Below are 72,089 nucleotides of genomic sequence, written 5' to 3'. Positions count from 1 at the left end.
GATCAGTCTCCATGCTGTCCTCCTGAGTCTGTAAGGAGTCTAGGACAGAGCGAACCGAAGCCCAGATTGGCCAAATGGTGGGTGGAATAAAATGTCCCCCTTTATGAGCAATTTTGAATTGTTGGCCGATCTCATCCCAATCTTTAAGTTCTAAAGTTCCCTCAGTCGGAAACCAAGGGCAAAGAAGATTTACAACCACAAATAGTTCAATTAACTTTTCAGTAGAAACTTAAACCCCTCCTTCTTTAAGAAGAGTTTTTATACAATTTAAATAAGCCGAGTACTTAGTACTGGCTTGTACCATGGTGTCCCCAGAATACTCTGAGTGCTCACGCTTACCACCAAGCTTACTAACAGCAATCCTCAGGAATCGCTTATCAAAATCCTCCGCTGAATCCCGCACTCAGGGTGAAACCTCACACAGCGAGGGAGAGCCCCACATCAGAGCGCCAGATGTAGGGTCCAGCCCCACAGGGTCAGTGGGTTTTCTCCCCATGTGCAGAGATGAGAGATTGTAGAAATAAAGACACAAGACAAAGAGATAAAAGAAAAGACACCTGGGCCTGGGGGACCACTACCACCAAGACGCAGAGACCAGTAGTGGCCCCAAATGCCAGGCTGCACTGATATTTATTGGACATAAGACAAAGGGGCAGGGTAAGGAATGTGAACCATCTCCAATAATAGGTAAGGTCACATGGGTCATGTGTCCACTGGACAGGGGGCCCTTCCCTGCCTGGCAGCAGAGGCAGAGAGAGAGAGGAGAGAGAGAGACAGCTTATGCCATTATTTCTGCATATCAGACTTTTAGTACTTTCACTAATTTGCTCCTGCTATCTAAAAGGCAGAGCCAGGTATACAGGATGGAACATGAAAGCGGACTAGGAGCGTGACCACTGAAGCACAGCATCACAGGGAGACAGGCCTCCGGATAACTGCCGGCGGGCCTGACTGATGTCAGGCCCTCCACAAGAGGTGGAGGAGTAGTCTTCTCTAAACTCCCCCGGGGAAAGGGAGGCTCCTTTTCCCAGTCTGCTAAGTAGCTGGTGTTTTTCCTTGACACTGATGCTACTGCTAGACCATGGTCCACTTTGCAACAGGCGTCTTCCCAGACACTGGTGTTACCGCTAGACCAAGAAGCCCTCTGGTGGCCCTGTCCGGGCATAAGAGAAGGCTCACACTCTTGTCTTCAGGCCACTTCTCACTATGTCCCCTCAGCTCCTATCTCTGTATGGCCTGGTTTTTCCTAGGTTATGATTGTAAAGTGAGGATTATAATAATATTGGAATAAAGAGTAATTGCTATAAACTAATGATTAATGATACTCACATATAATCATGTCTATGATCTAGATCTAGTATAACTCTTCTTATTTTATATATTTCATTATACTGGAATAGCTCGTGCCCTCAGTCTCTTTCCTCGGCACCTGGGTGGCTTGCCACCCACATAGGCAGTCATGCCATTCACTGAAAAGCAGAAGCCAAAGGGAAACCGGAGCCTAATCAAGTGTTTTAAACACATCAGGTTTGAAATGCCTATGAAGCACCCAAGTGGAAATGCTGAGTAGGCAGCTGGGCTCCAGGTATCAATCTAGTCTGGGAACTGAGTTTGGAAGACACCAGCAAACATCAAGCCACCAATGAGGATTAGGTCACCTGGGAATTCCCAATTCCTTGGAACAGAGGGCCTGAGACTGAATGGCCAACATTTAGACAAGAAGTCTGCCAAGGCTCAATCCAGGTCTCAGGCCAGAACTGTTAGCGCAAGAAGCTCCTTGCTCCTAAGAACAGAGCCTGGCCTGGTAGGTGCCATGCTGGTTCCCTGAGGATGATACCTGCTCAGGAATGAAGGCAACATGCACAAAGGTACCAGGTGAGGGACTGGACCCAGGGATACCACACCCCTGCATCTTCTGTACTTCCTCTAACATAGGTGGTCAGCATACTCTTTCACTCCTTATCCAATTTTATCAAAAATAGAGATTAGGGCAATGTGACATAACAGCATTAAGCACTAAACCATTTGACAGGGATTCCTTTCAAAAGTGAAAACCAGTGTACGATTATACAGCTTCTCCACTAATCTTTGTTACCAACAGCCACTTAATCTAATCCTAAAGACTGAGTACAATATTCCTTCTACAATACTTTGAACACTCACTTCAATTTATTGCATATTTTCTAAATGCACCTCTCTCTCTCTTCTGAAAGAGAGAACATTTCATCAGAAAACGAACGGGGTCTTTTGCCTATCTGATGGTCTCACACCTTCACAACAGCTACAAATCCTTGGACCAGCCAGGGACAGACCAACTCCAGGGTTCTCTGACAACAGAAGTCCTGGAAATGCTCTGCACTCAAAACAAACCCCTACACCACCCCAAGGGAGGGGGATTGTTTCAGGTTGGGGGAGACGCTAAAAGAAATTGAACCTAAACTCTTCATCAGGCATGTCCAGAGTGGCTTTGGCTCTCCATATAGGGCGAGGCCTGCAGACCCTTTGGCTCTTCTTTCTGGTGGCTCCATCTACAGGTTGCACCTGGGCTGAATAAGCAGCTGTCAGGGGGAGAGAAGCAGCGTATGTCAGAACTGAATAATAACAGCTAACATTACCTGTACAGTTATGTTTGCCCATACAATTCTAACCACTTTGCATAAATTAACTGATTAATTCCTCAAATTTGTAAGGCTGATATTACTATCATCCCCCACTTAGAGAGGTTCAGTAGTTTGCAAAGGGTGTTAGTACTACTATGTGGTAGATCCAGGATTTGAACCTAGCTGATCTGGCCCCAGGAATTGCACTCAAACTGTTATGGGATATGGCTTCATTGCTAGTAGAGAAAGCCAAGACACAAAGACATGAGGCAGCTTTCCCCAACCCAGGAGCAGGACCAACATAGGACCATGCTCTTTCCCACTCCTCCCAGGACCTCCCCGCTGCTTCCCAGGTTCAGTCCTAGGAAGAGGAAAGAAAGGTCCACGCTGTTTCCCTGCTCCCTCAGGCTTCCCTGAGCCCATCTCCTTCCCCCACCAGGCTTATTGCTCTGGGCCTTCTTCCTTTCACCCCCTAGACACTTCCTCCTTAAGCTAGGCCTTCCTGAATCAACCAGTGGCTAGCTCCTCACCAGCTCTGACAGCCCGCAGGGCCTCAAGCCGTTCGGCTTCCATCTGAGCCCTGTAGTCTCCAAACAAAGAGTGCATCAGCTGCCTCTTCCGGGGCAGGGGCGTTCTTTTGCTGCGCAGGGTTCGGATTGCTCCAATAGCCTGCTCTTCTGCGAATAAAAATAAAGGACTAGTGAACACCTCTATTACTTACCTCCTACCACCCCGCCGCAAAGGCAACAACTCCATACTCTGCCAGCACCTGCAGGCCAGGCAGTGCCACTGTTCACATCCCCCAGCTCTATAGAAGGGTCCCTTACTCTGTTTCGGGGTGGGTTTCTGCCTCTTGAGGCCCAGCTCCAGTTGCTCCACACACCAAGCCAATTCCTGGGCCAACTGTTGTGCCTGTGATGGATTTGGGGAAGTGGCTGTGAGAGGGCACTGGAAAACCATAGCCGCCGGCCCCATCCCATCCCCCTCCCCGCCTTAACTCCGCGGACCCCAGATCACACGTGCCCGTGGATTCGCACCCGTGGATTCCACCCTTCCCGACTGAAGCCCGCCCTTGCCTGGGCCTCAGCGCTTAGGGGAGCTTCTTCTGGGGCGAGTTTCTCTGAGGCCTTCTCGCCTCCATTTGCCACAGAGGGCCTGTTCCGGGTTTTCTTCTTATTCTTTTGTTTTTTCGACGCTGTGCCGCCTTCATCGCCTAACGGGTGCGCTCTGGAGTCAGCGTTACTGCACGTAGGTTGCCCTGGGCAGAGACAGACAGTGGAAGGATTCCGGACGCTGGAAACTGGGCCGGGAAGCCGGGGTCTGCGGGACGCGCAGGGAGTACCCGGGCCTGGGGCCGCCGCTGCCTCCCCAGCAAGATGTCCCGGGGCCTGGAGAAAGGGGGGTAGCACGAGGGTCACCGAGAGCCGCCAACAATGCAAGGCCCAGCCACCCGCGCGTCTTCTCCACACCGCTCACCGCCATGCGCCGCAGTCGCCACCGGAACTATGCGGGGCGCAGAGTCCGACGCCGAATTCCGTCCTTCAAGAACGCGCCTGCGACTCTAGGTTCCGCGGGACGCGGGCGGGGCGAGGGCGCGGACGGAACGACGGCGGGGCGCGGGGCGGGGCGCGGGCGGGGCGGGGCGGGGCGGGGCGCGGGCGGGGCGGGGCGGGGCGGGGCGCGGGCGGGGCGGGGCTGGGGTGGGATGAAGCTGGGGCGAGGCGAAGCTGGGACGGGCCTGGGAGGAAGCTGAGATGGGGCTGGGGCGGGGCCTGGGGGTTCGGGGAAGAGGCTGAAGAGGGGTCTCGGAAGAACCCTTGTGAGCGAGTGATCGCGGGCACTGACTACGTGCCCGGCACCTTTCCGGATAAAAGTTCAAAGCTCTCCACAAGGGTGTGTCTTCTCAAGGCTCACCTTTTGGTGGGGAGGGAAAAGCAAGTAAACAGCACATGAGCAGCTATGGCGCAAGAGGGTGGTCGGCAAAGACCCCTGAGAAATGGGGAAGAGCGAGGGTCAGGGCGCGGTCGTTTGAGAGGCCGGCGTCTCGGGACGTGGAGGCTCGGGTGAGGTCTGAGAGTTGGGAAGGCCCCCGTCATGGGCTTACTTCCGTTCTAACGCAGTGGGAAGTCGCTGCAAGATGTAAATCTGAAGAGTGGCATAATCGTAGACGTATGTTCTGCAGATCTCTCTGCTCTTGTGTAACGAGTGGGGCACATGGGGTGGAGGGACGTGGAGGGGTTTCAGAAGCAGACGCGGGAAGAGCCTTGGACAGGATATGGACGTGAGGGAGGGTGGCGGTATGGGGGAGAGGGAGAGCCCCATCCCACCACCTCTCTTCCCCTGGATGCTTCCCTCCCACTATACCTTGCTAGAGACCTGGGGTCACACACAACACTCGACCCCCGCCGATGGAGGCATGACAACCGAGAGGAATTGCGCAGGGGTTGAGGTGAGGCTGAGTAAGGCTTCAGGAGGGCAACGGGCGGTGGGTTGTGTTGCTTGAGAAGGTAAGAGTCCGAGATGTCTGATGATTCCTTTCGGGGACACAGGAGTGGAAAGCGGTGTTTCCTGAGACGGTCGGTTGGGAAGTGTTAGCTGCCTGGTCTGCAAGGTCTCGAAGGGTTAAAGTTTGGTCATCACTGATAGTTATTTACTGCAGTGTGATAGATTACTCCCAAAATCCGGCGGATTGGCCGGGCGCGGTGGCTCACGCCTGTAATCCCAACACTTTGGGAGGCCGATGCGGGCGGATCACGAGGTCAGGAGTTTGAGACCATCCTGGCTAACATAGTGAAACCCCGTCTCTACTAAAAAATACCAAAAAATTAGCCGGGCATAGTGGCGGGCACTTGTAGTCCCAGCTACTCGGGAGGCTGAGGCAGGAGAATGGCATGAACCCGGGAGGTGGAGCTTGCAGTGAGCCAAGATCGCACCCCTGCACTCCAGCCTGGGTGACAGAGCGAGACTCCATCTAAAAAAAAAAAAAAAAAAAAACGCAGAATTTAAACGGGACACGCAGTAAAGGAGATGCGGCATACAGTAATTTATTACAAAGGAGAAAGAATATTTGGAAAGTTAAGTGCACAATAGACAGTACACCCTGAGAGAGAGAGAGAGGATTCAGGGCCAGCTGCTCATAAGGTTGGGGCAGCAAAGACGCATGAGGGAGACTCCCTTTATGGGGGTCTTACATGATTATTCATAAGGAATTGGGAAGAGGTGCTACTAGTGAGCATGTTCTGGATGGTCGTCTGAGTGCACATGTGCGGTAGCTGTATGTTCTTACATGCTTGTTCATACAATGCTTGTTGTCATACAATGCTTGTTCTACATGCTTGTATATGATTGTTCGTACATGTCACATGTCTTATTAGCATCTTAAACCTCCAACCAGGGCTCTGTTTTTTACTATTATAATGAGCGAAAGGTCAGTCTGAGGACAGGTAAAATCAAAATGTACATGCTCTTTGCAGGGGAAATTCCCCATTGAAGATAGTTTTGCTTGAAAGAGCTTAACCACAATGTGAAGGCAGAGGCTTATTGTGCTGATTGCATGGTCACAACAGTTGCTGCATCCCGAGGACATGGTTACTTCCTTGACTACCTATCCTGCCTCACTTTCAATGCTCTGATTTTATCCATTACCTTCCTGACTCATATGCTATTTTTGTCTTGACTTCATTTCTATCTTTGTTTTTAAATCCGCCATATTAGACTTAATTCTATTTACAGTCAGTGTTTTCAAATATACAACTTTTGTTTTTCTTAGAGTCCATGTCTCACTCTGTCACCTAGGTTGTCCTGGGCTCAACTGATCCTCCCTCCTGCCTCAGCCTCCCAAGTAGCTGGGACCACAGGCATGCACTATCATACCGGCTAATTTTGTAATTTTTTGTAGAAATGGGGTCTCACCAGAATGCCCAGGCTGGTCTTGAACTCCTGGGCTCAAGCAATCTTCCCACCTCAGCCTCCCATGCCTGGCATCATTATTTATATCTCAGTTCTGATATCATTTCTTTAAATGTACATCCTTTTAAAGCTCCTTTAATGAAATCTGTTATGGTGTTTTGGGTTTTGCTCATCTGAAAATGCCTATTTTTATTCTAATTCCTGGAAGTTAGTTTGGATAGAAACACAATTTGAGGTTAACAGTTATTGTCTCTCAGAATTTTGAAAATGAGCCATCTCTGTAGACCTCTCCCACCTCTGGGACCCCACTCAACCCTGTATTCTTACCTCTATTACTGTACTGATGTGGTTATCTGTCTCTACATACCTTTGTATCCCAACTAGACTGAGAGATATGAGGAAAAGAGGCCAAGTGTTTCTGCATCTCTGATTTGCCATTGTCAGGCACACTACCAGGCACATAGGAGCTGCACAGTAATTGTAGGTTGATGTAATCATGAATAACCTTGGATTTGAACTGTTGCCTTTCCAGTGCTATATTTTCTATGGTTCCTCTTGTGGCAGGAAACATGAGTCTTCAGAAAAGATTTTTCCATAGTTAGCAAATCACACCAAAATATTTATTAAGGGGCTGAATCAATAAGGCAATGGGATGGGTACAGTGAAAGAACAAGAGAAGTACCCTGACCTTGAAGGACACAGTTTAAGAAAACAGATATCCAGGCTGGGCACAGTGGCTCTGCATGTAATCCCAGCACTTTGAGAGGCCAAGGCAGGCAGATTGCCTGAGCCCAGGAGTTTGAGACCAGCCTGGGCAACATGGTCTCTACAAAAAATTTAAAAAATTAGCCGGTTGTGGTCCCAGCTACTTGGGAGGCTGAGGCAGGAGGATTGCTTTGGGCAGCGGTGGGAAGGGGGATGGTGCAGGGGCGGATGTTGCAGTGAGCCAAGATTCTACGACCACCCTCCAGCCTGGGTGACAGAGAAAGACCTAGTCTCAAAAAAAAAAAAAAGAAAAAGAAAGAAAACATATATCTAAATATGTTTATATATACTGTGTCTCCATTAACATAATTACAAGTTTGGATCACATTTTACTTTTATTTTTTTCTCATTTTTTTCTATGATAAAGCCTGATTTTTTAAACTTAAAATTAGCCTAAAGACTTTGTCACAGTATTTATGTTCATAAAGTTTATCGATAGAGTGGATTTTCTGCTACTGAACAGGCTCTAATCTATTAAAGACTACATACCCTGATACTTAATAAGTTTTGACACATAATATAAGGTTTTTGCACATGCATGAGATTCATAGGCTTTGTCTCTTCTTTGATTCTTTTTGATCCAGAAAGTGGTATGAATTCTGTATGGTCTTCCCATATTCACTGTACCCATAGGGTTTCTCTTTACCTGGAACTGCCTTAGGTTCTGCAGGGGCTATGAATCTACAAAAAAACTTTCCTACATTTACTGTAGTTATCAGATTTCATTCCAGTGTGAATCTGCTGATGTATAACAAGGGTTGGATTCTGACCAAACACCTTCCCACATTCATTGCACTCCTGTAATTTCTCTCTGTGATGAATATCCTGATGTCAAATAAGGTACAAATTTGGATGGGAATTTTTGCCAAATTCCTTGCATTCATATGGCTTATTTCCTGTGTGGATCCTATGATGTGAAATAAGGTGTGACCTGTAACTAAAGGCTCTTCCACATTCATTTACATTCATATGGTTTCTCTCAGCATGAACTCTGACAGAATAAGATTTAAACTCTGGATGAAAGTTTTCCCACATTCATTACATCCATTAGATTTCACTCCAGTGTTAATTATCTGATTTTCAGCAAGTGCTGAGCTCCAATTGAAGGCTTTTCCACATTGATTGCATTCATGGGCCTTTTCTCTACTGTGAATTATCTGATACTGAATAAGGTGTGATTTTGAATGGAAAGCTCTCCCACAGTAATTACATACTTATGACTTCTTTCCACTGAATTTTTTGATGCTGAATTAGATGTGAGCTCTGTGCAAAGGTTTTCTCATACTTTCTGTATTCATGAGATATTAAATCTTTGGTACTTAATACATTTCTGGATAAAAGCTTTCCCACATTCATAATATTCATAAGGTTTCTCTCCGGTAAGAACTTTTATTTGTTTATTTTTTGACACAGTATTACTCTGTAGCACAGGATGGAGTGCAGTGGCACAATCTCAGCTCACTGCAGCCTCCTCCCTCTGAGGTCAAGTGATTCTGCTGCCTCAGCCTCCTGAGTAGCTGGGATTACAGGCACCCACCACCAAGCCTGGCTGATTTTTGTATTTTTAGTAGAGACAGAGTTTCACCATGCTGGCCAGGCTGGTCTCAAACTCCTGCCCTCAGATGTTCCACCCACCTTGGCCTCCCAAAGTGCTGGGATTACAGGCATGAGCCACCACGCCCGACCCTAGAACTTTTCTTTCTTTTTTTTTCTTTTTTTTTTTTTTTACTGATCATTCTTGGGTGTTTCTCGCAGAGGGGGATTTGGCAGGGTCATAGGACAATAGTGGAGGGAAGATCAGCAGATAAACAAGTGAACAAAGGTCTCTGGTTTTCCTAGGCAGAGGACCCTGCGGCCTTCCGCACTGTTTGTGTCCCTGGGTACTTGAGATTAGGGAGTGGTGATGACTCTTAACGAGCATGTTGCCTTCAAGCATCTGTTTAACAAAGCACATCTTGCGCCGCCCTTAATCCATTTAACCCCGAGTGGACACAGCACATGTTTCAGAGAGCACAGGGTTGGGGGTAAGGTCATAGATGAACAGGATCCCAAGGCAGAATTTTTCTTAGTACAGAACAAAATGAAAAGTCTCCCATGTCTACTTCTTTCTACACAGACACAGCAACCATCCGATTTCTCAATCTTTTCCCCACCTTTCCCCTTTTTCTATTCCACAAAACCGCCATTGTCATCATGGCCCGTTCTCAATGAGCTGTTGGGTACACCTCCCAGATGGGGTGGTGGCCGGGCAGAGGGGCTCCTCACTTCCCAGTAGGGGCAGCCGGGCAGAGGCGCCCCTCACCTCCCGGATGGGGCGGCTGGCCGGGCGGGGGCTGACCCCCACCTCCCTCCCGGATGGGGCGGCTGGCTGGGCGGGGGCTGACCCCCACCTCCCTCCCAGATGGGGTGGCTGGCCGGGCAGGGGCTGACCCCCCACCTCCCTCCCAGATGGGGCGGCTGGCCGGGTGGGGGCTGACCCCCACCTCCCTCCCAGACGGGGTGGCTGGCTGGGCAGGGGCTGACCCCCACCTCCCTCCTTAACGGGGCGGCTGGCCGGGCGGGGGCTGACCCCCACCTCCCTCCCGGACGGGGTGGCTGGCTGGGCGGGGGCTGACCCCCACCTCCCTCCCGGACAGGGTGGCTGCCGGGCGGAGATGCTCCTCACTTCCCAGATGGGGTGGCTGCCAGGCGGAGGGGCTCCTCACTTCTCAGATGGGGTGGCCGCCGGGCGGAGGGGCTCCTCACTTCTCAGACGTGGTGGCTGCTGGGCGGAGGGTCTCCTCACTTCTCAGACGGGATGGCAGCCGGGCAGAGATGCTCCTCACATCCCAGACAGGGCGGCGGGGCAGAGGCGCTCCCCACATCTCAGACGATGGGCGGCCGGGCAGAGACGCTCCTCACTTCCTAGATGGGATGGCGGCTGGGAAGAGGTGCTCCTCACTTCCTAGATGGAATGGCAGCCAGGCAGAGACGCTCCTCACTTTCCAGACTGGGCAGCCAGGCAGAGGGGCTCCTCACATCCCAGACGATGGGCGGCCAGGCAGAGATGCTCCTCACTTCCCAGACGGGGTGGTGGCCGGGCAGAGGCTGCAATCTCGGCACTTTGGGAGGCCAAGGCAGGTGGCTGGGAGGTGGAGGTTGTAGCGAGCCGAGATCACGCCACTGCACTCCAGCCTGGGCACCATTGAGCACTGAGTGAACGAGACTCCGTCTGCAATCCCGGCACCTCGGGAGGCCAAGGCTGGCAGATCACTCGTGGTTAGGAGCTGGAGACCAGCCCGGCCAACACAGCGAAACCCCGTCTCCACCAAAAAAATATGAAAACCAGTCAGGCATGGCGGCGCGCGCCTGCAATCGCAGGCACTCGGCAGGCTGAGGCAGGAGAATCAGGCAGGGAGGTTGCAGTGAGCCGAGATGGCAGCAGTACAGTCCAGCTTCGGCTCGGCATCAGAGGGAGACCGTGGAAAGAGAGGGAGAGGGAGACCGTGGGGAGAGGGAGAGGGAGAGGTAGAGGGAGAGCTGCTCTTTTCCCCGACCCTAGAACTTTTCAATGGTGAATTACAACTGAGCTCTGGCTGAAGGCTTTCTCTCGTTCATTACATTGACAGAGTTTCTTATCAGATAAATACTCTGATGTTCAATAAGGAGTAATTTCTGCATAACAGCTTTTCCACATACATTCACAGGGTTTCTCTCTCATGAGGCTTTTCTGATGTCTCATTAAGTCTGAATTTAATTTGAAATTTTGGTCACACACCTGTCATTTCTGACACCTCTTCTGTAGGAACACTAGTATATATAATAGCATTTGAGCACAGACTCATGCAGCTCCTGTATTTGTTACATTTAAGACCTCTCTCCATTGCATGACTGTTTGGATGGATCAGTATCACTGCCTGGAAATCTCTCTCTTGTAAAGAAAGGAAAATATTTGATCTGTCATCTGCAAGATGTTTGTAATGATTTTCTCAGTCTCTCTAATTTCTTTTTTTTTTTTTTTGAGACAGAGTCTTGCTCTGTTGCCCAGGCTAGAGTGCTGTGGGGCAATCTCGGCTCACTGCAACCTCCGCCTCCTGGGTCCAAGTGATTCTCCTGCCTCAGCCTCCTGAGTAGCTGGGATTACAGGCACCTGCCACTGTGCCCAGCTACTTTTTGCATTTTTAGTAGAGATGGGGTTTCACCATATTGTCCAGGCTGGTCTAGAACTCCTGACCTCATGATCGACCTGCCTCAGCCTCCCAAAGTGCTGGGATTACAGGCGTGAGCCACCACACCTGGCACCCGGTCTCCCTAATTTTTATAAGTTTCTTCAAGCTTGGCTTCCTGCAGAATGTTACATATAAAAGCTTGGCTTCCTGCAGAATGTTACATATAAATCTTTCCAATATCCACCTCCCACCTCAAGTGGCTCTCTTTCTTTTTTTTTTTTTTTGAGATGGAGTCTTGCTCTGTCACCCAGACTGGAGTGCAGTGGTGCGATTTCGGCTCACTGCAAGCTCCGCCTCCCGAGTTCATGCCATTCTCCTGCCTCAGCCTCCCCAGCAGCTGGGACTACAGTCGCACACTGCCACGCCTGGCTACTTTTTTTGTATTTTTAGTAGAGACAGGGTTTCACCGTGTTAGCCAGGATGGTCTCGATCTCCTGACCTCATGATCAGCCTGCCTCGGCCTCCCAAAGTGCTGGGATTACAGGTGTAAGCAACCGTGTTGGGCCTCAAGTGGCTCTATTTATTTAAAAACTTCCATGTTTGTAGTTAGCTGGGTCTCAGAATCTGAAACAATCAAGAAAAAAGCATAGAAAACCATAACTAGCCAGGCTTGGTGGCTCACACCTGTAATCTCAGCACTTTGGGAGGCCGAGGCGGGTGGATCACCTGAGGTCAGGAGATCGAGACCAGCCTGGCCAACATGGTGAAACCCTGTCTCTACAAAAAATACAAAATTAGCCAGGTGTGGTGGCACATGCCTGTAATCCCCACCACTTGGGAGGCTGAGGCAGGAGAATTGCTTGAGCCCGGGAGGTGGAGGTTGCAGTAAGCTGAGATTGCACCGTTGTACTCCAGCCTGGGCAACAAGAGCAAAACTCCATCTCCAAAAAGAAGAAAAGAAAACCATAACTAAGAAAGTAATCAAATGAAATATGTAATACATGTAGTTATGTGGCAAACAGATTCAGGAGTATCTAAAAGCAGACTTCCAAACACCAAGAGGTCAATAACAGTCCATGATCACCCCCAGGCAATACAGACACTTGGGGATTCTGTATTTCTTTTCATGTCTCTTAAATAGTGGTCCCTGGTACAGCTAGGTAGTAGATGAAGGCAGTTTAACTAAGCTCCATTCAGGGCACAGTGTTTGTAGATGGTCAATGATGACACTTCATCAGGGTTATGGATGCTGTGTCTCAGCCCCATAGGACTGCTTAGGGAAAGAACACACAGGAGGAGGCTGAGGCACAGAACTGACCCCGTCACTGAGCCTAGAGCCTGCTGAGTGCTCACGCGCACTGACAGTACAAATGCCAGTATGGCCCAGTTTTAAGGGAACCCACACACTTTCATGAGCTTTACCTCCTGAAGCCATAACAGGTTCTCACAGTGAAGATCTAAGAAAAAAAATCCCTTCATGCTTCCAGCAGTGGGAGGGGGAAATTAGCCATTCTGAAATATGCCCAGAGCGTATGGTTCTTCATAAAGCCCAACCTCAGGAGAAACTATTTTACCAGAGCCTAACCTGCTGAGGTTTTACCAGAGATAAACTGACCTGGGGAAAGGGAAATACCTAACTCCAACCTGCTCTAGCCTTTCTGTCTCATCTAAGGGGGATAAACCAACACAAAACTCAGAAGCACTTGTGAGGGTCACAATTTCACTGAAAGACTGAGACATAATCATAAGATTATGTGATGTTTCCCCTCCCTTCATATCTTACCCCAGCACTAGAGATCCTGAATAGTTAGGGGAGAATATAACTGAAAGAACTGTGTGTCTCAAACTTTAAGAAGTCTCTAGGATAACCCAAAGGCAACAAGGGAGACAAAAACAAGGACACCAGAGACATTTTAGCCTCTGATACTGACAGCTACAGCAAACAGAAAATACAGCCTAACCGTGGGCCAGATAAAAAAATCTCACACTAAAGGCCTAATTATCAGTTCCTTTTAACCAGTGCATCATATCTCACTTTCAATAAAATGTTAGCACACGTTCTAGACACACAAAAAATATAGAGTTTGAAAAGAAAAAGCAAGCATAAGAACCAAACTGAGCTTATGGCAGAGATATTGGAAATGTCAGACCTTGAATTTTTAGGACTATGATTAATATGCAAAGGGTTTTAATTAATATGCAAAGTGAGAACAATATGCAAGAACAGATAGGTAATATAAGCAGAGAAATGGAAACACTAAGAAAGAATCAAAAGAAAATGCTAGAAATCAAAAACATCATGACAGAAATAAAGACTGCCACCTGTAATCCCAGCACTTTGGGAAACCAAGGTGGGTGGATCACCTGAGGTCAGGAGTTTGAGACCAGTCTGGCCAAAATGGTGAAATACCATCTCTACTAAAAATTCAAAAATTAGCCGGGCATGGTGGCACACACCTGTAGTCCCAGCTACTCGGGAGTCTGAGGTAGGAGAATCATTTGAACCCAGGAGGCAGAGGTTACAGTGAGCCAGCCTGGGCAACAGAACAAGACTCCATCTCAAAACAACAACAACAAAAGGACTGGACACAACTGAAGAAAGAATAAATGATCCTGAAGACATGTCAGTAGAAACTTTCAAAATAGAAATGCTAAGAGAAAAAAAGAATAAAAAGGATGAAACAGAACATCCAAGAACTGTGGGACAACTACAAAAGGTGTAACATATGCATATTGGGAATACCAGAAGAAGAATGAAGGAAAGGAACAGGAGAAATATTTGAGCCAATTGTAATAAAATTTTGCAAAATTAATAACATGCATCAAACCACAGTTCCAGAAAGTACAGACAACACCAGCAAGATAAATACCAAAATTCTATACCCAAACATACCATATTCAAACTGCAGAAAATGAAGAACAAAAAAAAATCTTCAAAGAAGCCAGAGGGCCAGGCACGGTTGCTCATGCCCGCAATCCCAGTGCTTTGGGATGCCAAGGCGGGTGGATCACCTGAGGTCAGGAGTTCCAGACCAGCCTGACCAACATGGTGAAAACCCATCTCTACTAAAAATACAAAAATTAGCCGGGTGTCGTGATGCATGCCTGTATTCCCAGCTACTTGGGAGGCCTGAGGCAGGAGAATTGCTTGAGCCTGGGAGGCAGAGGTTGCAGTGACCTGAGACCACACCATTGCACTCCAGCCTGGCCAACAAGAGAAAAACTCCATCCAAAAAAAAAGGCCAGAAAGAAAAAAACTAAGCAAGGGTAAGCATTATATCAGTTTTATCTTCCAAAAAATGTTAAAAGTAACACCAGCCCCGATTCTGTATAAAGTGGCATTATCTTTCAAAAATGAAGGAGAAATAAAAACTCTCTCAGACAAAAATTGAGGGAATTTATTGCCCGTAGATCTAACCTTGCAAGAACTATTAAAATAACTTCTTCAGAGAGGGGGAAATGATAAATCAGAAACTAGTATCTACATAAAGAAAGGAAGAGCATTAGAGGCAAAATCAATAAAGGTAAATAAAATATTTTAGTTTTCTTATTCTCAATTGTCTAATGGATAACAGTTTGTTTGAATTAATAATAGCAATGTATTTGGTGATTGTAGTGAAATGAATGATAGCAAAGTGGAGTTTTTTGTTTGTTGTTTGAGACAGAGACCCACTCTGTTGCCCAGGCTGGAGAGCAGTGGCACGATCATGACTCACTGCAATCTCCACCTCCCAGGCTCAAGTGATCCTCCTGCCTCAGCCTCCTGAGTAGCTGGGACTACAGGCATGTGCCAATATACTTGGCTAATTTTGTTGCCCAGGCTGCTCTGGAACTCCTGGGCTCAAGTAACTGCCTGGACCTCCCAAAGTGTTGGGATTACAGGCGTGAGCCACTGCACCTAGCTGATAGCAATGTTATAAGGGATGAGAGAGAGGAATTGGGAATACTCTGTTATAAGGTAATTGTACTATCTGGGAAGTAGTATAGCACTATTTGAAAGAATACTCAGATTAGTCATAAATGTACACTGCAAACTCAAGGGCTACTAATAATACAAAATAAGTAAAAAAAATGTATACTTAATGCGATGAAAGGAAAAAACTAGAATCATACAAAATGCTCAATTAAAACCAAACAAGGCCCAGGCACAGTGGCTCATGTCAATAATCTGAGCACTTTGGGAGGCTGAGGTGGGAGGGTTTTTTGAGCCCAGGGGTTCTAGACCAGCCTGGGAAATATAGCAAGACCCCATCCCTATAAAACATTCTAAAATTCTCTAAAGTGAAGGATAAAAAAAGAAAATAAATAAATTGTCTGGCCATGATGATGAACACTTGTAGTCCCAGCTCCTTGGGAGGCTGAGTGGGGAGGATCACTTGAGCCCAGGAGTTCAAGGCTGCAGTGAGCTATGATCCTACCACTGCACTCCAGCCTGGGTCAAAGAGCAAGACCCTGTCTCTTAAAAAACAAAACAAACAAACAAACAAAAAAGAAGGCAGAAAAAGAATTGAAGACAAAAAACACACAAAGAACAATGGCAAATTATTAGAAAGCAGTAATAACTATGTTAGATATTGATCCAACTATATCAATAATCACTTTAAGGATCAATTGTCTAAATACACAAATTCAAAGACAAAGACTGTTAGAGTGGAGAAAAAAACAGACCCAGACATATGTTGTCTATAAGAAACCAATCTTAAATATAAAGGTACAAATAGATTCAAAGGACAGAGAAAGATAAACCATGCTAACATGAACCAGAAGAAAGGCAGAGTAGCTATATTTTGGGCAGGCCAGGTGTGGTGGCTTATGCCTGTTATCCTAGAACGTTAGGAGGCTGAGGCAGAGGGATCACTTGAGGCCAGGAGTTTAAGACCAGCCTGGGCAACATAATGAGACCCCATCTCTATAAATTTTTAAAATAATTATCCAGGCAGGATAATGTACTCTTATAGTCCATTGTTACCAAAACACAAGGGGTTCTGTCTAGGTCCTGCTGCTTGTCTCACAGAAAACCAATCACTCAGATAACTAGTATCGCCAGAAAAGAAGGCTTTATTCAGGTACTGTAGCTGAGGAGAATGGGAGATTAGTCTCAAATCTGTCTCCTCAATTGGCTAAATTTAGGGGTTTATATTGCAGGGAAGAAATGTAACTACATGTGAGAAAACAGGAATTAGGGAGCAGTAAGGAAGAGGATTTGGTCAACAGAAAGGAGATGATTGGTTAGGCAATCCTGGTGGATGGTGGGGTCTGGCATCTCATTGTCTGGATGCAGTGATCTGGTAAGATTCAGTTCCTTGATACTATCTGGGAGGCCCAAGGGTCAGTTTCCTGAGGAAGGAACTCAGATAAGACAAACACAAGTTTCAAACTTTAAGACTGGGAGGATCAATTTCTTTTCTTCTTCTTCTTCTTCCTTTTTTTTTTTTTTTTTTTTTTTTTTGAAACAAAGTCTTGCTGTTTTGCCAAGGCTGGAGTGCAGAGGCATGATCTCAGCTCACTGCAACTTGTGCCTCCTGGGTTCAAGCAATTGTTGTGTCTCAGTCTCCTGAGTAGCTGAGATTACAGGCATGCGCCACCATGCCTGGCTAATTTTTATTTTTAGTAGAGACAGGGTTTTGTCATTTTGGCCAGGCTGGTCTCCAACTCCCGGCCTCGAGTGATCCACCCACCTCAGCCTCCAAAAGTGCTGGGATGCAGATGTGAGCCACTGCACCCGACCTGGGAGGGTCAATTTCTTTGTTTATCCAAAAAAAAGTAAACATCAGTTCTATGGACAGTTGGGTCAATTTTACTATGATTGCCACTGCACTCCAGCCTGGGTGACAGAGCAAGTCTCTGTCTCAAAAAAAAAAATCCTCATAATAATTTCAGACAAAACTGACTTCATAGAAAGAAAAATTATCAGGGATAAAGAAGGGAATTACATGATCATAAAGGGATCAGTTTTCCAACAGGACATAGAAATCCTTAAGCTGTTTGCACCTAACAACAGAGGGTCAAAAAATGTGAAGGAAAAACTGATAGAACTTCAAAGAGAAATAAATGAGTCCACTATTATAGCTGGAGAATTCAACACCCTCTATCAGTAAATGACAGATTCAGCAGGCAGAAAAACAGTAAGAACATGGTTAAACTGAACAGAACCATCAATCAATTAGCTCTAACCAGCAGCTATAGAATACTTTATCCAATAATAGCACAATATACATTATTCTCAAACACACAGAACAATCACCAAGAGAGACCACATTCTGAGCCATAAAACACACCTTTATCAATTTAAAAGAATAGGGCCAGGCATGGTGGCTCACACCTGTAATCTCAGCAGTTTAGGAGGCCAAGGCAGGCAGATTGCTTGAGCCCAGGAATTCAAGACCAGCATGGGCAACATGGTGAAACCCAATCTCTACAAAAAATACAAAAATTAGCCAGGTGTGGTGGCATGTGCCTTTAGTTCCAGTTACACAGGAGACTGAGATGGGAGGATCACTTGAACACAGGAGGCAGAGGTTTTAGTGAGCTGTGGTCACACCACTAGAGTCCAGCCTGGGGGACAGAGTGAGACCCTGCCTGAAAAAAATACATAAAGTATATGATCATACAATCTGTGGTCTCAGATGGCAAAGAAGTTAAACTGGAAATCAATGGCAGAAAGATCACTGGAAAACTCCAAAATACTTGGAGATTAAACAACACACTTCTGAATAACAGCTGGGTCAAAGAAGAATTCTCAAGTTAAATTTAGAAATATTTCAAACTAAATGAAAATGAAAATACAACTTATTTATCTCACAAAGTTGTGAGATGTGAAAGCAGTACTTAGAGATAAATTTATAGCATAGAATTCTTATATTAGAAGAAAGATACAATCAATAATGTAAGCTTCCACCTTATGAAACTAGGGAAAAAAGAATAAATCAAATCAAAGTAAGCAGAATAAATTGTTTCACCACTCACTGGGTGACCAGGTTGTGCAGCCAAGTTTATAAGATAGATAAGTGCCACTGAGGGAAGGCCTGTGCATGATTTTGGGTCATTAAAACAAATGGCACACACACCAGGCTCAAGTGGTATGTCATTTTCTTACAACAAGAGGAGAGAGAATGCACAGGATCCAGCCCTTTGCAATGCACAGTTCCCCCATTGACAGCAGTTTCACATCACAGCTGCGTTAGGCCATTCTTGCATTGCTATAAAGAAATGCCTACAAGGTTGCAGTAAGCCATGACTGCACCACCCTGCACTCCAGCCTAGAAGACAGAGACCCTGTCTCAAAAAATAAAATAAAATATAGGAGAATGGATGTCAGTAAATAAATGAAAGGCACAAAGTCATTAAAGACACCATCATACAAGAAATTAAAGCCAAAAAAATTATCATCTAATTTTTAAGTTAGGAAAAATTATAAGAAAATATATACCAAGAAGGAAGATGAAAAAAAAGAATATGATATCAATTAAGGAAAAAAATAACCATATATTTCCATAGTTAAAGTGAATGCTTGGGAATGGGTACTGCTATAAATTTTCCTGACTATAAGCATCTCACAAAAATCAGTGAAAATGCAGGACAGGAATGTGCATGTCCTGAAGAGAAGGCAGGTATCGGAGCCTTGGAATCTTCTTTATAAAGGGCCCAACTCCAGAGATGGCCTTCCCATAACAGTCATATTTACTTAGACTGGATTTTGCAAGGTTTTAGCATATGCTTCTTTCATAAACAGTTAAAGATAGTCCTAAGCTATCAAAAGCACATTTGCTGGCAAATATGGCTCTGAGAACACTAACAACAATTAGTTCATGTCCAGTTATTAACAGTTCACTTGATCTTACAACTAACTAATGAGGTAGATGACATACATTTTGTTATTATCTCCATTTTATAAATGAAGGAAATGGATTCTCAGAGAGCTTAAGGGACTTGCCCAAGATCTCTAAGCTTGGGTCAAAGTCTTAGACTTTTCAGCTGGTCAGTACATGATAGTGCATGGGCACCAGTCTACCTGGGTTCTAGTTTGGTCAATTATTAGAAGTGTGACCTTGGCCAAATTACTCAGCTTCTATATTATTTAGGTCCCTTATCTGTGAAGTAGGAAAAAACGATAATAATTACTGGAATGGTTAACTTTACCTGTCAACTTGACTAGCCATGGGGTGCCCAGATTAAACATTATTTCTGGGCAAGGGCACTTCTGGATGAGATTAGCATTTGAATCAGCAAGGTAGATTCACCTTCCCAACATGGGTGCACATCATCCAATCTGTTGGGGATGTGAAATAGAAAAAGTGGAGCAAGAGGAATTTGCCCCTTTATTCCTGTCTCACCTTGAGCTGAGACATCTAATTTCATTTTCTCCAGCCCTGGGACAGAGGTTTATGCCGTCAGCTCCCCTGGTTCTTAAACCTTTTTTAAAAAAATATAAATTGCCCAATCTCAGCAATGAGAGAATATAGCAATGAAAAAAAAGACTTTCTTTTTTCTGTTTTTGTTTTTTTTTTTTTTTTGAGATGGAGTCTCGCTCTGTCACCCAGGCTGGAGTGCAGTGGCACGATCTCGGCTCACTGCAAGCTCTGCCTCCCAGGTTCCCACCATTCTCCTGCCTCAGCCTCCTGAGTAGCTGGGACTACAGGCACCCACCACCTTGCCTGGCTAATTTTTTGTATTTTTGGTAGAGATGGGGTTTCACCGTGTTAGCCAGGATGTTCTCGATCTCCTGACCTTGTGATCTGCCCACCTCAGCCTCCCAAAGTGCTGGGATTACAGGCATGAGCCACTGCGCCCGGTCTAAGACAAGACTAATACACCATGCCTGCTGTATGTAACAGAAGCGTTTGCTCAAAGGCTGACTGAATAGAAAGTTCTCTCTCGAGCATGTTTGTCTCTCAGGAGCCCGCTTACCCCAGCACCTTCCTGGGTCAGTCATCCACAGCTATTTATCCATGCAGCGCTGTATCTGACAGATTGTGGAGGGTTTAGTAAAGTCAAAATCTTGCTTCTTGGGAAGAGGCTCAGTGGATAACGTCTTCCACAAGAGCTCTGGAGCTTCAGTGGGGGTGATAGTGTTACAGTAGGTAGTCAGGCAGTCAGGAGAGCCCCCCCACCCACCAGGAACACCAGGTGACCATCAGGGGACAGTCAGGTAGTTGTTAGTTGTCTCTCTCAAATAAGAATTGGTTGCTGCCAGCACCAGGGAAAGGCAGTCTCCCAACAGATAGAAAAAACCTGAAGCTGGTGATCAGCAGCTTCCCAATGAGATCTTAGGAGTTGGGCAAGTGGGCTTGAGCATGCACACAGGGCGGTGAAGTGGCAGAGTTTAACCGGTTGATACCTTATTAGAAGACTCAACTGGTGAGGAAAGAAACACCTTAAGTGAGCATACACACAACTCCAGTAAACACACTGGGCATGTGTCCCCACTTCCACCCTGCACATGTGGACAGCCCACCCCAAGGGAGGAATCAGAGGAGAAGGGATGCTCCCCAACCCCCGACCGCCACAACCTTGCCAATGTATAAAACCCCAAGTCAAGGGTCAAACTGTGCACTTGATCTCTTGAGTGGCCCACTTGGCCTTCTTCCAAGTGTACTTTACTTCCTTTTGTTCCTGCTCTAAAGCTTTTTAATAAATGTTCACTCCTGCTCTAAAACTTGCCTCCATCTTTCCCTCTGCCTTATGCTTCATGCCTCTCCGTCAAATTCTTTCTTCTGAGGAGGCAAGAATTGAGGCTGCAGCAGACCCATGTGGATTTACCACTGTTTACAATAGATCACACTGCAGCGAAGGAGACAGAAACGCCACAAAAGACCCTGCAGCCCGTCAGGGAAGGAAGCCCGAGCGTCCCAGACGGCCAGGCCTACCAGGGGGACTAGCGCGAAAAGCCTAACTGTGCGTTCCTGGAGAGATCGGGGGAGGGTTCAGAGCTGACAGCAGCACCAGGCCAGCAGTCCCACGCACACCCCAAGACTCATCTCCTTTCCTGCTCCCAGAGGGAGGAAACAACCTGGGCGGGAAGTGTGGTCCTGAGAAGCCCTGAGGCAGCTTCTGGACTTGAACACAGCTGGATCCACTCTAGGTGCCCTTGGGGGACTATGGTCTCGGTGGTGTCCGGACGCACTGAGGCATCCTCTCTACCCTCACCCACTCGCCCGAGCTGTGCTGGGTCCCCAAAAGCCCCAGTGGGACTTCCTTGCCCGCACCTGCCCTTGCGCAGCTGGAGGCGAGGGAAGCCGCATGTGATCCTTACGGATAGCTGCGCTGTCTTCAGACGCTCAGAGCATCCCCCACTGACCTTAGCTTTCTGCCTTTCCAGCTCCTTTACAGTTGGGATGTTTTTTATTGTCGAGTTGCGCTATAGCAGAATGTTTGTGTCCACCACAAAATGCCTGTGTTGAAACCCAGTCCCCACTGAGATGGTTCAGATGCGGTAATGAGGGTGGAGGCCCAAGACAGGATTAGGACGAAGGGCCCGAGGCTTCCCATTTCCGCTAGGCAAAGGTGCTGTGTGAAAACAACAGTCTGCAAACCAGGGAGCCACCTTCACCAAGAACGGCCAGCTGGCACCCTGATCTTGGGCTTCAGCCTCCAGAACTGTGAGAAATAAATTGTTGTCAAAGCCATTTAGCCTATGGTAGTCTGTTTAGACAAGTCGTAAAAGTTATTTATATATTCTGGATATTGTGCCCTTATCAGATATATGATTTGCAAGTATTTTCTCCCATTCTATAGGTTGTATTTTCACTTTCTTGATGGCATTTCTTGAAGCACGAAAGTTTTTCATTTTGAAGTCCAACCTATCTTATATTTGGTTGCGTTTGTGGTGTCACTTATAAGAAACTATTGCCTAACTCTAGGTCACAAAAATTTATACCTTTTTTTTTTTCTAAAAGTTTTATAGTTTTAGTCTTACAAATAGGGGTTTCATCTTTTTTTTTTTTTTTTTTTTTTTTTTTGAGACAGAGTTTTGCTCTGTTGCCCAGGCTGGAGTGCAATGGTGCAATCTTGGCTCACTGTAACCCCTGCCTCTTGCCCTTCTGCCTCTGCCCTTCCATGAAGACATCTTCAGCCTGCTTAGGCTGGACACACTGTGCCAGTCTTGCTATACGGATGGCCTCCACCTTGCTGCTCTTTCCTGCTTTGGTTCCCCCAGCCCTGGTATGGATGCTACCTTGCTCAGCTTTACTTTATACCTTTGGGACTAAGTTGTCTGGAAAGGAGAAGAGGAAATGTAGAATCTTGGCCTTTAGAATTAAAAGGCTGTGGTCTTTTTATTATGCCATGTTTCCTGCTTGCTGTATTTCTTCAGGTTGTGAGGCAGATAACAAAGAGTTGCCTCTCCAAAAGGAACCCCCAAAGCATGAAACCACAGTGGGTGGTATGTGTTAAAAAGGAGATATTGACTAAGCACCCAACTTTTTTAAAGCCTACAGAGTTGTGAGTCTACTAGAGAAATATCAGGGAAATCTTTGTAGAGGAAAACTAAGAAAATGTTTAAGAAAGTACTAGTCAAGTACATGTGAAGATAAATCACAGTGATCCATAAAAACATTCCATGGGAGAAAAGCCAGGAGTATAACAATGTTGACAGCATCCTAGACTTGACCTCAAACCCTGTAGCATATCTGAATGTTCCCACAAAAGAGAAAACCTATCAACGTAATTCATCTGGACACAGCTTCAGATAACTCACATTTTAACAATCACCAGAAAGCCCACATCCTAATGAAATCTCAAAAACATGCAGAATGTCAGAGTACAGCCTTTAATGAGCACCCAAATAGTTACCATGGAGAGGAATTGTGTAGTGTAGTGAACATGGTAAGCCTTAAGAAGGACTAACACAATTTAGAAAACACCAGAGATTTCACTATAAAGACAAGTTCTATGAAGGCAGAGTGTGGGAAAACCTTCAACTACAGCTCTAATCTTGTGTAACACCAAAGAATCCACATTGGAAATAAGCCTTATCAGTGTAACAAATGTGGAAAGGCCTTTGTTTAAAGTTCTAACCTAATTTCCCATCACAGAACTCACACTGGAGAGAAACCCTATGAATGTAATGAGTGTGAAAGGGCATTCTCTCTGGGATCAACCATTATGAAGCATCAGGGGAATACTACTGGTGAGCAACCCTACACACATGTAAAAAATGTGGAAAGGTCTTTGGTCAGCATCCAGCCTTTATTCGACATCTGGAAGTTCACACAGGGTAGAAATCTTATGAACATACTGGATGTGGAAAACCCTAAAAATAACAGTTCTGCCCCCTTAGCCATGGAAGAGCAGACTGCTGAAAGCAGAGTACAAAGTAATAAAGACAATGTGCTAAAGGTCATTTAAACCACGGACAGACTAGATCTTAGAGAAGTACAGTTCCTCCAGGATGTGACTGCTGTGTGCTGTGACCAGAAAGTAAATTGTACTCTACTAGTTTCAGCTGGAAAACAGTAAATATTTTTCTGAAACGTTAATCTGATCTTGCCTCTCCCTGCTTAAATCCTTTAATGACTTCCCACATCCTATAGCAGCATTTCTCAAAGCTGCTAACAGCAGAGGTAATGTGGAAGGAAAATGAAATAAAATAAATAACATTAAAGTTTAAAATAACAAACACAACATAGGTAATAGTTACCATTTAGTGTAGGCTATTTAGAAGTTATACATAGGCTAAGAAATTTAAGCAGCCCCTCTCAGCATTGCTAAGAAGTTGCACCTGCGAGCTTATCTCAACTTTCCAAGCTTATCTCCGGCCTCGCGACTCCCTCATACTTCCGTAATTCCTGTTTTCCCTTACCCCAGCTCTGTCCAGCTTCAAGGTTGACTGGTCAAGATAACTAAATGTAAGTTTTCTCAGAATTGTCACAGGTTGAATAATTTACTGTCTCTGTCTGAAACTTGTATCCTGCCTTGCTTTTCACGCCTGAAACGACATATAAGCAAGCCTGCTTTCTTTGTCTGGGTCGGTAGCCATTTTGGGCATGAGCCTGCTGTAGGCTCCGGTGCCCGAATTAAAGTTCTCTTTGGTCTCCAACTGTCTCTTCGTCTTCCTTGGCTAGAGTCTTACTGCAACAGTCAGTGCTCACTAAATACCCCTAGTGAGTTTGGGATCAAGGGAGTAGGAAAGCAGGAAGAAAAGAAATAACAGTCAACAGGGGAAGTGAGAGATGTTGCAAAGGCCGCTCTCAGAACGGACCCCACTATCCTTAAAAGAAAAGGCTAGCTTGTGCCAATGGGCCAGAGTGGAACAGGCATCCCATGGAGTATACCTGGAAGATTCCTGGGTCTTCTGCATGAGTTGCCCCTAATGCCCACAGTGTTTCTAAACGAGAAGGCAGGTACGTGGTACTTGGGGCGGCCATCTGTGTTAGCTAACTGCCTTTATCCAAAGTTAAAATAAACCTCATGTCTCTATGACAAGCAGGTAATTGCAACTTGGAGCCAGCCATCTGCTAAACTCCCACAGAGACAAGGAGGGAAGCTATCTTCCTTGGCCTTTTTATTTCAAAGAAATGACTCCAAGGTCCTTAAGAAAGAAATTCCTGGTTTATAAAACTGGCAAGAGGCTTATGCAGCTTTTTAAAAAATTTACATACATTTCAAGAGGGCAAAGAAAGATTTTCCTATTACAAAGTTTTCTAAAAGAAATGGTCTTAGTAAAAGGAAAGGAGTGTCTCTTCCCTTGGGCACCATGAAAAATCCAACTTTTAAAAAAATATTTAGGGCCGGGCGTGGTGGCTGACACCTGTAATCCCAGCACTTTGGAAGGCTGAGACGGGTGGATCACTTGCGCTCAGGAGTTCAAGACCAGCCTGGGAAACATGGCAAAACACCACCTCTACAAAAAAAATACAAAAACTAGCTGGGCGTGGTGGTGGGCGCCTGTGGTCCCAGCTACTCCGGAGGCTGAGGTGGGAGGATCGCTTGAGCCCAGGAGTTGGGCCGTAATTGCGCCACTGCACTCTGGCCTGGGAGACGGAGAGAGACCCTGTCCCGCCCCCACCTTCAACCTCCCCCCCGAAAATTAAAGATTTAGTGTGGTGGCGCGTTGCTTGTAGTCCCAGTTACTCGGGAGGCTGAGGCAGGAGGATCGCTTGAGCCCGGGAGGTCGAGGTTGCAGCCTGGGCGACAGAGCAAAACCCCGTCTCTAAAAAATAAGATACCCTATGGCTCTTCCCACAACTGCTCATTCTCTGACATCTTAATGCTCCCACTGTCCCACTGAAGACGGGCTGCTTTCCTTTCCATTCTCGTAAGTCCTCCCTCCGGGCCCGTGCTCCTCACCTGCCCGGGTCGCACCTGGCCTCTCCCCTCACTCCGCTTCACCCCCGCCCGCCGCCCGTTCCGCAAGCGCGTCTCAGCACCGAGTGGTTGGTTCTCGAATTCCAGCTCCACCGCAATAGTTCTGAAACCTCTCTGCACCTCGGCTTCCTCATTTAAGCGATGGCAGCAGCCTTCTAGAGGGGGCGATGAGGTCAAAAGACTACAGGTGGGAAGTGCTAGGTGCACAGCGGGCGCGAGCTGGATTCTGAGCTCGATCACTACTTGGAGATGGGGGGAAAGTCGCCCGAGAGAGGGGGACAGTGCGCGGCGAGACGTCCTAGGTCAGGAAGGGCCGGGGTCCAGAGCACGGAGAACAACCCCCGGTTGAGGAGCGTCCGCAGGAACGCTCGGTGTTGGGGTCCTTCCTTCGCAGCCGCACGCCGCCGGCGGCACCTCTGCACCTGCGCCCTCTCGCCCGCAGATTCCGCCAAGGGCTGGTAGGGACGTGACCGGGAAGGAACAGGACTGCCGGAGCATTGAGTACTATCAGCCGCCTAGAGCGGACCCACGAAACCTGGAATTCAATTGGTTGCTGAGCCGAAGGGCAGGGCGGAAGTTCAGATTAGGCATTTCCGGCCCAGGGGGTTTGGCTCGCCGCGGCTCGGGGTTTCGCGTTCGCGCTCCTTCCCTTCCCGTGGTCGAGCCGAGTGAGTCCCGAGCTAGGGCCCCTGGTGCGGAGGTGCCGGAGTGGCGCTGGGGCGGGCAGGGACGGTGCCGTGGTTCTGAGAGGCCGAAGGTCGGGCCCCGCGGCCTCAGTGACCCGTAGAGGACGCGTCGAGGGCGGCTGCGGGGTGCTGAGCGCCCGCTTTGTGTTGACCGAGGGGCGGGCAGGGCGAGGGTGGTGTGAGGCACGAGCGGAGGCAGCGGGGCGTGCAGGTCTACGGGCTGTCATCCACGCTCCCGAGCAACACTGAGGCAGGGAAGCCAGATGGATAAAAAGATCTCGCAGAGGAAGGGAGTTTGGGCAATGTCAGGGGATGAGCTGAATTGTGCTTTTTTTTTTTTTCAGAAGAGAGAAAAGTGCATTTCATTTAGCAGGAATGTATTGATTGAAAGGGTAAAGCTGTGAGAGCTGTGGTGTGAAGGAACTTCTGTTTTGGGGAAGGAAAGGAATAGGCAGGAGGTGATATCTCACAGATGGGCTGGAACAAGCTCAACACTCATTCATTTAGTAGGCACTCGGTAAATGCTGACTTACTGATTAGGACAATTGAGACTTAGTATTGTTTGCGGTTTGCTAATACTGTGCTGAGCATTTTATACATATTCTCACTTAACGCAATATAGTCACTTAAGGAGTAGTGTCAATCTCATTTTATGGTCTGTGGAAAAACTCAAGTCACTTACCTGAGACCTCTGCATGAGTAAGTGGTGGATCCAAGGTTAGAACTCAGTCCTATTCGAGTCCAGAGCCCATGCGCCTAATAGCAGCATTACATGCCTGCCGCATGCGTTTAGGAGTGAAGGCAGAGTACACTAAGAGGTACCGCTTGTGATTCACAAAGGGCATAAGCAGCAGGGGCCAGTCAAAGGCAAGCCCTGTCTGAGGACTGGAAGATTCCCTCTGACCAAGGTGTGCCTCAGCTGGAGACTGTGAAGACATCAATGAGCTTATGTTCAGCGGCCAGTCAGAAAGTCTGTCCAACAAAGGCTTAAATGATGATGAGACAGGGTTTGTTCCAGAGTTTGTTGTGAAATGCCAGGGCTCTAGAACGTGTCTCCAACGTTCTCTTGGCTTTCCTTTGTGGTCACTCCATTCCCCTTATTTCCTTTCAGATGCCTCTTGGCAAACTTCCCTTAACATCTTGGTGACGAGAACTGGGCCTTGCGGTCACCTAGAGCGGAAGGAAAAGGGCGCATTTCCTCCTGAACTAAACTAAGGAATTTGTTTATGTGTAGAGGGCTGTGGGGAGGTGACTTGTTGTGTATGCTGAGGCCAATTGGGAAGGCTTTTGTGGGAGTGACACATGTCACTGCTAAAATAAAACCAGATTTGTGGTTTTAGATGTCATCTGTGTACTGACAGTTTTCATTATATACCCAGCCAGCCCAACCTCACTCCTGAATTTTCAACTTGTATATCCAAATGCCCTAATTTTCCATTTATAAATCTAATAGGTATCTTAAACATTACTGTATACAAGACAACTTTTACATTTAATCTTTCTGCAGTCTTACTCTTTTGAGTATATGGAAATTTCATAATTTCAGTTGCTCAGGCCAAAAATCTTGGTGTCTCGTCCTACATGAAATTCATCTGCAAATCCTATTGATGGTACCTTTGAAATGTATCCATAATCTGGCTGCTTTTTGTCACTTCTGCCACCACCAGTCTGGTCCAGGACATTCATCTCTAGCTGGATTGTTGCTAGAACCTTCTGACTGGTTTCCTGTTTTTGTTCCTTACCCCCACCCCATAGTCTATTCAAAGCACCCTCAAAGCAGCAGCTGTAGAGACCACATCTGAGGTCATATGACTCTTCCCAGACATTCCAGGCACTTCCCATCCATTCAGAATAAAACCCATTGCCCTAAGGCTTACGAGGTACCCACCCCAGAGGGTACCCACCTCTTTTACCCTCCCCTAGTCTGTTTGAGCCCCTCTGGCTTCCTTGCCCATTCTTGAACACAGGTGTGCTTGCATCTCAGAGCCTTTGCACTTGTGCCCTCCTCCTGCCTGGGATGTACCTCACTGATAACCACATGGTGCCTACCCTCGCTCCATCCAGATCTCTGATTTGTTGTCACTTTATCGGAGGTGTCTTCCCTGGCCATCCTGTGTAAAATATCTCCTACCACCAGTCGCTGCCCTCGTGCTGCGTCATTCATTTTTTGCATCCTTTGTCATTACCTGACACCACCTGGGCGTTGTGTCTGTGTGTCACGCATATGTGTCAACTTCTCCATTTGCTCATTCGCTGCCTTAGCACCAGAGCCTGGTCCGCTGTTCTCAGCTGTTTGCCGTCTGCGCAGGACCTCATAGGTGGGCCTGGGAAACGCAGTCCATTGTCTCTCCTGGCCAAGGGCACCTCCACAGTCCTGGCTTTCACATGGTGGCCTCAGGATGCTGTCATCCCAGGGGCCTCAGGAAGGCCTCTCTTGAGACATGGAGAGGTATGGCAGAAAATTGGGGAGGGGATATGGTCTCAGAGACCACTGGCTACTTAGTTCATCCACCTTTCCTGGGGTGTTCAGGCAGCTCATAATTGGGTCTCTGCTACCACAAAATGTCTAGGCTTAGAAGCCTCAGAGCACCTGTGGGGAGCAGAAGGTTGGTCAGGCTCCATCACCCTCCTCTCCCTACAGCTCTGCCCACACCTCAGGACAAGCTCAGAGACCTAGTGATGGCCGTCATGCAGCTCCTTCTTGGTGGGCTCCAAGTGAGTGGTCCTCATGGAGTCTCTTCCATGTGACCTCAGCCTTTTCTCGGCAGGAGTCTGTCTATAAGGAGCTGGTCCCAGAGGGTGGACAGCTCCCTGTCTCCACCGATATCCTCAGTTCGTGAGTTCAAGTCCCTGAAATGTACTTCTCACTGTTTTACTGTCCCTGGACCAGGTACAGTAGAGGTCAGGGTTGGGGCACACCAAGATGAGCCAATATAGTGTCTGCCTCAAAGAGTTCACATTAGTGGGGAAGACAGGTACATGTTCCCAGAGGGATTTTACCAGTCCTGAGCCTAATATCTTCTCCCTCCAGGTCCTGACCTGAGGGCTGCATCAAGATCTTGTCATTCCACATCGTGGTTTCCTTTGAGGATGTGGCTGTACCCCTCTCCCAGGAGGAGTGGGACTGTCTGATCCCTGCTCAGAGGGGCCTCTACAAGGATGTGATGATGGAGACCTGTGGGAACCTACTCTCACTAGGTAAGTTCCCTCCCTGGGGCTCAGCTCCTGGGCTTCCTGCTCCTTAACCTTGAGGATCAAGCGTGGGGCTCAGAGGCTCCTCACCCCCTGGGCCCAAAGACCAGACATTTTGACCATGGTACCATGCAGGTCTGGTTTGCACAGAGAGGGGGACAGGTGGTACTGGGACCCTCCTTGATTTTTTTTTTAATAGGCAATGTCTCACTCCCATCCTGGAGTGCAGTGGTGAGACCATAGCTCACTGTAACCTTGACGTCTTCGGTTGAAGAGATCCTCCTACCTCAGCCTCCCAAGTACCTGGGACTACAGGCATGGGCCACCATGCCTGTCTTATTTTACTTTTTTAGTGACAGAGCCTCTATGTTGCCCAGGTTGGTCTCAAACTCCTAGCCTCAAGGAATCCTCCCACCTTGGCCTCCCATGCCTTTCCAACCCTCCCTGATTTATAGAAGGAGAATATTATTCATTGCACACCTAGTACATCCCTATCCCCTGAATTAATCTTTCTGCATCTTGATGATCGGTGGTAGGATACACAGTTTATAAATGAACCTGAGGCTAACAAATACTGTCACTTTTCTTAAGTTTACACAGCCTATTGGTGGCAGATCTGGGATATGGATCTGTTCGGTTTCAGAGCCCTGCTTTCCTTTCACTGGAATGTGCTCTTCCCTTTAGCCCTTTTTTTGTTTGTTTCTGCTAGCCTTTATTTGAGAAAATTTACACAAAAATCCCCAATGCAACATTTACAAGTGAATCTGTATAAATCCCATATGCCTCTTTCCCAAACTGAAAAATGGCTTTATGACAGGGGTCCATGACAATGGTATAAAAATACTTACTTAAACTGCATCATTCTCATTTATATTATACAGACCATTTTGGATAATATGCTCAAAAGTGGAGGAAAGCACCTAACACCCCTGTTTTTAAAGATTATTTGCTCTTGTATCAGTCTTTTGTCAAAGGCAAATACTTTTACTTCTTGGATAAAACCAAGGTATAATATCAATTAACTTTTAAACCAAAAGCACAAAATGTCCTAGTTGATAGTTTTGGCATGAGTAAAGGGAAGGGACATGAGAGAATGTCAGCTCCTACAAAGCTTAAGTTTAGGGTCACACTTGGGAACAAAAGCATCAACAAAACAAAATATTCTCTTCTCCTATCTTCTTGACATTTTGTCACATCAGAAGAACATAACTAACAGAGTAGCTTTCATTGCTCCTGAAAAGGGGAAAGGCACCAGTCAGAAATAGGAAAGAAAATCTTGTTAGGTTAATGGTACATGATAGAATTTCACATTAAAAAGTTTAATGATGGAGGATGAGCATAGTGGCTTACACATGTAATCCCAGCACTTTGGGAGGCTGAGGTCAGTGGATCACTTGAGGTCAGGAGTTCAAGACCAGCCCGGCCAACACGGTGAAACTCCATCTCTACCAAAAATACAAAAACCAGCCAGGCGTGGTGGCATGCGCCTGCACTCCCAGCCACTCTGGAGGCCGAGGCGGAAGAACTACCCGAACCCAGGAGGTGAAGGTTGCAGCAAGCTGAGATAGCACCACTGCACTTCAGCCTGGGCATCGCAGCAAGACTCTGTCCCAAAAAAAAAAAAAAAAGTTTAAGAATGGATCTTAACCCACATATTATTTTCTCTACTTGGATGTACCCTCTGTAACTTAGTATATGTAATACTACATGTAGACTTTCTCAACATCTGCTGCCTATGGTAAGAATCTGCAGCCAGGTTCTCAGAAGCAGTACCTACCAATTCTTAACAGCAGGTGGCAATGTTGTACAAGTTAACGACAGAACTACTTTTATGCCACATGAGAGGAAGATACAAGGAGTCAAAAAGGGAAAAAAACAGGTTTGGGTTCATAGTAGCAGGAACATGAACAGAATAGCCTGAGATTTTAACAACATAACTCATTCCCTCTTCCACCTTTGTACTTTATCTGGGTCAACACATCAGGGTTCTCTAACAATTCCAGTATTCTGCTTCTTTGCTGTAAGATACATGTAATTCTTGCCACTGTGATTAAATAAGCCCTGTGATAGCAGGGTTAAAAAGAGATTACAGAAAGGATAAACTCTACCTACTTTCTTGAGAGATGTGGGAAAGATTTCAAGTGACAGCATTTTTCATAGCTGTTTATAAACGTGGTCATTTATATCCACATTTTCTCTTATTTACATTAGTTTTGGCCCTTAGGCACCTCATACTCCTACAGTGATTATTGGCTTTGCTTTCATTGGCTTTGTATTTTTAAGTATTTACCCTCTTAATGGCCCTCCTAGATATCTATTTTATACATCATATTTCTTAATTATCTAGATGGAACACTGAAGGACAGGAATTAAGTAAGTGACTGGCCATGCAAGAAGAGTTGTAAATTTTACTTATTTTTCCTTGGTAGAAGTTATGTTAAAAATTCAAGCAACCACGTATCTAACAGAAGAGTTTTATCTAGGATGTATAAAAAAACTGAAAACTCAATAGTAAAAAGAACAAATGACCTAAATAGAAAATAGACAAAAGACATGAACAGACATTTCACTGAAGAGGATGTATAGATGGCAAATTAGCACATGAAAAGATACTCAACATCATTAGCCATTGGAAAATGCAAATTAAAACCACATGTGGTATCATTACACACATCTATATGAATGGTTAAGATAAAAAATAGTAGTAATACCAAACGCTGGTGAAGATGTGAAGAAACTGGATCAGTCATACATTGCTGTATGAATTGTATGAGTGGCTGTATGTAAAAAGTACAGCCACTCTGGAAAAAAGAGTAGGTTAGTTTCTTACAAAGATATACGTGTTTACCACACAACCCAACAATTGCCCTTTTGGGCATTTATCCCAGAAAATGAAAATGTATGTTCACATAAAAACCTGTACATGAATGTTCACAGCAGCTTTATTAGTAAGGGCAAAAAACTGAAAACAACTCTTTTGTCCTTTAGTAGGTGAATGGTTAAGCAAACTGTGGTACATCCATACCATGGAATACTACTCAGCAATCAAAAGGAACTGCCCAGACTTCACCACGATGCAATATATGCATGTAAGAAATCTGCACTTATACCCCCTAAATATATAAAACATTTTTAAAAGAAAAAAGGAAGAAGATATATGCAACAGCTTGGATGGATTTCAAGGGAATTATGCTGAATGAAAAAAGTCAACCTCATAAGATTACATTCTATATGATTCCATTCATACAACATCTTGAAATGACAAAATTGCAGAGATGGAGGACAGAACAGTGGTAGCCACAGGTTGGGGTGAGGGGATAAGAAAGGGATGTGGCTGTGGCTGTAAAAGCGCAGCACAAGGGATCCATGTGATAGAACTGTTCTGTCTCTTGTGATGGTGGTCACGTGAATCTACACGTGATAATATTGCATATAATTGTCTAAAATGACATTTTCTTTAAGAGTTATCTACAGTTTAAAGCTCACTTTTATGAAGTGTCACATCCATCACCATTTTAAGAGACATAAAATCATGAAAAGATATCACCAGAAGCTACGTAAACATTTCAGCTAAGGGTAAAGAGAAAGTTAAGAGTGTTTTCACAAGGAAATTGAAAGAAGGCAATCCGAATGAAGTCAACGTGGTCACACAAAAATCTTGGTAAAAGAACTAGAATGGAAGCCCAAACTGCTGAGCAAGTGGGAGAAGAAAAGAAAACTTGGTTCAAACAGATCACACAAGGGAACCCAGGACAAATGCTGACTTTGGCATTATCTAGGTAACCCTTTTTTTGTCATAGGTGACTCTAATAATAGACCTGTTGTTGCAAAACCAGTCAAAATCCTATGAAATTAAAAAGAAGTCCCTCATTGACTTGTTGGGTGTAGGTGGTACCCCATGTCCTCGCACACCAGAAGAGATCATTTCTGGCAAGAAAGCTCCTACATGCCTTGATGGTGCTGCTGGTAGGATGCCTTAGGCCAGGCCCATCCCAGTGATGTTCTGCTGGCTGTGGTAAAAGGTGGGAGGAGAATATGCCTTATTCATTACTCAATCAACTTCTTAGCCTTGAAGAAGCATCACAGGTAGAAGACCTGCCAGGTGGCTAGTCCAGTGAGGCAGAACATTGAAAAGATGCTGAAGTGTAGGACCCACGTGTTTGTTGACTCACTGGTATCACCATCTCCTCTCTTCTTCATGTAGGCAAAATCATTAACAATAGATTCTGAAAGGTCTTCTAGGTGTCACAGCTTCACCTCTAATGGTTTCAGCTTCTCAACTTTTGCAATCTCTTTGTAATTTTTCACCTCCACTCCATGCTTCATGTCTAGGATCACAAGTTGGTCAGGTATCCGCCCTGTTTCCTTGCTCTCAAAACACACTTCCAACATGTCATAATCTTCAGTGGTAAAGGCAAATTTCCCCTTGGTTGTATTCTCTTTGGAGTAGAAAATATGGCCAGCAGAATCTGTGATCTTGAGGTGGCTCCACAGGCCACCAGTGCTCCCAGACTGCTCAGAGATCTCGTATGTGCCAGTCACTAGTAGGTCCTTGTGAATCTCCTCATGGAAGCAGTTGTGAGAGTTAATGGGCAGATGGAAGGAGATGGCGAGGACCAAGCTGGGGCCCAGCAGGAGCAAAAGCAGCAACGCCGACAGACAAGGGCCATGCCGGGCTGCTGGGCCAGACAAACCAGACATGGTGCTGGAGACTCATTCCCCCTTTAGCCCTTCTTCTGGGGATCAACACCCCCTACTATGAGTCCTCTACCATGATGTGTTCAGGCCCCAACGCTGTCCTATCTATGCTCCCCGTCGCCCTGAAAAGCTAGTTTTGACCTTTCTTCAGCTTAGGCAGAGGCCTGTGTCTTTCTCCACGGTTAGAGAGCAGGTGGCAGGGAAGGACACAACCAGCACAAAGACTCAGACCACAGGACCATCCTGCCCTCTACCTGGGATGAATTTTCAGGTCTTGCTTCCTTTCTCTGGAGCAGGACTTCAAGCTTCCAAACCTGATGTCATCTCCAGGCTGGAGCGGGGGGACGAACCATAGACCCCTCACATCCTGAGAACTCGGGGGAGCTGGAGCTGGAGGCACAAGAGAGAAGGTGAGTCTGCCCCCACTCTCTGCTTCTGTGGTAGGTGCTGCAGCTTCACTCACGAATCCCTTCTCTACAAGCTCCAGACAAATCTCTTGTTACCCTCAGGCCTTTGCTTTCCTCCTCCTTTTTCTATCCTGTCCTCTTTCCTTGCTGTTATTTGCCCCTGTTATCTGCCCATAAGTAGGTTTGTGTTTTATTTACCCTAGAAAAATGCTATTTCAGCCACAAAAAAATAGTTCAAGTGTCTTTCCCTGGCAGCTGGCTCCCAGTCCCTTCACTTCTATGTCATCCACTCCTTAGGCTCTTTGGGAAAAATGCTAATTACATTTTTCCTCTGCTCTGACACCACAGCAACAATCAACAAAGACTTCGTGACCAAATGTATGGAGGGTTTTTCCCATGTTCCAAGCAGCTCTAATTCAATTCAATTCTGGTGCTCTCTTGGAGATAGCCTCAGATCCCACAGGCTGAGGGCTCAGTCTCTGAGACTGTCCCCTCAAGGCACTAGTTGTAAGTTCGGGGTTTCCAAACTTGAGACCAAAAAGATTCAAGTTGGGGTTCCCATGACCCTCACTTTGGGTTCTATTAATTTGCTGGAGCATCTCACAGAACTCAGGGAAACACTTAGATTTACCAGTTTAGGCTGGGTGCAGTGGCTCATGCCTGTAATCCCAGCAATATGGGAGGCCGAGGTAGGCAGATCACTTGAGGTCAGGAGTTTGAGACAAACGTGGCCAATATAGTGAAACCCCGTCTCTACAAAAGATACAAAAATTAGCCAGGCATGGTGGTGTGCATCTGTAGTCTCAGTTACTTGGGAGGATGAGGCATGAGAATCCCTTGAACCCAGGAGGCAGAGGTTGCAGTGAGCTGAGATCATGCCACTGCACTCCAGCCTGGGTGGCAGAGTGAGACCCTGTCTCAGAAAAGAAAAAAAAAAGATTTACCAATTTATTATAAAGGATAAAGATGAAGAAATGTGTAGGCTGAGGTATGGGGGAAGGGGTGCAGAGTTTTCATGCCCTTCCTGGGTGCATCACCCTCTAGGATCCTATCCACTTAGCTATCCAGCAGCTCTCTGAACCCTGCCCTCTTAGGTTTGTATAGAGGCTTTATTATGTAGGTATGATTGATTAAACCATTGGCCATTGGTGATAAACTTAACCTTTAGCTCCTTTCCCCTCTCTGAGTTTGGGGCATTGGAGCTGAGAATCCCAACCCTGTAATCGTGCCTTGGCCTTTCCAGTGACCAGCTTCATCCTAAAGCTGTCAGTCAACATAAGCCTATGAAAAGACAGCACTTTGGAGATTACAAGGATTTTAGGAGTTGTATGCCAGGTTATGGGGATGAAGACCAAATATATATTTCACACTATCCCACAGGGTTTCCTGGCCAGCTCTGTTTTGGCTGCTTGGAAACACCAATTAGACGTTCTCTTCTAAGTCTCTCATTCCTGCTGTTATTCACTCAGAGCATCCCAGGCTGATTCTCGGTCTGAAGGAAACAGATGAGCTAGAAAGGGTTTCTTCCTGTGTAGTGGGGGACCTGGGCATGTAAACAGTAAGCAGAGCAGAGTCCTAGGGCTCCGCGCTACCACACAGCTAACGTTGGTCATTTGCACTTGAGGCAGGCCTGGCACTGTGCTGTCACAGTGAATTTACGGAATTCACCAATATCTCTGCGCAGTCGGTGTCCAGGAAACTGAGGCACAGAGAGGTTAAATTATTGGCCCCAGATCACACAGCCAGCCAGGGACAGAACAACGTTGGGTCCCTGGCAGATTGGTCTCAGCCCCATACTCTTATTTATTTTCTTTAAAGAACCAGCCTTATTGAGGTGTAATTAATATATAATCTGTTAATAAGTATTTAAAGTATATGATTTTATATCTTTCGACATATGTATACACATGTGAAACCATTGCGACAATCTAGGGCAGATATATCCATCACCCCCAAAAGTTTTCTCCTCCTTCATCATCTTTCACTCCTTCCCACCTTTCTCACTCCTTCCCACTTCTATACTGAAGCAATTACTGATCTCCTTTCTGTCACTATAAATTATATATACATATATTTTTTTTTTTTTTTTTTTTTTGGAGACGGAGTCTCGCCCTGTCACCCAGGCTGGAGTGCAGTGGCACGATCTCGGCTCACTGCAAGCTCCGCCTCCCGGGTTAAGGCCATTCTCCTGCCTCAGTCTCCTGTGTAGCTGGGACTACAGGCACCCACCACCACGCCTGGCTTTTTTGTATTTTTAGTAGAGACAGGGTTTCACCGTGTTAGCCAGGATGGTCTCGATCTCCTGACCTCGTGATCCGCCCACCTCGACCTCCCGAAGTGCTGGGATTGCAGGCATGAAGCACCGCACCCGGCCTTTTATATTCTTTTGAATAAATCAAACTTTATGTAATTTTATGTTTCTTCTCCATTAGCTTTTTAGTTGTACATTCTTTTTTAAGTGATGACTCTAATGATTAAATATGTCTCTTCAACTTACTATGGTCTACCTTAATATTTTTACCACTTCTTGAAAAATGCAAGATCCTTATGTTTCCTTTTGTCCCTCTCCTGCCTTTCATTATTATAGTCACTTATTTTGTACTACCTACTTTGAAACCTCACCAGAGAGTTTATTCTGTTGCTATTTTTGACGGTATATATACATTTACAGTTACCCTTTCTAGTGTTTTTCATTCCTTTCTGCAGTTCTGTACTTCTGTCTAAGATCATTATTTTCAGTTTGAAAAATTTCCTTTAGTATTTCTTGTACTTAAGTTAGCATTATTCTGTGAGCTTTTGTTTGTCTGAAAATGTCTTTATTTTCCTTTCTTGATTTTTTCCTTTATTCTATGGATATGATGTATTAATTGATTTTTGGATGCTAAACAAACCTTGCATTTCTGGGATAAATCCCACTCAGTAATGCTGTATAATTTTTATATATGTTTTCATTGAATGAATTGGGAAGTGTTCTCTTTTGTTTTTTTGGAAGAGTTTGTGAAGAATTGATATTAAGCCTTTTTTCTATTCTCTAGTTCATTAGTTTCTGTTATATTCCTTATTTTCTACCTTCTGCTTGATTTGGGTTTAGTTTTTTTGTTTGTTTGTTTGTTTGTTTGTTTTCCCCAGTGTTGGTAGAAGATTAGGTTGTTGATTTGCTCCCTTTAAAAAAAAAAAGTAGGCATTGAGGAAGGGGCCAAGATGGCCAAATACAAACAGCTCCAGTCTGCAGCTCCTATTGAGACCAACACAGAAGATGGGTGATTTCTGCATTTCCAACTGAGGTACCCAGTTCATCTCATTGGGACTGGTTATGTAGTAGGTACAACCCATGGAGAGGGAGCAGAAGCAGGGAGGAACATCGCTTCACCCAGGAAGTGCAAGGAGCCGGGGGACCTCCCTGCCCCAGCTAAGGGAAGCCATGAGGGACTGTGCTACCCGGCCTGGGTACTACACTTTTCCCATGGTTTTTACAATCTGCAGATCAGGAGATTCCCTCATGAGCCTACACCACCAGGGTCCTGAGTTTCAAGCACAAAACTGGGCGGCTGTTTAGGCAGGCACCGAGCTAGGTGCAGGAGTTTTTTTCATACCCTGGTGGCACCTGGAATCCCAGTGAGACAGAACTATTCACTCCCCTGGAAAGGGGGCTGAAGCCAGGGAGCCAAGTGGTCTCAATCAGCGAGTCCCACTCCCATGGATCCCAGCAAGCTAAGAACCACTGGCTTGAAATTCTCACTGCCAGCACAGTAGTCTGGAGTCAACCTGGGCGTTCGAGCTTGGAGGGGGAAGGAGCATCTTCTGACATTACTGAGGCTTTAGTAGGTGGTTTTCCCCTGACGGTGCTAAGGAGACCAGGAGGTTTGGACTGGGCGGAACACCACAGTGTGGCAAAGCAGCTGTGGCCAAACTGCTTCTCTAGATTTCTCCTCACTGGGCAGGGCATCTCTAAAGGAAATGCAGCAGCCCCAGTCAGGAGCTTACAGATAAAACTCTCACCTCCCTGGGACAGAGCACCTGGAGGGAGGGGCAGCTGTGGGCGCAGATTCAGCAGACTTAATCTTTCCTGCCTGGCTGTGAAGAGAGCAGCTGATCCTGACAAAGGGGATTCTCCTAGCACAACACACCAGTTCTGCTGAGGGACAGACTGCCTCCCCAAGTGGGTCCCTGAACCCCATGCCTCCTGACTGGGAGACACCTCTTAACGGCTCAAGAGACACCTCATACAGGAGAGCTCCAGATGGCATCAGGTCAGTGCCGCTCTGGGATGAAGCTTCTAGAGGAAGGAGCAGGTGGCAATCTTTGCTGTTCTGCAGCCTTCACTGGTGATAACCAAGTCAACAGGGTCTGGAGTGGACCTCCATCAAACTGCAGCAGACTGGCAGAAGAGGGGTCTGACTGTTAGAAGAAAAACTAACAAACACAAAGCAACAATAACAACATCAACAAAAAAGACCCCCCACACACAAAAAAACTCCATCCAAAGGTCATCAGCCTCAAAGGTCATCAGCCTCAAAGATCAAAGGTAGATAAATCCACGAAGATGAGGAAAAACCAGTGCAAAAACACTGAAAATTCCAAAAACCAGAATGTCTCTTCTCTTCCAAATGATCACAACTCTTCTCCAGCAAGGGTACCAAACTGGATGGAGAATGAGACTGATGAATTGACAGAAATAGGCTTCAGAAGGTGGGTAATAACAAACTCCTCTGAACTAAAAAAAAAACCATGTTGTAACCCAATGCAAGGAAGCTAAGAAACTTGATAAAAGGTTACAGGAACTGCTAACTAGAATAACCAGTTTAGAGAGGAACATAAATGACCTGATGGAGCTGAAAAGCACAGCACAAGAACTTCGTGAAGCATATACAAGTATCAATAGCTGAACTGATCAAGTGGAAGAAAGGATAGTAGAGATTGAAGATCACCTTGCTGAAATAAGGCATGAAGACAAGATTACAGAGAAAATAATTAAAAGGAACAAACAAAGCCTCCAAGAAATATGGGTCTATGTGAAAAGACCAAACATATGATTGATTGGTGTATCTGAAAGCAACGGGGAAAATGGAACCAAGTTGGAAAACACACTTGAGGATATTATCCAGGAGAGCTTCCCCAACCTAGCAAGATATGCCAACATTCAAATTCAGGAAATACACAGAACACCACTAAGATACTCCACAAGAAGATCAAACCCAAGATACATAATCATCAGAATCTCCAATATTGAAATGAAGGAAAAAATGCTAGGGGCAGCCAGAGAGAAAGGTCAGGTCACCTACAAAGATAAGCCCATTAGACTAACAGTTGATCTCTCTGCAGAAACCCTATAAGCCAGACCAGAATGGGGGCCAATATTCAACATTCTTAAAGAAAAGAACTGGGCTGGGCGCAGTGGCTCACACCTGTAATCCCAGCACTTTGGGAGGCTGAGGTGAGCAGATTACCTGAGGTCAGGAGTTCAAGACCAGCCTGACCAGCATGGAGAAACCCTGTCTCTACTTAAAAATACAAAAATACAAAAATTAGCCACATGGTGGCACATGCCTGGGAGGCACAGGTTGCAGTGAGCTGAGATTGCACCATTGCACTCCAGGCTGGGCAATAAGAGCAAAATTCCATCTCAAAAAAAAAAAGAAGAAGAAGAATTTTCAACCCAAAATTTCATATCCAGCCAAACTAAGTTTCATAAGCAAAAGAGAAATAAAACCCTTTCCAGACAAGCAAATGATGAGGGATTTTGTCACCAACAGGCCTGCCTTACAAGAGCTCCTGAAGGAAGCATAAATATGGAAAGGAAAAACTGGTACCAGCCACTGCAAAAACACACCAAAATATAGAGACCAATGACACTATGAAGAAACTGCATCAACTAATGTGCAAAATAACCAGCTAGCATCATGATGCCGGGATCAAATTCACACATAAAAATATTAATCTTAAATGTAAATGGGCTAAATGCCCCAATTAAAAGATGCAGACTGGCCAATTGGATAAAGAGTCAAGACCCATCCGTGTGCTGTATTCAGGAGATCCATCTCACATGCAAAGACACACATAGGCTCAAAATAAAGGAATGGAGGAATACTTACCAAGCAAATGGAAAGCAAAAAAAAAAAAAAAAAAACAAACACAAAAAGAGCAGGGGTTGCAGTACTATTCTGATAAAACAGACTTTAAGCCAATGAAGATCAAAAAAGACAAAGAAGGACATTACATAATAGTAAAAGGATCAATGCAACAAGAGGAGCTAACTATCCTAAATATATATGCACCCAATACAAGAGCACCCAGATTCATAAAGCAAGTTCTTAGAGACCTACAAAGAGATTTAGACTTCCACACAATAATAGTGTGAGACTTTAACACCCCACAGTCAATATTAGATTAACAAGACAGAAAATTAGCATCCTTTATTTATTTATTTTTAATTTATTATATTTTTTTGAGACAGAGTCTCACTCTGTTGCCCTGGCTGGAGTGCAGTGGTGCAATCTCGGCTCACTGCAAGCTCTGCCTCCTGGGTTCATGCCATTCTCCTGCCTCAGCCTCCTGAGAAGCTGGGACTACAGGTGCATGCCACCACGCCCAGCTAATTTATTTGTATTTTTAGTAGAGACGGAGTTTCACCGTGTTAGCCAGGATGGTGTTGATCTCCTGACCTCATGATCTGCCCACCTTGGCCTCCCAAAGTGCTAGGATTACAGGTGTGATCCACCACACCCAGCCATCATCCTTTAAAATTAAAGATATTCAGGACTTGAATTCTTCTCATTCTTGTCAGTGCCACATGGCACTTATTCTAAAATCAACCACATAATTGGAAGTAAAAGACTCCTCTGCAAATGCAAAAGAACAGAATTCATAACAGTCTCTCAGACCACAGTGCAATCAAATTAGAACTCAGGATTAAGAAACTCACTCAAAACCACACAACTACATGGAAATTGAACAGCCTGCTCCTGAATGACTCTTGGGTAAATAATGAAATTAAGAATGAAATAAGTTCATTGAAGCCAATGAGAATGAAGAGACAATGTACCAGACTTTCTGGGACACAGCTAAATCTGTGTTAAGAGGGAAATTTATAGCACTAAATGCCCACATCAGAAAGCTGGAAAGATCTGAAATCGGCACCCTAACATCACAATTAACTAGAGAAGCAAGGGCAAACAAATTCAAAAGCTAGCAGAAGACAAGAAATAACTAAGATCAGAGAAAAACTGAAGGAGATACAGAAAGGAAAAAACCTTCAAAAATCAATGAATCCAGGAGGTGGTTTTTTGAAAAAATTAACAAAATAGATAGACCGCTAGCTAGACTAATGAAGAGAAGAGAGAAGCATCAAATAGACACAATAAATAATGATAAAGGGGATATTACCACTGATCCCATAGAAATACAAACTATGATCGGAGAATACTATAAACACGTCTACACAAATTAGAAAATCTAGAAGAAATGGATAAATTTACTTTAGTCTTCTAGAAGACTAAACCAGGAAGATGTCAAATCCCTGAATAGACCAATAACAAGTTCTCAAATTGAGGCAGTAATTCATAGCCTACCAACCAAAAAAAAGCCCAGGGCCAGATGGATTTACAGCCAAATTCTACCAGAGGTATAAGGAGGAGTTGGTACCATTGCTTCTGAAACTATTCCAAACAATAGAAAAAGAGGGACTCCTCCCTAACTCATTTTATGAGGCCAGCATCATCCTGATATCAAAACCTGACAGAGACACAACAAAAAAAAGAAAATTTCAGGTCAATATCCCTGATGAACATCGATGCAAAAATGCTCAATAAAATACCGGCAAACTGAATCCAGCAGCATATCAAAAAGCTTATTCATCACGATCAAGTCAGCATCATCCCTAGGATGCAAGGCTGGTTCATCATATGCAAATCAATAAATGTAATCCATCACATAAACAGAACCTATGACAAAAACCACATGATTATCTCAATAGATGCAGAAAAGGCCTTCGATTAAACTCAACATCGCTTCATGTTAAAAACTCTCAATCAGCTAGGTATTGATGGAACATATAATAGCTATTTATGACAAACCCATAGCCAATATCTTACTGAATAGGCAGAAGCTGGAAACAATCCCTTTGAAAACTGGCACAAGACAAGGATACCCTCTCTCACCACTTCTATTCAACATAGTATTGGAAGTTCTGGCCAGGGCAATCAGGCAAGAGAAAGAAATAAAGAGTATTCAAATAGGAAGAGAGGCAGTCAAATTGTGTCTATTTGTAGATTACATGATTGTGTATTTAGAAAACCCCATTGTCAGCCAGGTGCAGTGGCTCACACTTGTAATCCCAGCACTTTGGGAGGCTGAGGCAGGCAGATCACGAGGTCAGGAGATTGAGACCATCCTGGCTAACACAGTGAAACCCCGTCTCTACTAAAAATACAAAAAAATTAGCCAGGCATGAGCCAAGATTGTGCCACTGGACTCCAGCCTGGGTGACACAGCAAGACTCCATCTCAAAACAAAAAAAAAGTCAGGAAACAACAGATGCTGGTGAGGCCATGGAGAAATAGGAATGCTTTTACACTGTTGGTGAGAGTGTGAACAAGTTCAATAATTGTGGAAGACAGTGTGGTGATTCCTCAAGGATCTAGAACCAGAAATACCAGTTGACCCAGCAATCCCATTACTGGGTATATAACCAAAGGATTGTAAAGCATTCTACTATAAAGATAAATGCACACATACGTTTCTTGCAGCACTATTTACAATAGCAAAGACTTGGAACCAACGAAAATGCCCATCACGGATAGACTGGATTAAAAAAATGTGGCATATATACACCATGGAATACTACACAGCCATAAAAAAGAATGAGTTCATGTCCTTTACAGGGACATGGATAAAGCTGGAAGCCATCATCCTCAGCAAACTAACACAGGAACAGAAAACCAAAAACCTTATGTTCTCACTCATAAGTGGGAGTTGAACAGTGAGAACACATCAACACAGGGAGGGGAACATCACACACCGGGGCCTGTCAAGGGGAGAGGGACAAGGGGAGGGAAAGCATTAGAACAAATGCCTAATGCATGTGGGCCAAAAACCTAGATGACAGGTTGATAGGTAGATTACCATGGCACATGTATACCTATGCAACAAACCTGCAGGTTCTGCGCATGTATCCCAGAACTTAAAGTAAGATTTCTAAAAAATTTTTTTTTAAATTTTTCAACTTTAAATAATGTAGGTATTGACAGCTACAAATTTCCTTCTAAGCACAGATTTAGCTGCATCCCACAGGCTTTGATATGTTGTGTCTTCCTTTTCATTCATCTCAAAGTATTTTCTAATTTTACTTGGTATTTCTTGTTTGACCCATTGGTTCTTTAGTACTGTGTTGCTTAATTTTTACATTTTTGTGAATTTAGCAAATTATTTTCTGTTATTAGTTTCAGTTTCATTCCATTATGTTTAGAAAACATAATGACAAGGAAACTTGTACAATTTCAGTCTTTTTAAACTGATCCAGGCTTGTTTTATGACCTAGCCTATGAACTATCCTGGAAAATATTCCATGTGTGCTTGAGAAAAATGTGTATTCTCCTGTTTTTGGGTGGAGTATTCTCTAACAACTTATGTTTATTAAGTCTAGTTTGTATATAGTGTTCTAAATCTTCTACTCTTGTCACTCAGTATCCATGGGGGATTGGTTCCGGGAACCCCTTCAAATACCGAACTCCACAAGTCCCTTATATAAAATGGTGTAATATTTTCATATAACCTATGTACATCCTCCTATATACTTTAATACAATGTACATGCTATGTAAATAGTTGTTATACTGTACTGTCTAGGGAATAATGACAAATCTGTATATGTTCAGTACAGATGCCACCATGCTTTTTAATTTCCAAATTTTTTTGTATCTGTGGTCACTTGAATCCATTGATGCAGCATCCCTAGTGTATTAGTCTGTTTTCACACTGCTATGAAGAACTACCTGAGACTCAGCAATCTATAAAGGAAAGAGGTTTAATTGACTCACAGTTCCACATAGCTGGGGAGGCCTCAGGAAACTTACAATCATGGAAGAAAGTGAAGGGGAAGCAAGGCACGTCTTACATAGCAGCAGCATTTTGGGGGGGAGGGTCAACTGCCAAGCACTTTTAAACCATCAGGTCTTGTGAGAACTCACTATTATGAGAACAGCATGGGGGAAACCACCCCCCATGATCCAATCACCTCCCACCAGGTCCCTCCCTCAACATGTTGGGATTACAATTTGAGAAGATATTTGGGTGGGGACACAGAGCCAAACTATATCACCTAGATACAGAGGGCCAACTGTATTTCCTTGTTGATTTTCTGGTTAGATGTTCTATCCAAATTGAAAGTGGGGTTTGAAGTCTCTGACAACTGTTGTTGAACTATGTATTTCCCCCCAATTCTTTCAACCTTTCATTGCATATACTTTGAAGCTCTGTCGTTAGCTGTGTATATGTTTACAAGTGTTAAAACTTATGAGTTGAATTTTTATCATTATAAAATGTCTATCTTTATCTCGGATAGCATGTTACATTTTAAAGTCTATTTTGTCATTATTAGTATAACCACTCCAGCTTTCTTATGGTTCCTATTGGCATAACACAGGGTATCTTATTTGATTTATGATTTTTCAACTTCACAATGATGAAAATCATTCTGTTTTTCACTTTCAGTACAGTGGTCAATAAATTGCATGATATTCAACACTTTACTATAAAATAGGCTTTGTATTAGATTATTTTGCCCAATTGTAGGCTAATGTAAGTGTTCTGAGCATGTTTAAGGTAGGCTAGACTAAGCTATGTTTGATAGGTTAGATGTATTAAATGCATTTTTGACTTATTAGTCCATTCTCACACTACTATAAAGAAATACCTAATACTGGGTAATTTGTAAGGAAAAGAGGTTTAATTGGCTCACAGTTCTGCAGGCTGTACGGGAAGCATACCAGCTTCTGCTTCTAGGGAGGCTTCAGGAAACTTACAATCATAGCAGCAGGTGAAGGGGAAGCAGGCACATATTACATGGCTGGAGCAGGAGGAAGAGATACAGGGAGGAGGTGCCACACACTTTTAAACAACCAGATCTCACAAGAACTCTATCACAAGAACAGCACCAGGGGGATGGTGCTAAGCCATTCATGAGAAACCGCCCCCATGATCCAATCACTTCCTACCAGGCCCTGCCTCCAGCATTGGGGATTGCATTTCAGCATGAGATTTGGGTGGGGACATAGATCCAAACCATATCAACTTCTATATTTTCAACATACGATGGGTTTTTCAGGACATAACACCATTGTAAGTTGAGGAGCATCTGTGTATCTTTTTCCATTCTTTTACTTCCAATCTGTTTATATCTTTGAATCTAAAGTGTATTTCCAATAGACAGCATATAGTTGGATATTGTTTTTTAATCCACTGTGACTCTGCCTTTTTTTCCTTTTTTTCTTTCTGCCTTTTCTTTGAATTGTTTAGTCACATTTATTGTTATTTTTTGTGTAGTTGTGTTTACATCTGCCATTGTGCTCTTTGTATTTTGTATATCTTGTGTCTTTTCTGTTCTACCACTCCTCCTTAATTTTTTTCTTTTGCATTGAGTAGATTTTATTTTATTTCTATTTTTAGAATCAGGTCTTGCCCTGTTTCCCAGGCTGGAGTGCAGTGGCCTGATCATGGCTCACTGTAGCCTTGAACTCCTGGGCTGAAGGGATCCTTCTTCCTCAGCCTCCAGTAGCTGGGACTACAGGTGTGTGCCACCATGCCTGGCTAAGTGTGTGTTTTTTTGTTTTGTTTTGTTTTGTTTTGCTTTTTTTTTTTTTCAATTTTATTTTTAGAAACTGGGTCTTGCTTTTATGTTGCCTAGGCTGGTCTCAAACTCCTGGCCTCAAGTGATCTTCCTGCCTCAGCCTCCCAAGTGACTGGGATTATAGATGTGAACCACCATGCCCAGCTGCATTGAGTACAATTTTTCTATTATAACATTTTAATTTCTTAACTGATATTTTCACTTTTTGAAAGTTATTCTCTTAACTACTACTCTGGAGCTTACCACATGCATTTTATCAGAATTTGCTTCTAACTTATACTAACAAAATTCAATGAGATATAGAATTGTTACTCATATATAGCTCTATTTAATCTTCCTCCTTTATATACTATTGTTTTACAATTATATGTTTGTTATAAACCCACCAATACATTTTTATAATTTTTACTTTATATAATTTTATGTCAATTGTGGAAACAGAAAAGAAATAAGAGCAAGTATATATTGGTAAAGTTTTTAATGTTTACTTTCTTATTTACCATTTATGGTTTTCTTCATATGTTCCTGTACATTCAGGTTACCATCTGCTGTCATTTCCTTTGTACAGTACAACTCTGCTCTCATCCACCTCCTTTGTGCTGTTGTCATATATAATACATTTTTACATCTTAAAGCCTAAACAATATAATTATATAAAATCGATTTATAAAATTGCTTTTTAAATTAATTAAGAGAGATGAAAAACATACATTTATACCGTCATATAATTAAAGAATTACCTTCATCTTTATTCTTTGTGTTTTGGGTGGGTTCTCATTTCTATCTGGGTTTACTTGCTTCCAACCTGAAGAATTTTCTTTGGTTTTTTTTTAAGGTGCATCTAGCAGCAATAAATTATGTTTATATTTATCTGGTAATGCTTTTATTTCATCTTCACTTTTGAAAGATAATTTGCTGGATAGAAACTTCTTTTTTCTTCTTCTTCTTTTTTAGAGAGAGTCTCACTCTGTTGCCCAGGCTGGAGTACAATGGCATGATCTCAGCTCACTGCAGCCTCCACCTCCTGGGTTCAAGTGATTCTCCTGCCTCAGCCTCCTGAGTAGCTGGGATTATAGGCATGCACCACCATACCCAGCTTTTTTTTTTTAATAGAGGCGGGGTTTCACCATGTTTGCCAGGCTGGTCTCGAACTCCTGATCTCAGGTGATCCATCCACTTTGGCCTCCTGAATTGCTGGGATTATAGGTGTGAGCCAACATACTTGGCCAGGATAGAAAATTCTTGGTTGAGAGTCTTTTTCTTTCAGAACTTTGAATATGTTATCCACTGTCTTCTGTCCTCCATTAGTTCTGATAAGAAGTCTGCTGTTTATCTTATTGGGGTACCCTTGTACATGATAAGTTGTTTTTCTCTTGCTTTCAAGATTTTCTCCTTGTCATTAAAATTTAACGTTTTTACCATGATGTTTCTGAGTGTTGGTATCTTTGTGTTTATCCTATTTGGAGTTCTTTGGGCCTCTTGGATGTGCAGTTTAATGTTTTCCAGGAAATATCAGAAGTTTCCCACAATTATTAAAGTATTTCTTAAATTGTGGTAAAATTATATAACATGAGGATCAGTCTACATTCTTAAACACTTTTAAGTGTACAATAGCAAAATGCTGTAGAGCAGGTCTCTAGAACTTTCTCAAAACCTTGCATGACTGAAACCCTGTACCCACTGAATAGCAACTCCCCATTTCTCCCTCTCCCCAACCCCTGGCAACCAACCCCTGGCAACCACAATTGCACTTTTTGTTTCTATCAGTTTGACTATTTTAGATACTTCATTTAAGTGGAACTATGCAGTATTCATCCTTCTATGACTGTCTTATTTCACTTAGCATAATGTCCTCAGAGTTCATTTATGTAGTTGCATAGGACAGGATTTTCTTCTACAATATTTTATGGCTGAATATTTCATCATATGGATATACCAGATTTTCTTTATACATCCATCTGTTGATGGACATCTAGGTTGTTTCCACCTCTTGGCTATTGTGAATAATGCTGCAGTGAACATGGGAGTGCAAACCTATCTTCAAGATTCTGATATTGGCTGGGCACGGTGGCTCACACCTGTAATCCCAACACTTTGGGAGGCCAAGGTGGGCAGACCATGAGGTCAAGAGATCAAGACCATCCTGGCCAACATGGTGAAATCCTGTCTCTACTAAAAATACAAAAATTAGCTGGGCATGGTGGCATGTGCCTGTAATCCCAGCTACTCAGGAGGCTGAGGCAGGAGGATCACTTGAACCCAGGAGGCAGAGGTTGTGGTGAGCCAAGATTGTGCCATTGCACTCCAGCCTGGGCAACAAGAGCAAAAAAACTCTGTCTCAAAAAAAAAAAGAAAGAAAATAAACACCGCCAACCAAGGATCACCAGATATCTGAGGGAAATAGCAATATGAACTTTAGTGTGAGATGTTGGTTCTTGTCTTATGGATGACTCTCTCTTATGGTTTCTCATTTTGTTCACATTTATTTTGTCTCCTCCCAGCAAAATAACACCTAATAGAATCATCTGTTAGACTTTAGTCCTGAGACTACCTTGAGGACTCAACTCCTCAGATACCTCAGAAATTTTTCTCCCTACATTCAGGATGTTTATCTTCTAGGACACTGTTTGTAGGTTTCTAGAGTAAATTATGAAGTTTGCTTTTTTCCTTTCATACTCTGAATGGCAAAATCAATCCCTCTGTAGTACCATGAGTAGTTCACAGAAATCTATTGCGATTACTTAGCTTTTTGTTTTATTTTATTTTATTTTATTTTATTATTTTATTTTATTTTATTTTATTTTATTTTTTGAGACAGAGTCTTGCTCTGTCACCCAGGCTGGACTGCAGTGGCACAATCTTGACTTACTGCAACCCCCACCTCCTGAGTTCAAGCTATTCTCCTGCCTCAGCCTCCCAAGTAGCTGGGATTAGAAGCACCCACCACCATGCCCAGCTAAATTTTGTATTTTTAGTAGAGATGTGGTTTTGCCATGTTGGCCATGCTGGTCTAAAACTCCTGACCTCAGGTGATCCACCCAGTTTGGCCTCCCAAGCGTGATCCACCACACCCAGCCATACTTAGCTCAATTTTAGGCCTCATCCATTAGTATTTTTAGCTCAGTCTCCCTGTTCAAGCAGTGCAGTCTCAAGGAGCATCCCATTATAAGTAATGATAACCACCATTTGCAAAAAGAAGATTCCATTGTTCTTTTGTGGTATCTCAACACAGGGCTGCCCTCTTACTGTTCTGACCTCAGTTATCCTTCCCACAGTCTTTGTATCTATGTGACTCAGTACTTGTTTTTTTGTTTGTTTGTTTGTTTCGTTGGTTGGTTTTAGATTTTTCTTTTTAATAAGCTTCCTTTCATTGGGTCTCAGAATTCAGTTTTATAGTTTTCACAAATTTTTGGACACTTTTGTTCACTGGAAATGTGTGATTTGGGACTGTTGTTTATACTTGGCCTTTTTGCCTTGTGCTGCCCAAGCTGTTTCCTGAGTAGGTTGCTGCTTTTTTCTGTTTTTCCTGATTTGCTTCTGTGAAACCAAGTTGTCCAGATCAAATAGTTTTTCTCATCATCTATTGCACTGATGTACACCTCATTTATTATGAGTCATTTATCATTTATTTTCAACAAATATTTGACTATGCTATGTGTAAGCCATAAGAAGATACCTTGTTTACAAAGTATGCAGCAATGACATGAATAGTGGAGGCAGCCTCCAATTCCTCCCTCCTGGTAACTCTCCCCAAATCCTTTCTCAGATCTTGCCTTTCCTACTCCAGGAAAGGTCAGCCTAGTTGCAGATTTAAGCCTTTGACCTTGGGCATATTACCTTCCTTCTTCCTTCCCACACGAGTGTTCATTGCTTTACCAGCATGCTTCTCTTTTTCCTCTCCCCAATGGGGTCATATTTGTTGCTTTTCTTTTATTTGCATTCTGAATATCAGTATTATCCTAGAAGATATTTGTTTGATATAAATATTTCTGCTTATTCTCTAATTCTTTCTTCTATAGTAAAATGCAAGTGATTCACTTTTTTTTTCTTTTTCATTCTTTCAGGCTGTGATTCTAGGATTGAAAAAGAGGAAATGATTCCAAAGCAGGACATTTCTGAAGAATTGGAATCCCAGAGAGCAAAATCAGAAGATCATGTAAGGAATATTTTTAAGGAAACTGAAGAGATCAGTAAAACTGAGGGAAAGTTAGAGAATTGCTGGAGAAAATATGCAGTAGAAGGAGTTAAGAACTCATTCTCCCAGAGGAGCAATTTCAGAGAAATTACCATGAGGTATGTGAAAACCCTCTCTAGAGAGAATGGCCAGAAGTTCAATGCTGTTGGAGAAAACTGCATTACAGACTCAAATCCTGCCAAACATCTTAGAGGGTCTAGAGAGGAGAGTCTCCATCCAAGTGTGTCAAGTGTAGAAAACTTGCAACAACATGAGGACCTCATTAACCTCCAGAGTTTCCAATTAGGAGAAAGAGCCTATCAGACAGATGTGTTAGTGAAAGTGCCCAGACAGAGTTCAGTTCTTAGTGAGAATCAGAGGATGAATAATCCAGAGAGATGGTTTGAGAGTACTGGGCATGGAAAAACTTAGAATCAGAACAGAGCTTTTAACCAGCACCAGAGATTTCATAGTGGAGAGAAGCCCTATGAGCACAATGAATGTGGAAAAGCTTTCAGTCAGCCCTCTATCCTCAGTAAACATCAGAGAATCCACACTGGTAAGAAACCCTACACATGTGAGGATTGTGGCAAATCTTTCAGTGTTCACTCATACTTTATTCAGCATTGTAAAATTCACACTAGAGAAAAACCCTATGAGTGTATTAAATGTGGGAAAGCTTTTAGTACACATTCATCTTATGTTCAACATCTAAAAATTCATACAGGAGAGAAACATCATGAGTGTAATCAGTGTGGGAAAGCCTTTAGTCATAGCTCTAATCTGATTCATCATCAGAGAATTCATAGTGGAGAGAAACCTTACAAGTGCAAAGAATGTGGGAAAGCCTTCAACAGACAATCACACCTTATTCAGCATCAGAGAATTCATTCTGGAGAGAAACCTTATGACTGTAAGAAGTGTGGCAAAGCCTTCAGTACGCAATTATCTCTCATTCAGCATCAGATAATTCATACAGGAGAAAAGCCCTATGAATATAATGAATGTGGAAAATCCTTTAGCCTGAACCGAACTCTTACTGTCCATCAGAGAATTCACACTGGAGAGAAACCTTATAGGTGTAATGAATGTGGGAAATCCTTTAGTCAATGCTCACAAGTTATTCAACATAAGAGAATTCACACTGGAGAGAAACCTTATATCTGCAATGAGTGTGGAAAATCATTTGGTGCTCGCCTATCCCTTATCCAGCATCAGAGAATTCACACTGGAGAGAAACCTTATGGTTGTAGTGTGTGTGGGAAAACCTTTAGTCAAAAGGGACATCTTATTCAGCATCAGTGAATTCACACAGGAGAGAAACCCTATGAATGTAGTGAGTGTGGAAAAGCTTTCAGCCAGAGTTTTAATCTTATTCACCATCAAAGAACACACAATGGTCAGAAGCCCTATGAATGTAATGAATGTGATAAAGCCTTCAGTGTGCTTTCTTCCCTTGTTCAACATCAGAGAATACATAATGGAGAGAAACCCTATGAGTGTCACAAATGTGGGAAGGCCTTTAGCCAGGTGTCACACCTTATTCAGCATCAGAGGAGTCACACTGGTGAGAAACCCTATGGTGTAATGAGTGTGGGAAAACCTTTGGGCAGATATCCACCCTAATTAAGCATGAGAGAACACACAATGGAGAGAAGCCCTATGAATGCAGTGACTGTGGGAAGGCCTTCAGCCAGAGTGCACACCTTATCCGCCATCAAAGAATTCACACTGGACAGAATCCCTATGAGTGCAGTGACTGTGGGAAGACCTTCAATGTTCGTTCCTCTCTCATTCAGCATCACAGAATTCATACTGGTGAGAAACCTTATGAAGGTAGTGACTGTGGCAAGGCGTTCAGTCAGCATTCACAATTTATCCAACATCAGAGAATTCACACTGGAGAGAAACCCTACATGTGCAATGAGTGTGAGAAATCCTTCAGTGCACGCTTATCCCTTATCCAACACAAAAGAATTCACACTGGAGAGAAACCCTATGTATGCGCCAAATGTGGAAAATCCTTCTGACAAAGCTCTCACCTTATTCAACATCAGAGAATTCACGGTGGGGAGCAACCTTATACGTGTAATCAATGTGGAAAAACCTTCAGTCAGAGAATAACTCTTAGTAGTCATGAGAAAATCCATACAATTCACATTAGAGAGCAAGTCTATGAATGTAGTAAGTGTGGGGAACTCTAGCGCACAGTCATGTTTCATTCAACATTGTACAGTTCACAGTGGAGAGTAACTGATTAGTCTATAAATTTTTCACAGTTATACATTATATGAGAGTCACACTGGTGAGAAATGAGTCACTTTATGGTTTTCCTTTTGGAGATTCAACTCTTAAGGGATTTCACTCTCCCAGTGAGCTGCTAACTAAAGGCAGGCTGCTGAAGTATATAGCAGCAATCCCACAATAGCACACCTTGCTTCAAATTCAGAGGATGAGCCCCCTTCTTGAGCCCTGTAGATATGTGAAACTTAATTTTTTAGATGCATTTCATGGCACCAGACCTTAAGGTACAGTTAGGTATTTCACTGGAGACCACTTACTTTGCTTTGCTTTGCTTTGCTTTGTCTTTTTTTTTTTTTTGGTATGATTTATTTCAACTTCAAAGAAAGTAGTTGAGATCCTTGCACTTCCAAGTGTGATGGAATCAGGCTAGGGTTTTCTTTGTTTGTTTGGGCCTCTTCAAAACGTTTTTATTCTGTTATAAGGAATATGGTACCTTAAGCTTCAATTCACAGGGAAGAGAAACATGATTATAAACAAAAGTTTGTCAAGGAATAAGGTGAGTCTTTGTGTAGATTAAAATAGTTGAGACCTTGCTAAAAAGTCAAATAACACTGTAATCCACCTCCAGGTTTCCAAGAGTTAAGATGCTGCCAGCAAGGAGCTTGCAGTCTTGTAGCTGGCCCAATATATCCAACTAATTCAAAATGGGAAATTGTACATTTTACTTTAAACAGGATTTGGTAGATGGGTCTTCTAGATATGTTGTCATGAAGAAAAACCAGGAAAATGTCCAAGGGTGGGAGCCTGTGGCTTATGGCTTCACTTACCCATCACAGATAGCTATGTTCCACCGCAAGAACAGAGTTCATGGCTTTTCCTGAGGTGGCTGGAAACCTTAATCTCCTGAAGTTAAGTCAAAACTCAAATGTCAATTCACCCAGCTCTCTTGCCTGTAGGCTGATCCAGGGACTTAGAGCTTGTTACCCAGTTACAACTTCTTCTAGAGAAGAACTTTTAAGAAGGAAGCAAAAAGAAATTCAGTTTCCCCCAAGGATCTCTTCTTTGAGGTTCCATCAAGAGATGACAAAAGGGGGCTGGGTGCGGTGTCTCACACCTGTAATCCCAGCACTTTGGGAGGCTGAAGCAGGCAGATCACGAGGTCAAGAGATCAAGACCATGCTGGCCAACATGGTGAAACCACATTTCTACAAAATGCAAAAATTAGCTGGGCATGGTGGTGCACGCCTGTAGTCCCAGCTACTTGGGAGGCTGAGGCAGGAGAATTGCTTGAACCCAGGAGGCGGAGGTAGCAGTGAGCCAAGATTGCACCACTGCATTCCAGCCTGGCCACAAAGCAAGACTCCAAAAAATATATATATATATGACAAAAGGGTTAGGAAGCTTTTCCTCTGAGGCCCACGATTACAGAACCAAATCAGAAAATAATAATTTTTTTGTTTTAAACCTGTTTACATAAGATGGAGGTGTTTACTTAACTAAGAACCTCGGTATTTACTCAAATCCGGTTTTGGGTTTTATGGCTAAAACATTTCTCCAGATTAACCTTATCAGTTTGGAATATGTTTTTATTTTCCATTAAATATTTCATCCAAATCATACTGAATTTTATTTATCATGGCTTTTAATGTTCTCTATTCAAGTCAGAAATTTCTGTTTCCTAATTACTTGGCTTGGTGATGGCATTAATATTGGTTGGGAGCTAGATGGTCTCTGCTCTATTTGATGATTGGCATAGAGCAATCATACACTTGGTACTTCCTAGCATTTTTTTTTTGAGACAGTATCATGCTGTATCATGTTGTACAGGGTGGAGTGCAGTGGTGCAGTCATAGCTCACTGTAACCTTGAACTCCTGGGCTCAAGTGATTCCCCTGCCTCAACTTCATGAGTAGCAGGGACTACAGCTGTGTACCACCACACCGGCCTCTCCTGGCTTCTTAACCACTTACATTAAAATTGAGAGGAGAAAGGCATTTTCAGTTGCTTTAGTTAATAAAAAGAAGCCATTTCTGGAGGAGTTTTATGCCTGTACCAGCAGAGGTTCAGCCTTCCAGGAATCTCATCATGATCCATACTGCTGACACAGGCCTTTGTCACCTGAAGCATTCTTAAAATAAGGAGACTGACATTAAACAGGACAATTGTGAACTCCACTTTGTAAGCATCATACATACCTTACAACTCATTCTGAAGACTCCTTTATTCTTGCTCTTCCCAGAGAGCTACTGTGTTTAGTCATGCTCACTGTACTCACAAAAGAAAAAGAGTAAGTGGCATATTTGCAGGTGCTGATGGTCACAAGGCATTTTTACTTTTTCCTCCATGTCTGTTCTGCAGCATTTCCATTGATGCATGCTATTGTAGACTTCTTAGGTTGACCTTGGCCTTGACCTCCACCACTAGCTCTTGACCCAAAACTGAAGATGTGCATCAGAAAGGGACAGATTTGGTCTTTCTGCTGTAAAAGATATTCTGCCTTAGTGCCTGCTAATTTGTTGTGCATAGTCCTGTGCTGCCAATCTTCCCCACCAATTGTTAAGGTTAATGTGTGTTTTATGTGTGTATTCACAAACATTAAAATGTAATCAGTGGATTCCATTATTGCCCATTTTCATGTAAGGTGGGAGGCACTTTGTATGGTTGGGAATCTGTAAGATCTTTAGGACTAAAACTCCTGCCTCTAATCCCAATTTATGAGGCCCTGACTCTCCAGGCAGCATGACTTAGTTGGATTTTTCTCTGCCACGAAACCTGCCAAGGCTTCTTCATCACCCAGAACCCTCCCATGACCAACCTGTATGAAAAGAGGGGCAAAGGTCATTATTAATCACGGACATGCAAAATGATATTACAAGATGTCATTTTACCCTCACTAGGTTGGCAAAAATTAAAGGTCTGACAGAGAATGACACCAAATATATTTAGCAACAGTTACTCTCATACGCAGCTGATAGGAGTGGAAATTGGTATGACACATTGGAAAATATTTTGGCATTATTAATACAGTTAAAAATTAGCCCTGGCCAGATGCACTGGCTCACACCTGTAATCCCAGCACTTTGGGAGGCCAAGGCAGGTGGATCACCTGAGGTCAGGAGTTTGAGGCCAGCCTGGCCAACACGGCAAAACCCTGTCTCTACTAAAATAATTAGCCAGGTGGTGTGGTGGGAGCCTGTAATCCCAGCTACTCAGGAGGCTGAGGCAGGAGAATCGCTTGAATCTGGGAGGCGGGTTATAGTGAGCTGAGATAGCGCCCCTGCACTCCAGCCTGGGCCACAAAGCGAGACATCGTCTCAAAAAAAAAAAATTATGTAACCCACAACCCAGTTCCACTCCTGCACATACATGTTGGGGATGTACTTGCATGAGAACTAGAAGATGTGTCTCAAAATGTTTAATAGCAGCTGTTCCTGTAATAGCAACAAAAAAAAAAAAAAAGGAAAAACAAGTCCAGTGTTCATGGAGAGGGGGAGAAAAGAAGTTTGATTATAAGTATAATATGCAGAAAACTATGTCAAAATCAATTACCTGCAGCTACACACATTATTCTTAAAGCTGTCACTTTGCAGGGGAGTGTGGATTGTTCCCAATATCAACCAACTTTGATTGCTTCCTGTAGTGAAACTCCAGGAGACCTGGGAAATGAGGGAAAAGTGTGACCTGAGAGAGAGTGCCAAATAATTGGAAGATTTTTCCAGCTTACTGTTGGCAGAAGTGTGGGTGATATGAAAGGGAGCAGATTCTAAGGCTGTTCAACTAGCGATAATGTAATGTTGGATTGGACTGGGTTTGTTATATGAGTGCACACATGGCAGACTGTGGATTCACTGTGCTAGTTGCAGTAGCAGCTTGTTAATGGAAGTCTATATTTGGTCATGGCCTCCATTGAGTGAGGCTGACATGCAGAATTGCCTGATTTTACAACAGAGAATGGATTCAAAGGTTCAGGAGGTGCAAGAGGGCACTCCTTTCACCCAGGCTTAGAGAAGTGCATTGGTGAGGGAATAGTAACATCCAGGAAAGACTCTGTAGTGGCTGTTTTATATAGTCTATCAAAGGAAGTAGGAGAGACTGTTATGAAAATGGATTTAGGCTGGGCGCAGTAGCTCACATCTGTAATCCCAGCACTTTAGAGGCCAAGGCAGGTGGATCACTTGAAGTCAGGAGTTTGAAACCAGCCTGGACAACATGGTGAAATGCCGTCTGTACTAAAAATACAAAAATTAGCCAGGCAGGGTGGCAGGTGCATGTAAATCCCAGCTACTCAGGAGGCTGAGGCAGGAGAATCACTTGAACCTGGGAGATGGAGGCTGTAGTGAACCAAGATCACGCCACTGCACACCAGCCTGGGTGACAGAGCAAGACTCCCCTCAAAAAAAAAAAAAAAAAAAAGAGGAAGGGAGGGAGGGGGAGAGAGAGAGAGAGAAAAGAAGAAAGAAAAAGGGAAGGAAGGAAGGAAGGGGAAAGGAAAGAAAAGAGAAGGAAAGAAAGAAGAGAAAGAAAAGAGGATTTAACTCAGTGGGAATGGTCAGGACCAGATGGCAGCATGTAACCCTGTCATAGACAGGGAAGTTGTCACTGTAACAGGCCCAGGGCCACAACAGTAATGAGAATGGTTTGACCATAGAGGTTTTGACCCTGAGTAATGAAGATGGTGACTATGGACTGAAATAGGTAGACCGCCCACTAAAGTCTTTATCAGTATCAGTGAGTCATTAAGCCTTTACAGACACCTGACTTGGATCAGCACAACAGTCATAGACCTTCACTTACTTCCTAGGCTTGAGCCAGTTCAGACCTAGAACCTCATGAAACAAGAGGAGGCTAGATTTCCCTTGAAAGGTCTTGCTACACTTTCCAAATTTTATGCTATAAATCTTATCCCCTTTGCCAAAGGGAATGTGGACATTTACCAGGGTAACTATATATCAGAGGACAAGAATACCCACTTTTTTAAGGATAAGGAAGTAACATCTTGGATGGAGAAAGAAAAATCTGTTAAGCTATTAATCAGACTGGAATAACAGATAAAACCAGCTGTAAAGTTCATAAGAAACTATTTCTGCCAGAGATATATGCATCTGTAGAATGTCATAAAATTTCACCTCTGCTTTCTTACTGAGAAACTTTGTTGTCTTATAGACTAACAGAAACATGTTAGAAGTTATATCAGTAAGAATGGAACACTCTACTCTTTCCTGGCAGATCTGTCACTTTGACATAGAGAAACAGCCTCAATTTACAACCCAATTCATGTAAGAAGTTTTTGGACACTGTATTCTACACCTATCTTAATTTTGTGCTTCCCAAGGAAATGAGCCTGGGTGTACTTCACAGTCCAGACCTGATGACCCATTACTCACAACCCTGCTTTGCTGCATGCCCATTAAAACACTGCTTTATTTAAATTTCACTTAAACTCCACCCTTCCCCAAACTCTTAATAATAACTTATGTTTTCTTTAGTTGGTGAGACACCCCACGGTTCTGGGGTGTTATCACCCTCATTGTAATGGGTCAATAACTCTGATTTTGTTGGAGTGCAGGTTTATTCCTTGTAGTCTGAGGCTGATTGGGCTAGGACAGGGATTACTGGACTTTGGCTCTGAATTGATGTTAAAACCTGGGAACCAATATATTACTGTTGTTCTCCAGGGTAGGAGCATAGTGGGCCAAGTAATGAAGTTGTAGAGTCCCTGAACCTACCCCATGGTTATTTATCAGACCTAGAATACATAATATCCCTTTCTGTCCTCAAATTGGAGCTTGTGCAGGTGCCTGTAAGAGCAAGAAGCAAACTGTGCATCCAGGAAAGGAAAGGACAGACAGCCAGGTATCCTGACAGGGACCCCACATCCCTGGTTCTGATGCTGCTTTCATCCCTCTTACCAACATGTCCTGTCAATTCATTCCCTAAGTTTCTCCTTCCCAGCTCAATCCCATGCTCCCTGGGGCCCTGAAATTCCATGGGAAATGAGGACGGGGTATCTGGAACAAGGGAAGAGATGAACCAGTTTTCTCAAGTGAGAGTTGGCCCATTATCACTGTGAGGCCTCTCAGGTGATTCTGTGAGCTGGAAACAAGAGCATGGCATATAGTAGTTGAAAGTAGGAGCAAAGAGTCCTGGTTGGAGGCTGAGTTGAGTCTTTCTTTAGGCACTGACTACTTCAAAATTAGATCCTTAGAGCTCCAGGAATTCATATTCAAGCTGTGAGGTCAGTGACCATAACAGCAAAGCTGAACATGTGCAGTGCTGTGTCCTTTACACAGAGCTGTTGCACCTCACCAGATGACTGTCATAGCACCAGGTCCTGCTGGGAGGCCACATACTGTCTCACAGAAGGGGCCTGATATTTAGAGATGATGACAATGTGTCCAAAGTCAGGACCTCAACATTTTGCCTCCAAGGTCCAGTGATTCTCCCACCATGTCTCTATCCTAAGTGAGTAGGACACTGTCAACAAAGAGTGAAACTGTAAAATATTTGAAGAGATTTATTCTGGGCCAAATACAAGTGACCAATGGCCCATGATGCAGCCCCAGAAGAGCTTGAGAACATGTGCCCAAGGTGGTCAGGCTACAGCTTGGTTTTATACATTTTAGGGAGACATAAGACATCAATCAATACATATAAGATGTACATTGGTTTGATCCAGAAGGGCGGGACAACTGGAAGCAGGGGCTTCCAATTTATAGGCAGATTCAAAGATTTTCTGATTGGCATTTTGTGCAAAGAGTTTATCTAAAGACCTAGAATCTGTAGAAGGGAGTGTATGGGTTAAAATAAAGGGTTGTTGAGACAAAGGTTCTTATTATGTAGATGAAGCCTCCAGGTAGCAGGCTTCAGAGAAAACAGATTGTAAATGTTTCTTATCTGACTTTAAAAGGTGCCAGACTCTTAGTTAATTCTCTCCTGGATCAGGGAAAAGACCTGAAAAGGAAAAGGGATTCTCTATAGAATGAAGATTTTCTCCACAACAGCTTTGCAGGACATTTCAAAATATGTCAAAGAAATACATTTTAGGGTAAAATGCTTCCATTTCATTCAAGGCCTGCACTCTGACATATGATGCTATATTTGAGCCAGGCTGGAATTTGGTGTATTATTGTTATAAAAAATCTTAAGATCTCTGTTTTAATGTTAATGCTGGTCAGTTGTACCTGAGCCCCAAAGGGAGGAGAGTATAATGAAGCATGCCTGGCCCCCTCTTCCTGTTATGGACTGAACTAGTTTTTCAGGTTAACTTTGGAATGACCTTGTCTGAGAGGAGGAGTTCATTGTTTGTGGTGGGCTTAGAATTTTAATTTTGACTTATAACCCCTACCCAGCTCCATCCATGGGTCATCCCCAGGAGAGCAGAGCAGAGTGAGAAGAAGGGTCCACATTTTCATTCCCTCCCACAAATTCTTTCTCAGAATCTCATTTCTGAGAAGACCTGGCTCTAGGAACCAAGGACCTCAATGGTTGTGCACCCAAGGCCTATGGGCAGGAGAGGTGACATTTACACCTGCGACAGCCCAGGCTTGAATAACAAAGCCTTACCCTCAAAAGCTCCCACTCTTCATTTCTTTCTGCCTTGGCATTCAGCTGAAAGAGAAAGACAATCAAGGAAAGAGATATATCAAGACCTATTTCTCACTGTCCTTATTCCACATGACCTAAAAGGAAGAAGCTGAGGCAAAATTAATGTAAGTAGACAGTTCATTTAGGCCAAACTTGAGGATTGTAACCCAGAATCAAAGATTTAATTTGCCCTGAAAATACACTCCAGTTAGCAGCAGTTACAGTGGATTTTTTTTTCATTTTTTAACAGAGACAGGGTCTTGCTCTGTTGTCCAGGCTGGAGTGCAGTGGTACAATCATAGCTCTGTATAACCTTGAATTCCTGGGCTCAAGCAATCCTCCCACCTTGGCCCCATCAGTAGCTAGGACTACAGACATACACTACCATGCGCAGCTCATTTTTTGAAAGTCTTTTGTAGAGACAGGGTCTTGCTGTGTTGCTTAGGCTGGTCTCAAACTCCCTGCCTCAAGTGATCCTCACACCTCAGCCTCCCAAAATACTGGGATTACAGGCATAAGCCACCACTTCCAGCCTATAAATTGATTTTTAAAGGGAAAAAAGACGCTGTTCCTGAGTTATTTACAAAGAATTTACATTAAAATAAGCTATTGATTGGCTTTACATTGTTAAACTATGGGGTGTGGGTTTTAGTGCTCAGCATGGCATGTTTAGGTTAATTTGTAGCTACTTGTGGCAATAGCAAGCAGTTTCAGGAGATGAATACATAGCTAAAAAGTGGGGGAGTAGGATGTCATTACTGTTTTCTTTTAATGCTGCTCTGGGCCTAATAATTAAAAACACTCACCCTCCTCAGATAAAAGTTTTCTCTCATCTCCCCCTCTTGATAAAAAGTCTTTCTTCTAGAAAGCTTTGATGATCAAAATATGAGTGTCAAGGTGTCCCTTGTCACTGGAAATGTTCATTTCCAATAGTCCTGTCAAAGACATTGATCTGTAGCTGTTATTACTTGTGGAATCATCTCTAGCCTTTGGAGTACCACGGAATTAGTTTTCTCAGAACAAGTATAACAGTGAGAGATATGTAGTAGAAATACAATGTACATAAGAATTTTTAAAAATTTATATGCCAGAATTTTTTTAAAACCCTATTCCATTGGGAGGTCAATTAAAAACATGAAAATTAAAACCCAGTCTATTTTTAGAGACTTGTAGCAAGGACAGGATTTAGGATTTAGTCCAAGTTGTAGGAAAATAATAAGAGCTCAAAAACAGTGGTCAGGGATAGAATCCCATAACAGGTATACTATAGTTTTTTTCTGAAATTTTTTTCTGTCAAGTCCCCATTTGTTTTTTTTTGTTTTGTTTTGTTTTTTTGAGACAGAGTCTCGCTCTGTAGCAGGACAAGCCGCAGACAAAACCCCTCAGACACCAAGTTAAGGAAGGGCTTTATTTGGCCGGGAGCTTCGGCAAGACTCACATCTCCAAAAACTGACCTCCCCGAGTGAACAATTCCTGTCCCTTTTAAGGGCTTACAGCTCTAAGGGGGTCCACATGAGAGGGTAGTGATTGATTGAGCAAGCAGTGGGTATGTGACTGGGGGCTGCATGCACCAGTAATCAGAACGGAACAGAACAGGACAGGGATTTCACAATGCTTTTCCATACAATGTCTGAAATCTATAGATAACCAGTTAGGTCAGTCGTCGATCTTTAACCAGGCCCAGGGCGCGGCGTCAGGCTGTCTGCCTGTGAATTTCATTTCTGCCTTTCAGTTTTTACTTCTTTCTTTGGAGGCAGAAATTGGACATAAGACAATATGAGGTGTGGTCTCCTCCCTTAGCTCTGTCACCCAGGCTGGAGTGCAGTGGCACAATCCCGGCTCACTGCAAGCTCCACCTCCTGGGTTCACGCCATTCTCCTTCCTCAGCCTCCACAGTAGCTGGGACTACAGGCACCTGCCACTACGCCCAGCTAATTTTTTGTATTTTTACTAGAGACAGAGTTTCACCGTGTTAGCCAGGATGGTTTTGATCTCCTGACCTTGTGATCTGCCATCTCAGCCTCCCAAAGTGCTGGGATTAGCAAGCATGAGCCACCATGCCCAGCCCAACTGGTTATGTTACTTTTTTTTTTTTTTTTTGAGATGGAGTCTTGCTCTGTCGCCCAGGCTGGAGTGCAGTGGCACGATCTTGGCTCACTGCAAGCTCCACCTCCCGGATTCATGCCATTCTCTTGCCTCAGCCTCCTGAGTAGCTGGGACTATTACTTTAAGACAAAATTCACCATACAGACTTTTTTCTCATACAAAAAGCAGAGGGAGTGGATTGCTCCTGCAGGGCCCAGGAGACACCCAAAATACTGTGAGTGCCCAAGCTGTGAAAGTGGGAAATAGGGATCATTCAACCCCAAACACACATCCTCACTGAGGAACCTGAGGGTCTAGATCACAGGAGAAGGATCTGACCTTACCTGGAGCTGCATCAAATTCGAGAGCCAAGCAAAATACAGGGTTAGAGGAAGCAGTGGGAAAAGCCCTGGGAAGCCATTTCTACCTTGTCTCACAGGGGTCCTTGGGGAGGGCTGCCGGAGGAACTGGGAAAAGACCAAAGGGAGAAGGAAACCTCCAGATGAACTTTGTAGCAATTCCAACCAAACATGAAGTCTCCTGGCCAGAACTCACATGAGTGTGTGAATTCAGTGTGCAGACTTGGCAGGTGGGGAGGCACAAATGCCCTCCTTGCTTTCTTAGCTGGGAGGCTGGTAACCTGTAGAAAGTTCCAGCCCTGCTCACCCACTGCTTAGAAACAAACTCAGTGGCATTGGGGGGATGCACAGTGAAAGTGAGACTGGCCTTTAGGGTTGCATGGGAGCTAGGTGAGGCCTGTAACTGCCAGCTTTCCTCCACTTCCCTGACAACCTGCATGACACAGCAGAGGCAGCCATAATCCTCCTGGGAACAACTCCATTGACCTGGGAACCATACTCCCAACCCCACAGCAGCAGCAGCAAGCCCTACCCAAGGAGAGTCTGAGCTCAGACATGCCTAACCCTCCCCACACATGATGGTCCTTCCCTACCCACCCTGGTAGCTGAGGACAAAAGTCATTTTCTCTTGGGAGTTCTAGGGCCCTGCCCACTGCCTGATCCTTCCTATACTACCACAGCTGATGCTTTCTTGGAAGCACCACCTCCTGGCAGGAGGCCAACCAGCACAAAAATAGTGCATTAAACAACCACAACTATGGACCTTCACAAAGTCCATTTCACTCCCCTGCCACCTCCACTGGAGCAGGTGCTGGTATCCATGGCTGTGAGACCTGAAGATGATTCACATCACATGAGTCTGTGCAGACAACCCCTGAGACCAGACCAGAGCCTGGTAGCCCTGCTCGGTGGTTAGGTCCAGGAGAAAAATAACAATCACTACAGCTCAGCTCCCAGGAAGTACTACATCAAAAGAATACCACATGGGACAAAAGAATCTGAACAGTAGCCTTGAGCAGCAGATCTTCCCCTGATATAGCCTACCCAAATGAGAAGGAACCAGAAAAACAATTCTGGTAACATGACAAAATGAGGTTATTTAACACCCCCAAAAATCACGCTAGCTCACCAGCAATGGATCCAAACCAAGAAGAAATCCCTGACTTACCTGATAAAGAATTCAGAAGGTCAATTATTAAGCGAATTAAGGAGACACCAAAGAAAAGTGAAGTCCAATTTAAGGAAATCCAAAAAATGATACAAGAAATGAGGGGAATCTTTAGTGAAATAGATAGCATAAATAAAAAACAATCACAACTTCAGGAAATAAAGGACACACTTAGAGAAATGCAAAATTTTCTGGAAAATGTCAGCAATAGAATCGAACAAACAGAAGAAAGAACTTCAGAGCTCAAAGACAAAGTTTTTGAATTAACCCAAACCAACAAAGAAAAAAATTAATAAAATGAACATAGCCTCCAAGAAGTTTGGAATTATGTTAAACAACCAAACCTAAGAATAATTGGCATTCCTGAGGATGAAGAGAAATCTAAAAGTTTGGGAAACGTATCTGGGGGAATAATCAAGGAAAACTTCCCCAGCCTTGCTAGAGACCTAGACATCCAAATACAAGAAGCTGAAAAAACACCTGGGAAATTCATCACAAAAAGATCATCACCTAGGTACATTGTCATCAGGTTATCTAAAGTCAAGATGAAGGAAAGAATCTTAAGAGCTGTGAGGCAAAAGCACCAGGTAATCTATAAAGATAAACCTATCAGATTAACAACAGATTTCTCAGCAGAAACTCTACAAAATAGAAGGGATTAGGGCCCTATCTTCAGCCTCCTTAAACAAAATAATTATCAGCCAAGAATTTTGTACCCAGTGAAACTAAGCTTCATAAATGAAGGAAAGACACAGTCTTTTTCAGACAAATGCTGAGATAATTCACCACTACCAAGCCAGCACTACAAAACTGCTAAAAGAGCTCTAAATCTTGAAACAAATCCTGGAAACACATCAAAACAGAACCTCCTTAAAGCATAAATCTCACAGGACCTATAAAACAAAAATACAATTTAAAAAAACCAAGGTGGCTGGGCGCAGTGGCTCACACCTGTAATCCCAGCACTTTGGGAGGCCGAGGTGGACGGATCATGAGGTCAGGAGATCAAGACCATCCTGGCTAACACAGTGAAACCGTGTCTCTACTAAAAATACAAAAAACTTAGCCAGGCGTGGTGGTGGGCACCTGTAGTCCCAGCTACTCAGGAGGCTGAGGCAGGAGAATGGCATGAACCCAGGAGGCAGAGCTTGCAGTGAGCCAAGATCATGCCACTGCACTCCAGCCTGGGTGACAAAGTGAGACTCCGTCTCAAAAAAGAAAAAACAAACCAAAGTATACCTGCAACAAATACCATAATGAATGGAATAGTACCTCACATCTCAATACTAATATTGGATGTAAATGGCCTAAATATTCCACTTAAAAGATACAGAATTGCAGAATGGGTAAGAATTCACCAACCAAGTATCTGCTGCCTTCAAGAGACTCCTCACCTAACCCATAAGGACTCACATAAACTTAAGGTAAACACGTAAGGACTCACATAAACTTAATGTCCATTTGCATGGAATATCTTAAGGAAAAAGACATTCCATGCAAATGGACACCAAAAGCAAACAGGAGTAGCTATTCTTATATCAGACAAAACAGACTTTAAAGCAACAGCAGTTAAAAAAGACAAAGAGAAACATATAATGATAAAGGGCCTTGTCCAACAGGAAAATATCACAATCCTAAATATATATGCACCTAAAACTTGAGCTCCCAAATTTATAAAACAATTACCACTAGACCTAAGTAATGAGATAGACAGTAACACAATAACAGTGGGGGACTTCAGTACTCCACCAACAGCACTAGATAGGTCATCAAGACAGAAAGTTAACAAAGAAACAATGGATTTACACTATACTCTGGAACAAATAGACTTATTAAATATTTACAGAACATTCTATCCAATAACTGCAGAATATACATTCTATTCATCAATGCATGGAACTTTCTCCAAGATAGAACATATATAATAGGCCACAAAAGAAGTCTCAATAAATTTAAGAAAATTGAAATTATATCAAGTACTCTCTTAGACCACAGTGGAATAAGCTGGAAATCAACTCCAAAGGAAACCTTCAAAACCATGCAAATACATGGAAATTAAATAACCTGCTCCTGAATTATCATTGGGTCAACAATGAAATCAAGATAGAAATTAAAAAATTATTCAAACTGAACAACAATAGTGACAAAACCTATCAAAACCTCTGGGATACAGCAAAGGTGGTGGTAAGAGGAAAGTTCATAGCCTTAAATATCTTCATCAAAAAGTCTGAAAGAACGCAAATAGACCATCTAAGGTCACACTCAAGGAACTAGAGAAACAAGAACAAACCAAACCCAAATCCAGCAGAAGAAAGGAAATAACCAAGATCAGAGCAGAACTAAATGAAATTGAAACAACAAAAACAAAATACAAAAGATAAATGAAACAAAAAGCCGGCTCTTTGAAAAGATAAATAAAATTGATAGAACATTAGGAAGATTAACCAAGAAAACAAGAAAGAAGTTCCAGTAATCCCAGCACTTTGGGAGGCTGAGGTGGGTGGATCACAAGGTCAAGAGATTGAGACCATCCTGGCCAACATGGTGAAACCCGGTCTCTACTAAAAATACAAAAAATTAGCTGGGTGTGGTGGCAGGTGCCTGTAATCCCAGCTACTTGGGAGGCTGAGGCAGGAGAATTGCTTGAACCCAGGAGGCAGAGGTTGCAGTAAGCCAAGATCACACCATTGCACTCCAGCCTGGGCAAAAAGAGCAAAACTCCATTTCAAAAGAAAGAAGCTCCAAATAAGCTGAATTGGAAAAGAAACAGGAGATATTACAACCAACACCACAGAAATACAAAAGATCATTCAAGGCTACTAGGAAAAGCTTTATGTGCATAAACTAGAAAACCTAGAGGAGATGGATAAATTCCTGGAAAGATACAAATTTAGGAATCCTCCCTAAATCACTGTATGAAGCCAGTATCACCCTAATACCAAAACCAGGAAAGAACATAACAAAAAAAAAAACTACAGACCAATATCCCTGATGAACATAGATGCAAAAATCCTTAACAAAATGCAGCTAACTGAATCCAACACATATCAAAAAGATAATCCACCATGATCAAGTGGGTTTCATACCAGGGATGCAGGGATGGTTTAACATATGCAAGTCAATAAATGTGACACACCACATAAACAGAATTAAAAACAAAAATCACATGATCATCTCAACAGACACAGAAAAAGCATTTGGCAAAATCCTGTGGGTGAAAGATTACCTAGGTGCCGAGGCAAGAGACAGAAGCACAAACTGTTTCAGTATAATAAATAAAATAGTTAGAATAAGAATAGTCATAATACAAATTAGATATAGAGATGATCATGGACAATTATCAATCATTATTATAAACATTAATCATTAACTTTTAATATTACTCTTTGTTGCAATACTAATATAACCTAGGAATAACCAGTGGGTATAGGGTCACGTGCTGAAGGGACATTGTGAGAAGTGACCTAGAAGGCAAGAGGTGAGCCCTCTGTCACGCCCACATAAGGGCTGCTTGAGGGCTCCTTGGTCAAGCGGTAACACCAGTGTCTGGGAAGACACCCATTACTTAGCAGATCGTGAAAGGGAGTCTCCTTTCCTTGGAGGAGTCAGGGAACAGTCTGCTCTGCCAGCTTCTTGCGGAAGGCTGGATATTATCCAGGGCTGCCCACAGTCATCCGGAGGCCTAAACCACCTCCCCCCGTGGTGCTGTGCTTCAATGTTCATGCTCCTTGTCCACTTTCGTGTTCCTCCCATACTCCTGATTCCTCTTTGAAGTTTGTAGTAGATAGCGGTAGAAGAAATACTAAAAGTCTTAAAGTTTTTGATCTTTCTTATAAGTTCATAGAAGAAAATGTTGACGTATGCTGCCTTCTCTCTCTGCTTTGGCTACCTAAAAGGGAAGAGCCCCCTGTCCTATGATCATGTGACTTGCTTCACCTTGTCAATCACTTAGAATATTCACCCTCCTTATCCTGTGCCCCTTGTATTGTATGCAATAAATATCAGCATGCCCAGCCATTCGGGGCCACTACCGGTCTCCACATCTTGAGGGTAGTGGTCCCGGGCTGAACTGCTTTCTCTTTATCTCTTTGTCTTGTGTCTTTATTTATTACAATCTCCCATCTCCACATATGGGGAGAACACCCGCTAAGCCCCATAGGGCTGCACCCTACAAAATCCAGTATCCCTTTATGATTAAAACCTTCAGCAAAATTGGCATACAAGGGACATACCTCAATGTAATAAAAGCTATCTATGATAAACCCACAGCCAACATAATACTGAATGAGTAAAAGTTGAAAGCATTCCTTCTGAGAACTGGAACAAGACAAAGATGCCCACTCTCACCACTTCTATGCAACATAGTACTGGAAGTCCTAGCCAGAATAATTAGAAAAGAGAAAAAACAAAGGGCATCCAAACCAGTAAAGAGGAAGTCAAGCTGTCACTGTTTGTTGATGATAGGATCATATACCTAGAAAACCCTAAAGACACCTCCAAAAAGCTCCTATAAATGATAAGTGAATTAGCAAATTTCAGGATACAAAGTTAATGTACACAAATCAGTAGCTTTGCTATACACCAACAGCAACCAAGCTGAGAATCAAATCAAGAACTCAACCCCTTTTACAATGGCTGCAAAAAATGAAATACTTCAGAATATTCCTAACCAAGGAGGTGAAAGACCTCTACAAGGAAAACTACAAAACACTGCTAAAAGAAATCATAGATGACACAAACAAATGGAAACACATCCCATGCTCATGGATGGGTAGAATCAATATTGAGAAAATGACCATACTGCCAAAAGTGATCTACAAATTCAATGCAATTCCCATCAAAATACCACCATCATTCTTCACAGAACTAGAAAAAAAATCCTAAAATTCATATGGAACCAAAAATGAGCCTGCATAGCCAAAACAAGACTAAGCAAAAAGAACAAACCTGGAGGCATCACAGTACCTGATTTCAAACTGTCAGGCCTCTGAGCCCAAGCTAAGCTATCATATCCCCTGTGACCTGCACATACACATCCAGATGGCCGGTTCCTGCCTTAACTGATGACATTCCACCACAAAAGAAGTGAAAATGGCCTGTTCCTGCCTTAACTGATGACATTGTCTTGTGAAATTCCTTCTCCTGGCTCATCCTGGCTCAAAAGCTCCCCCACTGGGTACCTTGTGACCCCCACTCCTGCCTGCCAGAGAACAACCCCCTTTGGCTGTAATTTTCTTTTACCTACCCAAATCTTATAAAGCGGCCCCACCCCTATCTCCCTTCACTGACTCTTTTCGGACTCAGCCCACCTGCACCCAGGTGAAATAAACAGCCATGTTGCTCACACAAAGCCTGTTTGGTGGTCTCTTCACATGGATGCACATGAAACAAACTACACTATAAGGCCATAGTCACCAGAACAGCATGGTACTGCTATAAAAATAGGCACATAGACCAACGGAACAGAATAGAGAACCCAGAAATAAACTCAAATACTTACAGCCGACTGACCTTCAACAAAGCATACAAAAACATAAAGTGGGGAAAGAACACCCTATTCAACAAATAGCGCTGGGATAGTTGGCAAGCCACATGTAGGAGAATAAACCTGGATCCTCATCTTTCACGTTATAAAAATCAACTCAAGATGGATCAAGGACTTAAATCTAAGACCTGAAAATATAAAAATTCTACAAGATAACATCAGAAAAACCCTTCTAGACATTGGCCTAGGCAAAGATTTCATGACCAAGAACCCAAAAGCAAATGCAACAAAAACAAAGATAAATAGGTGGGACTTAACTAAAGACCTTTTGCACGGCAAAAGGAAGAGTCAGCAGAGTAAACAGACAACCCACAGAGTGAGAGAAAATCTTCACAGTCTATACATCCAACAAAGGACTAATATGCAGAATCTACAAGGAACTCAAACAAATTAGCACGAAAAAATAATCCCATCAAAAAGGGGGCTAACGGCCGGGCACGGTGGCTCACTCCTGTAATCCCAGCACTTTGGGAGGCCGAGGCAGGTGGATCACCTGAAGTTGGGAGTTTGAGACCAGCCTGATCAATATGGAGAAACCCCATCTCTACTAAAAATACAAAATTAGCCCGGCATGGTGGTGCATGCCTGTAATCCCAACTACTCAGGAGGCTGAGGCAGGAGAATTGCTTGAACCCAGGAGGCAGAGGTTGCAGTGAGCCAAGATCACACCATTGCACTCCAACCTGGGCAACAAGAGTGAAACTCCGTCTCAAAAAAAAAAAAAAGTGGGGGGTGCGCTAAGGACATGAACAGACAATTCTCAAAACAAGACATACAAATGGCCAACAAACATGAAAAAATGCTCAACATCACTAATCATCAGGGAAATGCAAATCAAAACCGCAAAACAATACCACCTTACTCCCACAAGAATGGCCATAATCAAAAATCAAAAAATAATAGATGTTGGCATGGATGTGGTGAAAAGGGAATACTTCCATGCTGCTTGTGGGAATGTAAACTAGTACAACCACTATGGAAAACAGTGTGGAGAATCCTTAAAGAACTAAAAGTAGAACTACCAAGAAATACCATTTCATCCAGCAATCCCACTACTGGGTATCTACCCAGAGGAAAAGAAGTCATTATACGAAAAAGATACTTGTATATGCACGTTTATGGCAGCACAATTCACAATTGCAAAAATGTGGAAGCAGCCCAAATGCCCATCAATCAACGAGTGGATAAACAAACTGTAGCATATATATATTTATATATATATGTGTGTGTGTATATATGTGTGTATATATGTATATATCTATACATATATAGAGAGTAGTATTCCATCATACATATATCATATATATGATGGAATACTACTCAGCCATAAAAAGGAGTGAATTAATGGCATTCACAGCAACCTGGATGGGATTGGAGACTATTATTCTAAGTGAAGTAACTCAGGAATGGAAAACCAAACATCGTATGTCCTCACTCGTGAGAGGTAGCTAAGCTATGAGGATGCAAATGCATAAGAAAGATACAATGGACTTTGGGGACTGGCACTCAGGGGGAAAGTGCGGGAAGGGCGTAAGGGATAAAAGACTACAAATTGGGTTCAAGGCATACTGCCCAGGTGACGGGTGCACCAAAATCTCACAAATCACCACTAAAGAACTTACTCATGTAACCAAACACCACCACCTATGGAAATAAAAAATTTTAAAACCTATGGAAATAAAAACAATTAAAAATAAATAAAAAAATAAACATAAGTTCCAATTTCAGGCCATCTCTTTGTGAATGCATATGACTGTACGCTTTCAGAAAAAGGTATGTCACATCTTGAATGCTTTGCTGCTTAGAAATTTCTTCTGCCAGATGCCCTAAATCATCTCTCTGAAGCTCAAAGTTCCACAGATCTCTAGGGTAGGGCCAAAATGTCACCAATCTCTTTGCTAAAGCATAGCAAGAGTGACCTTTACTCCAGCTTCCAATAAGTTCCTCATCTCCAACTGAGAGCACCTCAGCCTGAACTAAAAAAAAAGGGGGGGGGGGTTATCTAGACAGTGTTTCTTAAATTCCAATAGAGTTTGTCATGTATTTTTTATTATGTATTCCTGATTTTGATAGTTTAATCTGCCTGCAAAATGAACGTTAAAATATTTGTGAGTTTTTTTTTGGTTGTTGTTGTTTGTTTCTTTTTTTTGAGACAGGGTCTCACTCTCTCATCAGTGCAACGTGTGATCCCGGCTCACTGCAGCCGCACATTCCCCGGCTCAAGCAATCCACCCACCTCAGCCTCCTGAGTAGCTGGGACCACAGGCGCACACCATCACACCTGGCTAACTTTTGTATTTTTTGTAGAGATGGAGTCTCCCTATATTGCCCAGGCTGGTCTCAAACTCCTAGCCTCAAGCCATCCGCCCGCCTCTGCCTC

At 43.6% G+C, this 72,089-nt stretch overlaps 3 protein-coding genes and 1 pseudogene across 4 annotated transcripts in view; 1 reads left to right on the top strand and 3 right to left on the bottom strand.

The window, feature by feature from the left end:
• The window catches only part of C7H8orf33 (chromosome 7 C8orf33 homolog), a 16,631-nt gene extending 12,418 nt beyond the window's left edge, over positions 1–4,213 (bottom strand). The window contains exons 1-5 of one of the 2 annotated variants that reach the window (XM_034966973.3): positions 4,077–4,213; positions 3,677–3,988; positions 3,428–3,512; positions 3,131–3,277; positions 2,435–2,558 (exon numbers count right to left, since the gene is read on the bottom strand). In XM_034966973.3, the coding sequence (XP_034822864.1) occupies positions 2,435–2,558; positions 3,131–3,277; positions 3,428–3,512; positions 3,677–3,988; positions 4,077–4,082 (674 nt within the window). In that variant the 5' untranslated portion in view covers positions 4,083–4,213. Of the gene's footprint in view, positions 1–542; positions 2,559–3,130; positions 3,278–3,427; positions 3,513–3,676; positions 3,989–4,076 lie in introns of those variants that run through there. The other variant, XM_003804387.5, reaches the window with a different exon arrangement.
• Positions 4,214–23,175: 18,962 nt separating this feature from the next.
• On the bottom strand, positions 23,176–26,360 carry LOC117981553 (putative uncharacterized protein ZNF252P-AS1; annotated as a pseudogene).
• An 802-nt stretch (positions 26,361–27,162) lies between these two features.
• LOC117977982 (zinc finger protein 252-like) lies at positions 27,163–68,247 on the top strand. Its single transcript, XM_063606537.1, is given in 8 exon segments — positions 27,163–27,230; positions 27,321–27,382; positions 29,054–29,127; positions 29,451–29,610; positions 34,599–34,712; positions 50,615–52,303; positions 52,306–52,924; positions 52,926–68,247. Coding segments are annotated over 8 exon segments (2,838 nt in total). The 3' UTR covers positions 52,978–68,247.
• On the bottom strand, positions 32,712–34,579 carry LOC117981552 (transmembrane emp24 domain-containing protein 10-like). Its single transcript, XM_063606521.1, has one exon. It carries the CDS (start codon positions 34,303–34,305, stop codon positions 33,850–33,852), a length of 456 nt encoding a protein of 151 aa, XP_063462591.1. The 5' UTR covers positions 34,306–34,579; the 3' UTR covers positions 32,712–33,849.
• Positions 68,248–72,089: the final 3,842 nt, after the last annotated feature.

Source organism: Pan paniscus, chromosome 7, assembly GCF_029289425.2.
Source record: "Pan paniscus chromosome 7, NHGRI_mPanPan1-v2.0_pri, whole genome shotgun sequence".
Classification (NCBI taxonomy): domain Eukaryota; kingdom Metazoa; phylum Chordata; class Mammalia; order Primates; family Hominidae; genus Pan; species Pan paniscus.
This window is presented reverse-complemented; position numbering and strand designations above follow the sequence as displayed.

Bases quoted from the DNA above. Each gene is read 5' to 3' on its own strand.
- LOC117981552 (XM_063606521.1), bottom strand. From the start codon at position 34,305: ATGTCTGGTTTGTCTGGCCCAGCAGCCCGGCATGGCCCTTGTCTGTCG.